This window comes from Miscanthus floridulus, chromosome 1, assembly GCF_019320115.1.
Source record: "Miscanthus floridulus cultivar M001 chromosome 1, ASM1932011v1, whole genome shotgun sequence".
Taxonomy (NCBI): Eukaryota; Viridiplantae; Streptophyta; class Magnoliopsida; order Poales; family Poaceae; genus Miscanthus; species Miscanthus floridulus.
This window is the reverse complement of record NC_089580.1, coordinates 177,780,084-177,850,507: the sequence shown is the minus strand read 5'-3', so window position 1 is coordinate 177,850,507 and position 70,424 is coordinate 177,780,084. Positions and strand designations below refer to the sequence as shown.

Genomic DNA, 70,424 nt, shown 5'->3' with positions numbered 1-70,424 from the left:
AAGATTATATTTAGCTATAAAAAATGGGAAAATGTACAAATTTTCTATAAAAACTTACAAAACATTATAACTAATGTATAAACTACTTTTTAAAATTTTCCACAACAAAAAAAATGAGATGCGACCAACATGAGGACAACGCTGAATGTGTTCATACTATGCATTTATGCTGGTTGCATGTCATGTATTTGTTTTTAATTTTTTTTAAAACTGTGTTTAGACATCTATTAGAATGTTTTGGGTATTTTACAATTTTCTATATTTTTCTCATTTTCCTAGAGGTAAATATAATTTTTGAAGCTTTTAGAGATATTTTCATGAGATTTAAATATTTTATTTGCATTTATTTAGTCCCAATATTTAAATGTTTTGGAATTTTTAGAAGCTTATAGGCATTTTTATGTGTTTGAAAATTTTATCTAGTGTTTACCAGATTTTTTAAAGAAAAAAAGGATAAAATCACCTCGAAAACGACTTCAAACCGGAGCATGGTAATTTAAATTGTTTTATAAGAATCAAGGGCGTAGAATGTCCATTTGTGAAATTCTAGGAGGGAAATTGTAGTGCAATAATAGTTTGGGGAGGTAAAAGAACGTTTTCTCTTTTGCACCAGATGGCAGCATACGGCCTATTCTCTCGGTTGGTCTATGGATCTCCCTATGGGAGCTTCACCCGTGCTTGCAAGGATGGTCGGCCCAAACACAGCTAACTACTCTCGCATGGGGCATGTGGTCTAGTGGTAGGATAGTCTAGTGGGACGCTAGCCACCAAGGTTCAAACGCTGATGTCGCACCTAGTTTCTTGGTTTTTTTAGAATTTGCATGGTACACGCACGCGTGTGCGTTCGGTGGTACTGCGCGTTTCTCGCGCACTGAACACTAGAGAGCCTTCCAATCTCTTTTTTGCGTGTGTACGAACGCACACGCATATGGTGTGAGTATAGAGTGTGTGGGTTATATACATCCAAGTTGTACCTGATAAAAAAAAACTACTCTCGCTAGCCTCGTTCGGTTCACACGGTTATCCAGGGAGTGATTGAGCGGATCCCTACCATGTCACTCAAACCTCTTGAGGATTGAATACTCTCCTTTTCTTAATCCCTCACTTGAAAAACTGCATTCGGTTTTACCTGCGATTAAGCCAGGGATTGCATGGCGTGGTCATCAACTCAAAGACACACACATGTGCACATGGTGGTGGTAAACACTCCGGACCCAAAGTGCTATTATATAATGTTTAAACATGGAAATGGTTCCTAGATCCAAAACATAAATTACGGTAATACCCAAAGTGCATAAATCCAAAGCATAATTATGTAACCAGTTTGAAAACATAAATATTCTATGTTGCCAAAGCAACAAATAAACAAAACTGACCAGGCTTATTCTCAAAATTCAATAGGTAGCTTATGATGATGCAGGATAAAATAGAATGATAAATCCTTTTGTACTCAGACAATGGCCTTCTATGCCTGTCTAGTAGTTGAGTATTGACCTTGGAGCCTCCTGCAACAAACCAACACGGCCCCGATCGGCTTACCTTAAAAGTCGGCTTGTTCGGGTTTTTTTTCAGCCGGAACAGTGTTTTTGTCTCACAACAATTCAGTTTTGGCTTGTTTTTTCAGCCAATTTCAGCCAAGCAAACGGGGACGTAGTGTTCAATACATGGTTATTCAACAAAACGAGCTATGGAACAGTCAATTACACAAGTAAAATTAATACCACAAAAGTGTCCGGAGATAATTGGAGAAAAAAAAGTACCATTAAACAACCTGAATCAATTCACCGTGTTCTAGCCTTCTAGGCTTCTAGCCATGTCACAACAGGAACTTGCTTTTGTATCAGGCAAATGCCAGTTGGCAAGGAAAGGAAGATCGGAAGAGTACTAGTGTCACACTCAGATTCCATTGTCTAAATTGAAAAGTGAAATAAATAGAGGAAGTACTACAATTCACAAGGAAAATTATGTTAAGACCATACTAAACTCAGAGCCAGTCAGTCAGTTATTTACTAGTATATATATTGACTGTACAAGCGTCCATTCAAAACTCAACAAAAGCTAGTAATTTCTCTGTTTCGAGTATAACTTCACTGAACACACCGCTAATAACTAATTCATAATGATAGTAAGAGCATGCATATGAACTGAAAATGCACTGGTGAATGGTAGACTGGAAGTTAAAAGCTGATGAGTGCAAAGCTAGAAGGACCAATCTTGTAGTTCTTATACAATGGTCAATCTGCAACGCCAAATTGTAATTTTGATAAATAAAATACTCTAATAAACCATAGGGTATTTATTTCTTGTTCATTCAAATAATGCAATAGGAAAAGGAAAACAAATCTCCTGGAACTGGCTTAGACACCACTGCAGCACAATTTATTTTACAGTTAAGGACAGGGATTCATAATGTTTGTGCGCATTCATATATATATATCAAAATTGGTGAGGACACGCATTACTTGTTGGAGCTCAATAGGTGATGCGATGCTATCTTCCATGAAATGTTGAAAGTGTATAAACACTGTGCCTAATAGCCTAAGCAAGTAATCGCAACCAAAGTTGGCTGGCTGATTAGTCGAATAGCTAGTATTGTTGGCAAGACTCCAAAGCTTTTCTTGATTGTTTTCGTAAAAAGGGCGTACCCAGTGCAGAGTGCTCCCGCTCTGTGCGGGGTCTGGAGAAGGGTGTTAGTGGCAAGCCTTATCCTCGCCTGTGCAATGCGAGGAGACCGCGACTCAAACCCGGGACCTTCCGGTCACTGGTGGTAAGACTCTACCGCTTACACCAGGCCCGCCCTTCTTCATAACTAATTATAATCAAGTTTGTAAGCAGCCAAATCTTATCAATTCATATAATTAAAGGATCCATAGGTAACATATAAGAGTGCTGCGGATGGCACCCCACCATTTACGCAAAATCCTCCAGCACACATATTCATACAGAACATAAGGAATCATTATCTTCCCCTCAGAACAGCAACCAAATACCTTCATAATATTATCTATCCTACCAGGCATACTATAAGGGACGATATGGAGATGTAGGAAATGATTGAAGTATTTCAGAGAAAAGTAAAATTTTCTTTTTTTTTTACTGCAGTAGTAAGGCGTGCAAAGATTTAGTACTGCAGAGTATGCATGTCCACCATACTTTGAAGAAAAAAAAAACAGATTGCTAAACTACAGTTGTGCAACAATTTTGAATGCTTATTAAGAAAATACATGATGAATGGAAACACATATGCATCAGTCATCAGATGATCACAATCAACCTTCAGTACCCTGTAAGTGCCATCAGTAGATGTTCTTACTTATGCAACATCATTTAGCAAGTAACGCACCACCACTATCTGGGATCTGAGCAGCCTCTGCATGTGGCACGACCAACCAACACATCTGAACCTAGAAATTGTCCTAGTTGGGTCTCAAACAACCTGAAAAAGATTTGCATGATGAAGATTAATACAAACTTGGCCTGAAAACCAACGAGAATTGCAGATCAGTAAACCAATGTGGAGTGTAGTTGAGCTTCAAAGAAACCAACAGTTTGTATATGATCTGAACAAGTACAACTGAGTTATATATGTAACCAGATCTCAAATGTAGATCAAACAAGTCCCAATTTGGGTACTCCTATTTGGGTGCACGCCCACTCGATAAAATACGTACAACACTTTTCAACAGGTCCCAATTTGCATCGCAAGTACGAGCAAACGGCAGGATTCCTCCGACCCAATTTACTGCCAGCCGTCCAGCGGCCCCAACCCAGGTCGCTAGCTGATGCCGTGATGCAGCTATTGCGCCGCCGCCGCGGCCGGTTGGTGGCTGCCGCACACCCGCGCGCAAGCCGCTGTTCCGCGGTGTCCGCGCCTGGCGCCTCCGCCGGATGCTGCATAACTGGAGCTCGAGGCTCAAGCTGGAACCCATCTCCCTCTACATCCACTACGACGAGCCTGATCTCGCGTCCGCCAGCGACCGGTGAACGGCTTTACCAGAGAAAAGGCTCGTGGACGTCGGAGGGGAAGCGTTCACCGTCGCCGTTGCCGTCGCGGCGGTGGCCGTGCCGGGCCGCCGCGCCGTCGCCTCCTGCACCGTCTCGTGCTCGCGTGCTTTCGTCCAAGCGCCAGACTCCGAGCCGGAGGTCTGACTAGTGGATGCGTTCCGGGCCGTGGGGGAGTGGAAAGTTGGTTCCCAGCCTGTTTATTTTCCCGGCCAGCCCAAACCGAATGCTGATTTCACCGTGGATCTGTTTTTAAATGGGCCGCTCCGATCCACCTGGAACGGGCTCCAGAACGGGCCAATCAGACAGAACCGAACGAGGCCTAATCAGGACACACCATGGGATCCCCTAAAAAAAAGACCATGGGACACGGAGAGAAACTTTTCATTACGCGGCGAAGGATCACTCGTCTCTATCTCTACCTCTGTAATACGTCACTTCAAATTATCCTACAGCCATCAAATAAATCCCACATCTACAGTCACAACCTAAACTACGTCCACCCCATAAAACACACACAGATAAAGATCTCATTAAAAATGTACACACTGGATTAACTTTCACTTATTCTCTCTCCTTACTCAACCACATCCGACGATCCTGCTTCTTTGGATGTGCCTTGCCCCAGCGACCACCCGTGCCCCCGCCTCAGCGACGCGAGACCGCGGCACCCCGACGCGAGATCGCACGCGAAGGACCGATCTAAGCCTCACGCACCCGCGCCGGACGCTAAGCAGCCGCTGATCACGCTCGCCTCCCTACCGCGACACTCCTGCTCGCATTCCGTCGCTCTCTGCCTAGGAGTGCTTACACTGAAGATTCGTCGTCGAAGTGAACGGCGACTGCCCTCCTCCAAGCCCCACTCGCGGTCGCCGGTGCTCTATCCCTGTCGCGGTCGCGCTCGCCATTGTGGAGCGGCCGGCCACCATCGCGTGTCGATGATCCGTCTCCGGTGTCCGACAGCCGGCGCGCGTGCTCCACCATCGCGCACGACATGGCGCCATCGTGCGGCGCGGCACCGACGGGCGGAAGCGCGAGCGGGCTCCGCCGCCAGCACCGTGACTCCTCCGCCTCCCCGTGACCGCGACTTCTCGGATTCCCAATCCCACGCGGGGCGGCTGCATGTCGCTCGTGACCAGTAGAGGCGAGGCCAGTGAGGCTCGCCACCGTCGTGCGAAGACGCATGGACGCCGCCTGCTTGCCATGGACCCGCCGCCGCGCGGGGAGACCGGAGACCCACCACCCCGAGCCGCCGCGCCAGCCCAGCCCCACCGCCTCACTTCCTGCAGGGATCACCTCCACCGTCTTCGACCCATTTTTGCGCTTCGCGCGGTAGCCACGGTGAACGCGTGAGGCGAAATCAGAAGCCACCGTCATCTCTAAGCGTCTCCTGCCATCCATGCGGCGCCCTCATCACCACACCACCACTCAATCGTGCCGAAGCCGTTCGTCTGCTTATCTGTTCTCTTCTGGAAGAGAAGCAGAAGATTGATAGAGCGGAAGAGTATTGCTCTTTCCAATTCGCTACCATCCGCTTTCATCATGGTCATTCCGGTATGCAGATACATATTTGTTCTTATACCATAATAATTGTAGGTATCTTCAGCAATCGTGGCAGTATGTAACTTCGTTGCGGGTTGTTGCTATGTATGTAGTTTCATTCTCTCTGAATGGAGGCAAACGTGAGTAAAATGTGCAACATGCTGGCAGATGATGGCACTGGGCGTGTCGTGTTAATGTGGCCACATACCTGAAAACCAGGCTGGCCATCTAGGACAGGTCATCCTCACTTTACTTGTAACTCTTTATATGTAGCATGTTTTGAAAACTCATCAATAATGCTTTAAAACTCAGCTTCATTTGAGGTTTTGGCATCTTTTTTAGTTGTAGGCAACAATTACCGAGAAAGATTCAAATGAGTTAATGTATGTGACATCAGGTTATGTGTGGCCTTATGTTCTTCGATGAGCATCTCAGTGAGAAAGACCATCCCTGCATTTTAGTAATGTAATTTGTTATTAGTAAATATCATTAGAAAATACTTGCATATTTTTTAAGTCCTGATATATGCAACTTCATTTGTAGAAACAATCAGATGGCATGTTCTGTCTTGTACCTGTATTTGGTACAACAACACTTTAATCATCAAGCAGTGTTCTCCATCAAGTTGTTTCCCTTGATTGAATATTGTGCACACATCGTCTACAGTGCAAGGTTAGATATATATCCCAGAAATCGATTGGATGCTGATGATACTTGGCTGGCAAGATTATGCAAGGTCGCAAATTGTGTTTGTTCTTCTTACAATTGTTTCTGTTGCATACAATATACTAAATGAAAAATGGGACAATTTACTGAGTTGCTGCAGCATCTTTGTGATGTGTTTTCCTTGTGTTTGTCAATGTTTGCAAACCTGACTTAGCTAACAATGTGACTCTGTTTTTTATATTTTTTACAAATTTTATTTATCTTGTTTTGTATTTTATCGTAGCATTAGCACGGGCATACACTCCACGTGGAACGACGCATGGGTGTGGCTCGGCACCTTCGGCAGGCGGCGGGGGTGCGGCGCGCGGACAAGGAGATCTTCGTGTTGGTGGAGCCCGCGATGCCGGTGCAGCTACACGGAGGGGACGCCGTGCCCGGGGACTCGCCAGGACAATGGTGCACTGGTCGAATGTTGTCGTTGCGTTAGCACAGGCACTATACTAGTTATATTAGGCCACGAAGGATCACTTATCATATTATTACGAGTACCACGAAGGATCACTTATCATGTCATTATAAGCACACTGTGAACATTGATAGAGGAGCTCAGAACGTCGTTCTTACTTATGTCTAAATTATAACAAACAAGATAACACCTACTCCCTCCGTAAAAAAAATGTAATCCTAGCTTTGAATCTGGACATGACACGTATCCAGATTCAAAGCTATGGATTGTGTTTGTTTGGACGGAGGAAGTACTATCTTTCACCTTGCTAGCTCGCGGCCCGCCAGAGGCCTAAAGCTTGGTGGCGACCTTCACAATGATTCAATGATGGAGGCTGCCTTGTCAAGTACGCCTCTTGGTCGACCAACAAGTCGTTGCCGCCTGCCCCGCCCTTGCCGCCTTGCGTGCTCTCGGTGGCGGTGGGCACTCGAACGCAAGAACCTTGCTAGGCTCATGAGCAAGCTCCGCCGACGGTCAATGCCACGATACCGGGTTCCTCAAGATAGGCACTCTTTGGATTGGCCCCGCCGTCATCTTGTATCTCTGCATATCAGCCCATGCACCGAACAAGAGCAGGCTGCTCTTGCGGTCGGCGTAAGGCGTGAGACAATAGGAGAACTTCGGTATCACCAGCTGCGACACCATCGACAGAACCCATCCCCAGGATGCTGGAGGTGCCGAGGAGGTTGCCGTCGGTGAGCGCGCCGCAGCCAAAGCCTAAGCTCAGGGAGACCTGCTGGTCCTTGTCGCCGAAAGTGAATGCTTCATAGGCAAGGACGCCAACCGCCTCCACGCTGACGTACTGGTAGTCGTACCGGCACGTCTTGAACATCAGATGGGGCACTAGTATTAAATTTTCAAAGTTTATTTGAATTTTTAAAATGGAAATTTCACATTTATAGGGGGATGTGCCCCTGCTCGCCCCCCTTGTCTCCGCCCTCGCCGGTGGCGGCAGCAGTGCCCCCCCCCCCACACCCCACACACACACACCCCACGGCGACGCCGCCTGGATCGCGATGACTAGGAAGAGGAACATAATGACGATGAACGACGCCATGTAAACTGACATGGCCACTTGTGCTACTGAAACTGAAGCTTATTGCAAGCATTAGAATTAGATTACCTGCTGGGTACGGCCTACGAGTAAATGGATGCACACCAGTGGCGTTTATTTTATTGTTGAGTCAACGCTCAACGAAGGGAGCACGGCCCATGCACTACTGGATTTAGGTTCTTTGCCGAGTGCCTGAGGCACTCGGCAAAGCCGTTGCCGAGTGCGGCACTCGGCAAATAACACAAGGCAAAAAATTGATCGGCAAAGTCTTCTTTGCCGAGTGTCTTTTATCGGGCACTCGGCAAAGAAAAGCGACCGTCACGGCGTCAGTCCCGTTGATGGTGACTTTGTCGAGTGCCAACCCTGCAGGCACTCGGCAAAGATTTTTTATTTTTTTTAAATTTCTTTGCCGAGTGTCAACCCTTCGGGCACTCGACAACTAGTTTTTATTTCTTTTTACAAAATTTCTTTGCCGAGTGCCAACATTCAGGCACTCGGCAAAGATTTTTATTTTTTTTAAAAAAATATCTTTGCCGAGTGCCCTGCAAAGATTTTTTTTTAAAAAAAATTCTTTGCCGAGTGCCATCTGTACGGCACTCGGCAAAGATTTTTATTTTATTTTTTAAAATTTTCTTTGTCGAGTGCCCTCTGTACGGCAACTCGGCAAAAATTTTTATTTTTATTTTTTAAAATTTCTTTGTCGAGTGTCCTCTGTACGGCACTCGGCAAATATTTTTTATTTTTTTTTAATTCTTTGCCGAGTGCCATCTGTCCGGCACTCAGCAAAGTTTAAATTTTTTTTAATTCTTTGCCGAGTGCCCTCTGTCCGACACTCGGCAAAGTTTGAATTTTTTTTATTTTTTAAATTTCTTTGCCGAGTGCCATGGTCACAGCACTCGGCAAAGCTGGAAAAATGGGTTTCAAACCCATTTTTCCAGCTTTACCGAGTGCTGTGACCATTGCACTCGGCAAAGGGGTCCTTTGCCGAGTGCAACACTCGGCAAAGTGACCAAAAACTGTAATTTTTAATTTTTTTTTACATTCTATCATGACAAATAAATTCATGCAAACATCCATCACATATATATATCTCATCCATCACATATATATCTCATTCATCCGCACATATCACATCCATCACAATATATATCACATATATAATAATAAGTGCTCAAGTCCATCCAAATAAATTCACAAGTCCATCAAAGTCCACAAGTACATCAGAAGTATATCACAAAGTGAACAACAAATGAAAAAATACAACGTGCACTCATCTCGGCAAAGGGGACTGTGGTGAAGGCCTAGCTCTATCATTCGGAGGTGCATGAGGTGAATTATTCGAGCCACCGTCAGATGGAGACTGCACAAAGGAGAAAAGATTGCATGTGAGACAAGATTATTTGGATAGCTAGTCTAAGAAGGTAGAGGCCATACAAGCAAAGCACAAGCGAAAGTAAAAAACTTTCATACTCACAGGAATAGCTGTAGCTACAGGATGTGGATGTGGAGGTGGAACCAACAGCCCAGGTGGCAGAGAGAAGCCCACGCGTTGCCCAAGTCCTTGTAGGAACTCCGTAATGTCCATCAGCCTCTGCGCCTGGGCCTGTCGCTCGGCCTGCTCGGCCTCTCGCTCGGCCCGCTCGGCCTCTAGCTGGGCCACCATCCTCTGGTGCCCGGCCTCTAGCTCCAGATATTGCCTCATTTCTTGTTCTAGCCAGGCCTGCAATATTTCACTCCAATGTTTCAGTAATGCAAAGCTAATTAAGGTGTGTAAAGATCAATGTGTGACGAGTAAAACAGAAATAACCTCAAGTGCGTCGACCCGGTGCTGTGCAGTGGTCGGCCGTGTGCGAATGGTCAGGCTCTCGCTCATGCTCCGTGCTCGGATCTAGGAGAGAGAGGGAGTAGAGACCGTGTCGATGACGCCGTCGCCAAACCAGAACCGCCAATGCTTCTTGCCTTGCCCCGCTCTCATGACGACCTCTCCATCAAAGTCCTGGGTGCTCGGATCGTGGTCTGGCCCATGGAGCGACCTCGCCACCTCAGTGTACTCACTAATGCAGGAGTGGACGCTCGGGTTCGTGTATGCCTCGGGCAGGTCCTCTAGGTTGAAGGAGACGTCGGACGTCGCCTTGCCCTTGTGGGCCATACACCATGTCTGGAAGTTCGAGCAAGCCTGACCACTTGTGACGTCGACTGGGAGAAAGACAGCACGATGATTAGAAATCAGGCAGAACTGAGCGTCACAATAGATAAATGAATTCGCGTACCCATGCTTGTTTGTATCCGATGAGGTTGCGGCTGCCTTGATGGTGTGATGGACCTTGCATCTGCAAATGACGGTCCCGGGCATCCCTATGCATCTTGAGGTAGTCCTCCGTGAACCACCTGTCCATCATCATCGCCCAGCACTCGGGATACGCTTGGCACCACCAGGGAATCATCTACACGTTATCAAGTATTAGACATATAAGAAGATCAAATTAAACCAACTTAATCTCAAAACGAATCAATATTGATGTTCTTCATTTACCTCAAGGTACTGCTCCCGGGTCAGCTGCATCTCTCTTGCGTCTTTCTTGGTTTTCCTCTCTCCAAGCTTCGACACGTAGTAGGTTACGATGGCCTGGATGCGCACCTCGTGATGCATGTCGAAGACGAGTTTTTTACAGGCTTTGGTAGTCACCTGCTCCACCCTGGCCTCAAATCCCTCCTCGCATCTGTAATAAGTCTGCATACAAAAACGATGTATACATTCATTATTTCAAGAAAAGTCCAATGAATACGACGTATTGAGCAATGTTGTGCGAGAAAAACTTACCCAAAGCTCTGCCTTCACCCGCACCGTCTTGTTGGGGTACTCCGCATCGGTGGTGACGGCGTAGTGGTCAAACGAGTAGGCCAGCTCTGTCTTCGATGCATACGTGACAATGCCGGGGAAGTGTTGCCTGCACAAAAGACCCAGGATGCTGTTGACTAGTCGTGCGTTACCACCCGACACAACCACCCAGTTCCTGCACAAGTGATTAAGAAAAATTATTAGTTTTTTTCATCATATCATATGAAGTAGTGGTGATAACATATAAAGTTACTTACTTTTGCCCTTCAGGGCGAATCACTGGGCGTTGGTGAGGAAGCATAACCTGTGGGAGGCTCGCGGGACCTCGCAAGTAGACACTCGAAGATATCACATGTAGAGATGTCCTGGTTTGTAAGCATCGTACATAACAACGTGCACGAAAACTTCTGAAATTTTTATCATAGCATCCACATATGATATCATGACATCTCAACAAGTTTCATGATTTTCGGACTTCGTTTGTTTTTTATAGAATTTAAAAACACTTCGCACGCAAGTTCGCGGTCATGTTTCGTGAACAAGATGTCCGAAATTTCGGGTCCGTTCCTGGATACGGTCTCACACTACACTCAGTAACATGACTATCATTTTTTGAATCATTAAATTCTAGTATTCGTACCACGTGCAGTTCAAAATTATATTTTTCGAAAAAATCCAAGTAAAAGAAATGAAGTAACTAAATATATAAAAAAGCCATAAAAATCCCCAAATTCTAACTAGGAGTTCCTGGTGCCTTAAAAGGGCTGCACAAAAAATTTGGAGGAAAAAAAAAACTTTGCCGAGTGCCGGGGCATGACACTCGGCAAAGAAGGTTTTGATTTTTTTTTAAAATTTCCTCTTTGCCGAGTGCCTTAACAGGGCACTCGGCAAAGACATTTAAAAAAAATTTAAATCTTTACCGAGTGCCAGAGCGGAGACACTCGACAAAGAAATTTTTAAAAAAATTTTTTGCCGAGTGTCTAACAGCAGGCACTCGGCAAAGAAGGTCGTGGCCGAACACCGTTACGCGGGCCAGCCTTTGCCGAGTGTCGAGCTTTTGCCGAGAGTCTGACACTCGGCAAATAAGTCTTTTGCCGAGTGCCCTTCTTTGCCGAGTGCAATTCTTTGCCGAGTGCGGCACTCGGCAAAGAAGGTCTTTGCCGAGTGCCCGATTTTTGACACTCGTAAAGAATTTTGCACTCGGCAAAGCCTCTGTTTCCAGTAGTGATGAGTACAACACACCTTTTTTTTTGTCTTTTTTTCCTTTCTGTGTCAATATCAATTAAATTATATGGTATAGATTTACATATTTACTTCCAACCTTTGAAAATATTGGCACATAATCTTTTATTATTTTATTGTTCCTTTCATATATTAATTTATGAACTTTAAAAGCTCGATTTAAAATAATGAAAACTAATAAAAACAGTTGGAACAATTTTAATGAACCATTTATTTTATTAATAGAATATAGTCTTTTTAAATTTGATATAACAAATTGGAGAATGCTACATCTTTAATTATTACTAATCACAAGAAGAAAAGTGTCGATGTTTCGTACAAGCACCGGCAAATAAATTTATAGTAATGCGCGTTAGGTCTGGATGGTGCGCTAAAGGACACAAGATTTATACTGGTTCGGGCCGAATGTCCCTACGTCCAGTTTGCTGCAGCTTGTGTTATTAGCACCGTGAACGGTCTGTAGTAAAGGGTACAAACGATCGAGAGAGGGACTGGTCCCAAGTCTCTGATGAAAGGGATGGAAGGAGGTCAAGAGCTTCGTAGCCGCTTGACTGTGTGTATCTGTGCGTGGTCTCTCTTTTCGGTCCCGTCTATGGGAGAAGCGCATCCCCTTTTATAGATCAAGGGGCTGGCTTTACAAGGATAAGGGCTTTAGCTAATCTTGTGGTTCACGTCTACCCGGTCCGATCCTTTATTCTGATGAGTGCTAAGGAAGATAAGTGCATATAACACTGTTGATATCTCTGTAGAGTGTCAGGTTGATTACAGAATGCTGCCCTGCTCAGGGTATGGGCTGTAGTACAGTGGTTTTGACTTATTAGCCTTTCCCATCCTTGCTCCGCACGTCTTCCGGTTTTTGTGAGTCTTCGTCGGAGTGTCGAGGGATCGGGGTTCGGAGTAACGCCGAGGTCAAGGCCTTCTGGCTTTGGACCTGAGGGGTCGGGAAGCGGGCGCCGCTCCCTCGGGTCTACAGCGTGGTGACGGAATTCCCGTCGTTCGTAGAGATAGCAAATCTTTTTCTGGAGTGTAGCGGTTGTCGTATATCTTCGTCGGGTTCCGTGTCCCAGGATTGAAGGCGGCGCCTACAATTCTACAGGGCGAGGAGCACGCACCTGTACAACCTTTCGGGCCCTGCGGCGCCTGGAAGGGTCTAAAGCACCCGTCCCGTCCTCCCCTGGTAGTACTTTTCCTGTCAGGGCGCAGGGTATGGTTCTTGGAGCCATGGTTGACCCGAACGTCTTGTGTTGCCCTGTTTCTATCATCCTGAGGGAACAGGGAGAAGTGGTCAGGTAAGGTGAATCCAAACTTTAGATACGGAGCAGGGTGAGGCTCGTTCCTCGCCGTCGGGCGAAGCGGAGACCAATCCCTATCTCCTGGGCGAGACCGACCCTGCTCCTCTGGGGTCTTGCGAGGCAGAAACTATCCCTCAGCCCTCGGGCGAGACCGAGCCCGCCCTAAAGGCGTCGGGCGAGACAGACACTAATCCTCGGCCCTCGGGCGAGACCGAGCCCGCCCTAAAGGCGTCGGGCGAGACGGAGCTTATCCCTCGGCCCTCGGGAGAAACCGAGTCTGTCCCCAAGGCGTTGGGCGGGGCGGAACTAAACTCCTGTTATTCGAACCAGGGATGAAACGGCGCCCTTATACGTCCAGAAGTTTTTCACGTTCGGTGGTTATCGGTTCCACCTTCTGGGGTACCCCGGTATTAGGTCCCCGACAAAAAGACAGTACACAAGCTCTCACAAAAATAATAACACACGCTTCTCCAGAGAGAAATTGCTAAAGTGCAAGATCACACGAGTTAATCGGCAATCAAGCGACGGTACATTTGAGACGGTGCTGTGTATGGGTCAATTTGAAGCTCAGTGGTCGCACTAGGCATCAGGCTTCATCTCTCGCTTGATGGCCGCCACCAGGTGGTTGTAAGCCTCGCTCCAGGCTTTCTTCATCTCGAGGCTCCACATGTCAGCAGGGAGCGCCTCCTTGATCGTCTCAAGCAGCGCGAACCCCGTCACCTGTATTCGTGATCAACACGCGCGATATTACGATTATTATTTCAATGTTGTGACATCATCATTTTCAATCTAGAAGACAAGAACGCTTTCGTTCTGTCTTTCCAAGTCAGGAATAAAGGTGAATTGACAATTGGGGGCCCGGCCCGGTTGCATGTGGACTCGCCTCAAAGTGGCCATCTGCGACGCCGTACTTCAAGTGCGTGGCGCCCAGCCTCTTGAGAGTGGTCTCCCTCACGGTGACCTTCCCGGCCTTGCGAAGCTGCGCCGCCGCCTCGCAAGTCTGCAGCATTGATAGCGACACACAATTTTTCCTGTCAGTCCTTGTCGTTCGATCGATCGCGTGAAGCTTCCATCTCGATCGATTCTAGCGTGAGAAATGCATGAGAACGTACGTACCATGACAAAGACGGACATGGCATGCGTCTTGAGCTTAGGGTTCTTCTCCAGCGGCACGTCCGAGTCGCGCAGGAACGAGAACATCTGCTTCGCCGACGGCGCGATCTCAAAGACCCTGCAGTCAGTCAGCAGGAGCGGACGGCGGCGCCCATGAATCAAGGAGCAAGTGCGATGACCGCCGGACCCAAACGCAGTAGAAATAGCACAGGGATACCAACAAATAACGTACTTGAGGAAGAAGCGGAGGCCCAGGTTGGCGGAGTCCTTCTTCATGATGGCCCAGGACTTGAGCACCAGCGCCTCCTGCTCCTCGCTGAAGACGACCGCGTCGTTCCCCTCCGCGAGCGCCATGCCTGTCGTTGATTGTTCGGCTTGCTGGCTAGCTTCCTGAGTTGATGTAGAGCTGTGTCAGTTACCTGAGCCCGACACTGGTGGGATTGGATGGGTGCACGTTCCGGTTATAGTGGGAAAATTGGGTGTGATACGAACCGAAGTGGAGCACAAGTTTATATTTATATAGGTGGATCGGCCCAGGCGAGGGCGGCCCTTGGCCCTTGGGGCACCTGACGAGCCAAGAAGCTTGGACCGGCTACCAGTGGGCAGTGGTCATGTTGCGTTGCTCCTCTGTTAGAGCATCTCTAAGAGTTTGCTATCTCAACTTGGCATCCATATAATTTTGGCAAAACAAGAAAAAATAGCCTCTAACAGTTTGGCAAAACAACTTGGCATTAATAGCAACTTGGCAAATCTTCCCTCCGCGCGCGCAATACGGCTTGGCATCCGGGGCTCTTCGTTTCTTAGCGGGGCTCTTCGTTCGCTTAGCGGGGCTCTTCGTTCGCTTAGCGGGCCTCCTCATTTTGTTAACGGGTTTTTTTATTTTACCAAGTCAAAAATGCCAAACTCTTGGAGATGGATTGTTTTTTTACTTGGCATATGATTTTGGGAGTTGGCAAATCACAAGATTTGCCAAGTAAAATTTGGCAAACTCTTGGAGATGCTCTTAGTAGCGGTACGCAATTACGCATACAGCACGGAGTCGGGGGTGCAAGGCCAAAACCATGTGCCGCAGCGACAAAAGCGAGGGTGGGTTAGTTGGGGACTTGGGAGCTGGGGCGCGGGCCGCCATCGCAGCGGCAGCAGCGAGGAGGCCAGCAGGCAGCGGCTCCAGCGTCAGTCAGTGCGAAGGAGAGGAAAGGCGCGTCGAGAAGAAGACACCTGTCCGGAGAGGTGCAAAGGAGAGCTGCGAGAGGAAATGCAATTCAAAGGCAATCCTTTGTCAATAACGTGGGCGGCTAAGCGCGCGGAGAGCAAAACAGCGGCGGGTTTTAGCAATAGCAAAGGAAATCAAGTCAAAGTCTCGTTCGTCGTCCCCGTTCTTTCTTCTCCACCAAGAAGCAGGAGTCGTGCTCGTTTCCAAACATCGACGGGACGTTCCGAGAACGCCGGGCAAAGTTAAGTGTCCGGTCCGGTTGTTCCTGGGCCGAGTTGGTCAGGTCTCGACGGGCCTAACTTTGTACGGAGTACAGTGTTATACTCACTGTAACCAGGCCCTTCATTGGAACGTGGAAACGTTTCCGATTTCGGCGAGCCTAGCGCCCTGACGTCGGGCCCTAGACCTGCGTCCGAACGCGGCTCCCGTTCGACGCAACCTCCGTGTCCCACATATGCTACACCAGCGTAACAGGAGAGCGCCCGCCCGTCGCGCCCACGTCACCACGTGCATGCGCCCTTGCTCCTAAACCGCGACGTACGCAGTCCCCTCCGCCCAGCCCCCATCCCGCTCCGGAGGCAACGTCCATCCGTACGGAGCTCCCTCGCTTGCGCTCGACGCACGCAACTCCCTCGTCCCGTGCCCTCGCCCTCCCTCGTTCGTATGGATGCCCTGCCGGCTCCGGGAGAGGCGATGCAACAGAATGTGGGAGTAGGAGAGATACAACACTAGATCTATTTTTGAAAACATCCAAATACAACCGCTGCAACATACGTCTGAAGACAGTTGAAACACTTGAAACATGCTTATGAAACACTTGAAAAACGACCTGAAACACACTTGAAAACCATTGCAACCATACGCAGCATCCGAATAAAACACATGCAACATCTATATGAAACATGTGCAATATTCAGATAAACACAATTGCAACATGCGTCTGGAAAACACAGATGAAACATCTGAAACACTCGAAACATACTATTGCAACATGCCTCTTAAAACAATTGCAACATACATAACATGTGCAACATCCCCGATCTACTTTTATAACATCCATATGATTCAACTGCAACATACCTCTGAAACGTCTGAAACAACTGAAACATACAATTGCAACATGGGGGGAGAGAGAGCCTGGCGCGGGGATCGCCATGGCCGCCGGATCTGCGGGCATTGGGGGCTCCCAGTGCCGGAGCAGGGCCGCGCGCCCGCGACGGGGCCGTCGCCGCGGTTGCGCTCGTCCCCGCACTGGAGTTGAGGCCAGAGGTGGCCGGCCGGAGAAGAGGAAGGGGGTCGCGGGGGGTGGCCATGTGGATCAGAGCTCGTGCTCGCGTCGGGGACGCCGCCGCGTCGAAGCAGGTGGAGGGAGAGGGAGACAGCGAGGCGCACGGCTCGTGCGTGGGGGCAAGGGCAGGTGCGGCTCGGTAGAGGAGCGTTTGCAGCGCGGGCGCGGCGGGTGCGGAGATGCCACGGTGGCGGAAGGGGCACGGGAGGAATGAGCGGGTGCGGAAATGAGCAGACGCCGTCCGTCCGGTCGACTAGTATGTATCGTTATCGTTCCGCTTTCTCCGCGAAACGAGTTGGTTTGTGTGAACCTCCTAGTGTAAAGTTTCTTTCGAATTTCTTGCGTTCCAAACGGCCAGGTAAGCGGGGGAATTCAGGTGCCACTATTCACTATGTTCGACAAAAGAGGCATACTAGTACTAGTCCATCAGATGATGTCTCGCGTCCCTCTCTCTGTGTACATACAACATACCCCGCCCCGCAGTGTGCCGCCGCCGGCCGCCGCGCATCTCGAAACTCGTTACACCTCCGGCTCGGCTCTGCACGGCCACGGACCCACGGCGATCTGATGGATCACAGATCAGCACGCAGCGGCGCACTGACGGGGCCGCCTTTCTCGAGCGGCCGGCTGCACGCGGGGGACCCGCCGACGAGCTCCTTGGCCAGCAGGTACCGGAACGCGAGGTTGTGGGGCTTCCACTCCACGCCGCCGCCGCCCCTGCCGCGCGCCCGCCCGGCCTGCTGCTGGCTCCGGCGCACGGCGTCCCGGAGGCCCTCGGGCAGGTGGCACTCGACCGCGGCCACCACCTCCTGCGCGCCCAGCCCGGCGTCCCGCGCGTACAGCTCCAGGGCCTTGGGGAGGATGATCTTGTGCTGCCCCCGCCCGCGGACGCCCACGTTGGCGCGGATGTACTCCTCCTTCGCCGCCTCCAGCTGCTGGAACAGCCTCTTCGAGCTGTACAGCCGCACCTGCAAGGAAAGTTACAGTTGGATTGGATTCGAGGAGATGAATGCTTCGGAGCTCTCGTACTCGTACGTGATGTGCGTGTGTCCCGTCCCGTTGGGAGCTGGGAGTTGGGGTACTGGGTGTGCGTTTGATGCAGCGTGCTACGTGCTACGTACCACTGGGTCCGAGTAGCTACCGGAGGACAGTGCGAAGTGCACCAGCGGCTCGGGGCGGTCCACGGCGAAGCCTTGCAGCTCGTCCTTGTCCCTGCTGGACTTCCATTTCGGGTAGAGCAGCAGCCGAAGCCACTGCAGGATTCATCCAGAAGGAACCACCATGAATCGACTGACCAGTTTTTAAGCTAAGGCCTGACTCCGGGAGGCAAAAATAAACAGAATACAGGAGGAGGCACAAGGCAGAACAAACCTGTCCAGAAGAGTGTGCTCGGCAGCACAGGATCTGGCACTCTATCAGCTCCGCGTTTACTCTTTGGCCACTAATGATGTAGGATACCTGTGGCGCAAAACATGCCGTCAGACTCAAGTTCAAATCAGGCTGAGATTTATAATTCGATATAGGTCTTTCCACCTTGGTAAGCAGTATCCTTTTGCTGTTACTCTGTGGAATCCCGTACTCGATATGGGCCTGAAAAGAAGAAGAAGAAATGCTTAGATTGAAACCCATCAGTTCAAGAAGCTGAGTAAGATATCGAGGTTCAGGGCAAGAAAATAGTTACATGCATCATCATCGCATTATGCACATTGATCCAGAAAGCAAGCTTCTCTTCGTTTTTCATTCCACTGAGATCAACACTTTCTAGAAGCTGTACAAGTGACCTACAAAGTGGAACCTGCAGCTAGTCAGCAAAGGCTTGTATTTTCATCCCTACGGACTGGAAGAGAAAAAAAAAATGACATGTCAAATACTCACATATGTTTGCGCAACATATCCTTAACGTCAGCAGACCTCTGATCACCCTTGCAAAGAGCAGACACCTCTATCACAGAATCATATTGCAGCCCAAGCTCCCTTGATTCACCATTGCCTAGTTCGTTGTCCTGCCACGCCTCGATGAAGCTCTTTTTCCTGCACCTGGGGCTCCATATATCTGCAGTATACTTGGAAGATAGTCCACTTGCTGAAGAAAAGGATGAGCACGGTGAGGGGAAGAAGGCATGCTGCACGGCATGGACGTCTCTCAGCCTTATGTATATGGCCGCAATGGATTTGATCATGTCCTCAGATATCTTGTTAGGCGTTTGAGGAACATGGTCTGCAACCCTGGTCCCCAAGATGTCTGCCAAACTCACAATGCCAGGATCCATGCACTTTCCTTCCTGGTCATCGGTTGAGATTATGTTAGGATTTCAGCACATCAAATTTGCTACTATAAAACATGTACTACCTTCATCCTATAAAATACAAGGGATTCTGGCTCTGCCCAGGTGCATAGCTAGAATCCCTTGTAGTTCAAGACGAAGGTACCACTAACTAAGCCCTGCAGCAAACCTATTAAAATACTTTAGAACCAAAGAGATTTCAGACATCATTTTGTACCTCAACAAAAGATAGAGGTGAAGTATGGCATGGTTTCAGAGCTCTAGCAAGGTTGTTTGCTGACGGAGATACCCTAACAGAACGGTGCAGGAGCGAGGAATGGCTGCGTCCAATATTGATCTTTTCATTGCTAGTCTCGCTCGTAGAAGCTGTAGGTGTGGACTTGCGTGCCATGACCATTCGACTGGACTGGATTAGTTGGTGCTTCCTTGGGGTGGAGAAGTTGAGCTCTGAAGCTTCAGATAGTATGCCTGAAAAAGACCTAGCTGGCTGCTTGTTACTTTCGACATCACAAGCAGAATTCACAGGGGAAAATTGTTGTTCAAAAGCCTTTCTGTATAGTGTTAGGAGATGTTGCTCCAAGCATATGACCTCTAGCTCGAGTACTGCAATCTCCTTTATTAGCTCCTCAGTCGGCTGAGATGGCATGGAAGAAAGAAAGAGGCTATGTGTTAAGTGAAAACTCTTGTCTTCAGAAAAAAAAATCATGGTGTAGAAGTAAAACATTGGAATAATATGGTAAATATTTCCACACTTTTTTTTAGCTCGTCCAGATGCTGAACTGTATAAGAGAAGGACTTTCACCTTTGGAATGCAGTTCTCGCTTGATGCATGAATAGTACAAGGCTTGTAACCTAGTGCTTTCTCAAGAGCACGGTGCATGACGAATTGATCATTTAGTCGCTTTTCAAGGACTTGGACCTGCAGAAGCAGCATCGTAAGTATGAATAATCAGGTAGAAATATCATCACATACATTTCAAGAATGAAAAATGCTGAGTTTTTTTTTTCTCTTTTTACAGGTCATGGAGGGGAGGAGACTTCCCACCTGATTGGATTGCATTGGAGGGCAATAACAAATGCTACTCAACAACGTTTACTGTAGTTTGAGGGGTTGTGAGAGGGTTACTGTGGGGGATACGACCCCCGGTATCCATAGGACAAGACATGGGCCGCACCATTAGAGGTGACCCACCCCACAAGATCAAGACGTGCGGCGCACGGCACTGGTCGGCGTGTACCGCAAGGCTAAAAAAAGATATTGTAATACTAAATAGGATATTTTTCTTGTAACCCTACCCCTCCAGAGTATATAAGGAGGAGCAGGGGTCCCATAGACGAGAGATATCGAATCTGATACACAATCAATACAATCCACCAAAGACATAGGACTTAGGGTATTACGTTGATCAGACAGCTTGAACCTATCTAAATCGTTGTCTCTGCGCCCGCGTCACCATCCGGTTCCTATTACGCGCACCTCCACCAATCATTGCTACCGTGGGTATACCCCTCGGTAGACTGCCGACTAGATTTCGTCGACAGTGGCGCGCCAGGTAGGGGGTGTGCGTGCTGATTCTATGGCGAACCAGATGGGAATCTTTTCTTCAACCAACGTCGCCGGCAACTCAGCATTCGGCGGCAACTCGACGCTGACACGCAGCGGATTGCTTTCCTCGGCGAACGGCCGCACGTGCTAGAGTCCGACGCCTTGCCATGCGCCTCCAACAGACATATATCCGTTTGTCTGCATGCTTTCTGTTGGCAACAACCCAATTGGATACGCAAGATCGTTGCCGCAGATCATGACGACCAGCAATCAAGAAAGGCGGCCAACGATAAAGCGATGTGGAGCGGTGTTTACACCGAAGATGCTGATCGTCCGTACAAGCGAATTGGAGTAATTGAAGAGATATACAAGCACATATGCATCTGGATCTACACCACCATGCAAGCAATCTCACGTATGTCAGACATGCAAGGAAGATCTCGGACTGCGCCTCGCCTCAGTCGAACATGCCCAAGGGCTTCGCCTCCCCACGCGGATTGACTCCGTCAGGCTCTGACTACGCCCATTCGCCTACGACTCCGCGTACTTGTCTGAGCCGTCAAGCGAGCCGTTCGAGCTGTCAAGCGAGCCGTCCAAATCACATCCATCTACTCGGGACATCATGACTCACCGGCTCCTCTACTCCACTCGGCGTCAATCAAGCTAAGTCACGCTTTAATATTCTTCTAAATATTCTCTAATCTTTCATATGTCTCCGATGTCTCTCCATGTTGTTTTCTCCATGATTATTATACAAACGACTTTTTTCCATGTAAACCATCTTAAAGATAACATACGTTTTCGCCTCAATGACTTTCTGAACAGCCATGTTTACACTTGTGTTTTTCAGAGACGGCCCTGTCAACGGCTTCTCCTTACACGTACACGGGCTCCAGAGCTCTGTGTTATGGGTGGTAGGCAGCGGCTCATCGGTGATGCTTGTCTTTCTACACGTACACGAGCTCCAGCGCTCCGCGTTACGGTTTACGGGCTAGCCGGGGCTGGGGGGCTCAACCAACAAACTAACGGCTCAGGGCAGTTTATATTAAATATAAACACATCTCCAAAAGAAAACTTAATGTTTACAATATATTTAAGATATTCTTCATCAACTCGCCGACCAGCCACGTTCTCACTTGCGTTACCAGAAACAACCATGTTCTCGATTTCACTCCTACACGTGCACGAGCGCCAGCCCTCTGCGTTATGGGTGATCGACAGTGGCTCCTCGGCGACGCCTGTGCTCTTACGCTTAAACGGGTGCTAAGCACTCTACGCTAATGAGTATGGGCTAGTCGGGGCTGGTGATGCGATACAGAGCCAACTGACAGGAAGTTACTCATATTTAAAATATGAACACTACATACAAACATAATGTTTATCTAATCCGCCCTGCTGCCTTCATCGCCGAGTTCGTATATTTATTTTTGCATCATGTACTACTCATTCTACATATTTATTGTAGGATCATCGTCCCGGTGGTCGCACCACCTGGCATTCGGACTTCTCCGCCAATCAACTGGTCGGACCGCTAGGTTCATAAACTTCGTCGTCGAGCAGTTGGTCGGACTGTTCGACGTTCACTTCTACTCGGCGCTCACTTCGCCGCCGACCAGTTGGTTGGGCTACTCGGTGCTCGATTCTACGCCAACCAACTGGTCGGATTGTCCGTCGCTTCATCGTCAGCTATGCTGGGGGCTCGCCAGCTAAGCTGGGGACTCCACGACGTTTGGATTGTTCGTTGCTTCATCGTCAGCCATGCTGGGGGCTCGCCATCTAAGCTGAGGACTCCTCGGCGTTCGGATTCTTCATGCAAGCGTCGACAGCTAAGCTAGGGACTCCTCGGCGTTCGGATTCTTCGTGCAAGAGTCGCCAGCTAAGCTAGGGACTCCCTTGGTGGTCGGATCTTGCTATGTCTCATCGGTGTGCTATCAACTTGCTCTATGCTGTTCGGATCATGGTGCTGATCTTGGGTAGCACGTCTGGGGTCTTGATACGCACATGACAGATCACATCGGCAAGCTTTCAGGCTTATTTTCTTTGACCCTGCTACAATATTTATTTCTTCATCTTCCAGCAAACTCGGGGACTAAGTGGCTACACTTCACTGGCGGTGAATGTAGTGCTCTTTTCTTGATTTACCATCCTTATTGACTAAGTCATGGATGATTCCTCGCAAACGGAGTCTAAGTGGCTACACTTCGCCTGGAGAATTTTTCAATTTAATCTTGAGCCCCTTACATCCTTCCGGCAAGCCTTACTTGGCTAAGTCCGAGATCGATTAACCTGTTAAACTGGTCGGCTCCTACTTCCACCGCTCAAGTCACCGGTTACACTAGTCGGTTACGACTTTCACCGCTCAGGTCACTGGTTTAACTGGTCGGCTTCGGCTTTCACCGCCCAGGTCACCAGTTTAACTGGTCGGCTTCGACTTTCACCGCTCAGGTCACTAGTTTAACAGGTTGGTTTCGATTTTTACCGTCCAGGTCGTCAAGAAAACTGATCGGCTTCATGTTAAACTGCTCGGACTTGATCAAGACGGCGTCGCCAAGCGGATACAAGGCGCTCGGGGACTAGCTGTGGGGGATATGACCTCCGGTATCCATAGGACAAGACATAGGCCGCACCATCAGAGGTGGCCCAGCCCACAAGATCAAGGCGTGCGGCGCACGACACTGGTCGACGTGCACCGCAAGGCTACAAAAAGATATTGTAATACCAAATAGGATATTTTTCTTATAAACCTACCTCTCCAGAGTATATAAGGAGGAGTAGGGGTCCCCTGGACGAGAGATATCGAATCTGTTACACAAAAGGGCGTAGCCAGTACAGAGAGCTCCCGCTCTGTGCGGGGTCTTGTGTCTCTGTTACACAATCAATACAAAATAACAGAGCACAGGACGTAGGGTTTTATGTCACATCGACGGCATGAACCTGTATAAATCTTGTGTCTTGTGTCTCTGTTACCATCAGGTTCCTGATCACGCGCACCCCCACCGATCATCTACTACCATAGGTATACCCCTCGGTAGACTGGCGACTAGATTTCGTCGACAGTTACAGCAGCGAGTTTACAGGGGCGTTACATATTTGGAAACATAGCTAAACACAAACACTAGGTATTCACCACCAAGGAGTTTTCTGCAGGCAAGCAGTAACGCCATAGTTGCCGCCTCCTTTGCAGGCTTGCAGCAGTGAGTAAGCGATATTTGGTGCATAGGTGTGAGCTCTTTACCATCCTTGAGAGCACAAAGAGGTATCACAAATTATATTGACATTCTTATACTGACATATGGCATTTAGTGAAGAAAACATGACAAAATAAATACTCCCTCCATTCCAATAACCTCTGAAACAACTAGTTGAGACAGGTCTGGAATGAACAATAACCTATGGCTACGGGGGAGAAGATCTGATATCTGATTTTACCTCACGCTTCAAGGAGCATGGAGGAAGCTCAGTAGCACTGGACTGCATCTTGCTGGTGCTATTCTGGTCCTTGAGTTCTCCGGCATCCTTCTATTCAACAGACATTGTACAAGAGTCAAGCAGAACAGAAATCAGATAACATCTAGTCAGGATATGTACCAGATATTTTCAAGACACTGAAGAAGCAAGTGGTAGCCTCGCATTTTTCAACAAGCGCAGACGGAGAGTTACCTGTTGATGCTGAGCGTGGCACCTCGACGAAGCCGAATCCGCGCTATCCATTCTGAGCACTCTGATAGAATCGCTGCCAATGCAAAATCCCCAAGGTCACTTAGCCTAGAACCGCTTCTAAAACACAAGAACCATCTTTCTTGGCAACAGCAGTTCTCCAAACAGGGTATTGCAACCATCAAAGTTAAATACGCAGGTTCGTCAGACTGAATAAGGGAAACAGGGAGGTCTCACCTCTTGGAGCGGCTGTGAGACATTGCCAGCTAGCAAGGGGGCTACAGGTCTACAGCTTCTCCGCCCGGAGCTGACACAGAGCTCAACCAGGCCTTCGCCATTGCTATCTTGCGGCTAGGTAAGCAAACCGTTGAAATCCGCCACCCGCATTGAAGGTTAAAGAACCGAAGGGAGCAGATGGGGTACAGGTAGAGGCTAGAAAGGGAGACGGCAGCGTCTACCTGCCTCACATCACAGGTGAATCATCCGCAGCAAGTGGAGGCCTGAGTTGTTGGCTTGTTGCCGAGGAGTCGATCACCTGCTAAAGCCTTGACCTGCTGATGCTTTTGCCTTTTGTTTCTCGGCTGAAAGTTCATCCTCCTTCCTTCCCTCCCAGGCCCCTTCTTCCCTGCTCTGTGACTGTGAGGTGAGAGGACAACTGAGTGAGGAGTGCGAGGGCTGGGGCCTGAGGGCGATGAACTTGAGGCACTCCACCCCCAGTCCCCCACTCCGCACGGTCACACGGACCACACCACTCCACTGCCGGTACGGTGGAGCTGGTACTGTTTCAGAGGCTATCTCAGAACAGCACTCCAGATCGGTCCTGTGTCCGGTTATTCCGATGCTTTATTTATTGTGACAAGTCCCTTGTATATTTATGCCTGTGACTCCTAAGACTGAGTACCAACTTCTTTTCTATTTTATGCAAGGTCGAGAGGGCAGAAGCTCAGAGAAGGGCCTCAGGCCTTGTTTAGCTGTAGAAGTTGGAATTTGGGTCTACTGTAGCATTTTGTTTTTATTTGGCAATTAGTGTTCAATCATGGACTAATTAGACTCAAAACGTTCGTCTCGCAATTTCCCACCAAACTGTGCAATTAGTTTTTTTTTCGTCTACATTTAATGCTCCATGCACGGGCCGCAAACATTCGATGTGACAGATACTGTAGCACTTTTTGAGAATTTGGGGTGGAACTAAACAAGGCCTCGCTCTATTTTCTACCCAGATCTGCCCGGTTTACTTTGTTTATGCACGCAGCACGCGTGGTAATTTTACTCCGTCCAAGGCTGCTGACCTTTTCACCTCTGTCACATCATAATCAGGCTAGTATCAGAAAATCCGATTACTAAATAGTAACAGAATCTTCTGCCACATTGAGCATCTGCTCTTTATAGCAAGGCAAGCTAGGAATGGTTCTTTTTCACCAAGCGGTTCAAAAGATTGTGAGGTTCCTGTTTCTGTCGGTAGAAATGGTGATCCAACTTCATCGGTGCATGCAGGTTTTTGCTGGGCAATGATGAGATGAGCAGGTCACATGCGGATAAAAAGGACTGTAAGCAACGCAGCAGGACAGTGGCATGCATGGCGTTGTTTCATTGTTTCACCTGTGACCGACTCTGCTCCGGTAATCGATGGAGCTCGTCGTATGGTCGGCTTCTTTTTTCAGTCGGAACAGTATTTTTTTCCACAACATTTTCAGTCAGAATAGTATTTTTCAGCCAATTTCGATCCAGACTCGAACGGGCCATGTCTTGCATGCATACGTACATGACCACACACACCACGGCGCAGAGGAACAGACGTGACCAAGTTCGGGCCGGGGCAGCGAGCGAGTTGCAAGGTAAGCCAAAGGACACGGCCAAGAAACTGGCAGGCTCGCATTCGGAGGCCACAACTGCTGCTGCCCTGGCGGCCGGACAAGCCGGTGAGCTTGTCATCTCGCCGCCTCGCCTAGAAAGAGGCGCTGCTTTGCCTTGATGCACACTGTTAAGCCTGCTACTTCTGCCCTCTGTTGCACCTCCAAAAGAAAGTTTTTGGCAGGTCATGTGACGCGGTCACTGGTGTCGCCACAGCCCACATCGCACCGGTGCATGTACTCACAATGGCAATGCAAGGTCACCACAGACGTTGTCCTGATGCTGCTACACCATATACAGATCATCATGTCTGGACTGAGACTGGACCAACCCCAGCTAACATTTTCCTGTTCCTTGGTCACTCACTCAAATGGCTCGACAAATCTTTGACTGTCCAGTGAGACCGAGGCGCAGTAGTTGCTAGTATAAGCAGGATTTCCTGTACTATATCAAACCCTGCACAAAAGAAATCCTACGCCGAGACGACCACACACATGGCCCGACGTCGACGGTGTCAAGTCGCGTCTTGTTTTTGGGCAAGTAGCACGGTAGTAGGATACTCCTATCCTACATGACAAGCGCTACGTCGAAGGGTGTATCGGTTGGATTGGTAGGTGCTCAATACCATCTGCAGTGTGCCCCCAACCCAACCATCCCGTCCGTCCGGGCCCAGGCGTCATGTAGCCTCTTGTCACGGAATCTCACCCAATCCCAGTGCAATTAGCTGTGGGCTTGCTTGGCGCCACTAGGCCTGCCCCGTGTGCCCCCCAACTGTTGCAGGGGCAGGGCGCAGCGTCTCTCGTCTCACATGCGCGCGTGGTACAGCGCACGCGTAGTACGTACAGCGCCATCTGATCAGCCTGTTGCTGCATCCTATCCCCAGAGAGCTCGGTTACAATGATTTTTCGCGATGACCAGAGACCAGCACTAAGATCCAAATGATGCTGCCAATGACGGCCAAGGGAAGCCGTGCCGCTTATAACGACAAGAGGAACCTTGGTAACCCTACTTATCCGCATAACAAAATCTCAGTGGGAGGGATTAAACAAATGCCCCCAGCGACAGACATGCTCGAGGTTTCATGTGCTCTTGGACCCTCTTGTGCCGATGCGTCCAGCCACTGGCTGTAAACAATCGCTGGAACGTGTAGGCGAAGCGAGAAATTGGGGCAGTACGGTAAGAAACCGCAGATGCGGTGGCGATGCACATTGGAAACCAGCTCCACGAGCATTTGATTATGGAATCGACCCAAGGCCGAGATCCAGAAAGATTCTTCTCATCGGTTCTCTAAGCTGTCAGAGGCTAACTTACCAGCTGCAGTAGAGAACGGGTACTCTGATGCCCTCTACCATGGCAAATTGGGGCGTCGTCCTATTAGCCAAGTCAGAGGGCTACAGAGCTCGAACAATTTTCTTCTAGTAGTACAGGGCAAGCTAGTAGCTAGAGACTTCACAAACCGAAGGACAAATGTGTGTGCATCGTACAAGCGCTCCCAATTTCCATGGATCACCATATGCGTCTCTTTGCATGGGTTCCAGAAACGTACAGCATGGCTAGATGCTACGTTTCAACGCACGGTCCAAAGATTGACTTGGCAAATATGTACTCCCTCAGTTTCCCAAATTATAAGTCCTCCTGTCTTTTGTATGCACATACTCCCTATGTTTCAAATTATAAGTCGTTTTGACTTTTTTGGTACATAGATTTTGCTATATATCTAGATATAATATATGTCTAGGTACATAGCAAAATTGATGTACCAAAAATCCCAAACGACTTATAATTTAAAACAGAAGAAGTACATTATTTTTGTTATAGACCTAAATATAGGCTAAGTCTAGATATATAATAAAAGTCGTGTCTAGAAAATTCAGAACGACTTCCAATTTGGATCCAATTCAAATATAAGCTATGTCTAGATATACATAATAAAAGTCATGTATCTATCTACAAAAAAACAGTACAACTTCCAATTTGGAATTGCAAGGGCGATAGCGGATGGTCCTTGAAGTCTGAAGAAACGAAGTTAAGGAACACACTATCAACACGTACCTGATTGACATCTTGCCGCTCCTCTCACTGCTACAGTTAAATACAGTTAGCCATAAGAATCTGGCATGCATGCCCAGAAAACCGAGATTTTCACAGGTCCAATACAAAGCTAGCCTAGAAACCTGCCCGCCTTTGGAGCAAGATAGTTGGCAGTTGCAACAAACAAAGTGCACATTTAGTACGACGAATCAGTAGCAGTTTTATAACATTGTCTGCATTGTCACTATAACCACCCATTCCCCAGGAAATAAGAACCCCCATTCTTGTCAACAAACAATTCCCTTCATGCTGCATACATTATATCTGGAATTTGCAACACAAGCATGATCAAGTTCTATTCCAAAATATCCTCATCTTGCTTGAGGGGTAGAACTAGCTTTATCAGAACTATGAACATTGGCTTCAAATCATGTCATGAAATGCAACATATAACTTAAAAGCTACTCTATATATCCTGGGATCCTAGCACCAGGGTAAAAATTTGACATGGAGGTACTCTATGGTGGTAAGGCAGCAAAAAGAACAGTATTTTTCCTTTATGTTGGTGAGGAAGCTTAAGTCAGCTGTACAGTTCAAAGGAATGTGCCATCACCCATCAGATAATGAAGTTTCAGATCTTGTCCACCACTTCAGCTGGCACATTGAGATCAAAAAGTGCACCACCACCACCATTAGCATCTACCCTCTCTCGCTTGTTAGATTGGTGCCCCCTATTATCAGAACTCGAGCCATGCAACTCAGTTCGCTTCCCCAGAATAGTCGATGCTGCACAGCAAATGGAAATAATCATCGGCAACTATAAATAAATAATAAAAGGTATTCCTTCTCGTGTGACAGTAAGCTGGATAAAGGAAATGCGATAAAATTACCATATTCATTATTATGCATACCTGGTTGGTTCCTGTGTTCATCCTGACTACATTTTGTTGACTGTGAACTTTGTTCAGCAGAATCCCAACTAATATTTAGCTCCGAGGCCCTGTCAAGGCCCTTTGATTTGTATGGAGCGATGTTGTGAGGTGTGCGTAGAGGATATAACAAATCATTCTCAATGCACTGATACCTGCAAAAGAGTACTTACTATAATAATTTGTATATGAAATTACAAACTGAAAAAAAAAACTATCAAGAAGAGTTCTTACATTTGTTTGCAGAGCTTATCAACCACATTGGAAAGATTGATGACATGCTTCATTGTATCCATGACCTCGTCATCAGTAAAAAGTTGAAAATCTTTCTCAAGGAAACCAGATAGTCTTTCAACATTAAATTCTAATTGTTGTTGCTGATCCTCAAATAAATTCTGCTTCATTTCTCTTTCCTGAGGAGTCATCTCATCCTTAAAAATCTCATCACCAAACATGTAGAATGCAAACGGATACGAATAGGAAAGAACACGCCTTGATCTGAATAGCCTGTTTAACCCATTTAGGACCCAAGAATAATCTTTTATCTTTGACTCCTTATTTTCTGAAATGGATATCTTCCCCTGGATCTCATTCTTTAGCTTTGCTTCCTGCTTAAGAGAGTCGGTGTGAGCCTTGTATCTGTTGTGGTAGTGCATATATCTATAGAGGTCTCGCCTTGCTTGTTCTGTCTTCTTAGTCTGATCATCAGTGAACCGACCACAACTGTGGCCACTAATACTTGACCATGTGTGATCTCTACCTGTGGCACCCCCACATAACCAACTGCATTCAATAGTATCACATAACAAAATATAAGTAACATAACATTGATAACATAATCATGAAAGGAAAAGAGGATGAAATCTAGAACAGAAAAAATAATAGAAGGCAACCTCAATCAGACAACACAATGGGACACTAATTTTGACACTTAATGTAACTTTTCTGACTATCTGCTGTATGACATAATCTGCTTGCTGACCTCCTCTCACTCTTTGTTTGCTGCACAGCAGATTTGGCAATAGGTCATTATCGGTTGTCCTAGTTGCTGTAGCAGTAGGGCAATAGGCCACCACTGCTACATTAGTTGATAGCTAATACATCAGTCATGTCTTGGTAGTGGGCTGAGGTAGGAATTGTACTGCTAGTACTAGGAGTAGTTGGGGCTGTACTCAGCCATTCTCATGTGTACCTTATAGTTGGTACATGAGTTGTATATACTCTACCTCTATGCAATGAAAACAGACAGTTCAGGCCAACACTGGTGCTTGTACTGTGTGTGTGCCTGTGCTCACCCCTTCTTCTATCTCTAGCCATAGTGAGTGAGTGTGTGTGCTGGTAAGCTTACTACTTACCTATGCAGGGCAGTGAGGGACCAACAAGTGGCATCAGAGCCGTACAAGTTCGCCTGCATCGCCGGACTAATCGTCGGCGATGGCACCTGGCTCGGAGACGGGCGACAGCAGCGGAGCTGCGGGAGGCGGCAGTGCTGCTGGGGCTGTCCAGCCACGACAGGAGGTCGTCGTGCGCACAGTGCGGGAGGTCAACGGCACTACTTGGCCACAACTGACTCGCACCAACTATGGCGAGTGGGCGGTGACCATGAAGGTCAAGCTCAGAGCCCAACGGCTCTAGAACGCCATCGACAAGGGCACCGACATAGTAGAAGATGACATGTCAGCGCTGGAGGCCATCCTCGCTGTTGTGCCTGCGGAGTACCGGGAGCCGTTGGGGGCGAAGAAGTTCGCTAAGGAGGCGTGGGAGACCATTGTAGCGATGCGCATTGGCTCTGATCGCGCAAAAGAAGGCGACGGCCCAGCTGCTGAAGCAGGAGTACGACAACCTCAAGTTCAAGAATGGTGAGTCGGTGAAGGACTTCTCCCTCCGCCTGCAGTCACTCATCAGCAAGCTGGGGAGCCACGGTATCACCATCGACGAAGAAGAGGCGGTCTCCAAGTACCTCCACTCTGTGCCCTTGAAGTACATCCAGATCGCTCTCTCCATAGAGACGATGTTGGACCTGTCCACCCTCACCATTAAAGATGTGACAGGCTGTCTGCGGGTGGTGGACGAGCGCATGGAGCATGCCACAGCAACAACGGACAGCGGCAAGCTGCTGCTGACAGAGGAGGAGTGGGCTGCCCGGATGAAGGAGAAGAAGTCCGGGGAAGCCTCCTCCAGCCGCGGTGGCGATGGCAAGCGTCGCAGCAAGGCTTCTTTAGAGAAGAAGAAGAAGATCGACCCCAACGCTTGCCAGCGCTCATCAGCACATTGGGCAAAGGAGTACCCAAATCGCAAGCAGGAGAAGAAGGCTGAGGCTCATTTGGCACAGGCTAATGATAATGATGAGACCACTCTCCTGATGGCGACGTTCTGTGCACTGCACAACGTTGAGGCCAAGGAGAAGGGAGAGATGATGGCGGTGGATGAGCACGGGAAGGCTATGAAGGGTGTCAACCTCGACGAACCGCACGTCCAAGTCCATCTCGGACGTGTGGGTGGTGAGCAGGAGCAGCGGTGGTACCTGGACTCCGGCGCCAACAACCACATGACGGGCTCCAAGACAGCCTTCTCCGAGCTCGACGGTAACATGACCGGCACGGTGAAGTTCAGTGACAGCTCAAGGGTGGCGATCCGAGGGCGCGGCACCATCATCTTCAGGTGCCAGAACGGCGAGCACCACGCACTGACGGATGTATATTACATCCCGCAGCTACGTTCAAGCATCATCAGCATTGGCCAGCTGGATGAGCGCGGCAGCGAGGTGCTGATCAAGGACGGCGTCCTCAGGATCAGGGACCGGGAGCAACGGCTTCTTGCCAAAAGGTGAAGAGGTCCCGGAACCGGTTGTACCTACTCGACTTGAAGGTGGAGATGTCCATCTGCTTGGCTGCGCAGCGCACGGAGGAGCCGTGGTTGTGGCACGCTCGCTATAGCCATCTCAGCTTCGACGCCCTCGGCAAGCTGGAAAAAATGGTCTGGGGGCTGCCTCACATCGAGCACGCATGCGAGCTGTGTGACAGTTGCCTGGCCGGGAAGCAAAGAAGGCTGCCATTCTCGAAGACGGCGAAGTACCACGCGACAGAGGCCCTCGAACTGGTCCATGGTGACCTCTGCGGACCGATCACGCCGGCGACGCCCGATGGGCGCAAGTACTTCATCTTGCTGGTGGATGACTGCAGCCGGTTCATGTGGCTATAGCTTCTGACCAGCAAGACCGAGGCAGCGGAAGTGGTCAAGAAGTTCAAGGCGCGCGCGGAGGCGGAGAGCGGCAAGAAGCTGCGCGTGCTGTGGACTGATCGCGGCGGCGAATTCACCTCTGTAGAGTTTGAACGTACTACGCAGATCAAGGTGTGGTGCGCCACCACACCGCACCGTACACGCCGCAACAGAATGGCGTGGTGGAGAGGCGCAACCAGACAGTGGTCGGCATGGCGAGGTCGATGATGAAGGCTACGAAGATGTTGGCGGAGTTCTAGGGAGAGACGGTGACCACGGCGGTGTTCATCCTCAACCGAGCGCCCACCAAGGCCCTGAAGAGCAAGACGTCGTTCGAGGCTTGGCATGGACGCAAGCCGAATATATCCTTCCTCAGGACATTTGGCTGCGTTGGCCATGACAAGAACACAAAGCCCCCACCTCGGCAAGCTGGAGGATAGAAGCACGCCCATGGTGCTGTTGGGCTATGAGGGCAGCAAGGCCTATCGGCTCTATGATCCCAAGGGAGGTAGGGTGGTGGTCTCTAGGGATGTAGTGTTCGACGAGATGGCTGCTTGGGATTAGGAGGATCAAGGCGCCGGGGAAGCTGTTGGTGTCAGCAGCACATTTGTTGTCGAGCACTTGGTGATCCAAGGAGGAGGAGATAATGGCGCTGGAGAACAGGCTGCTGCTAGAGAGCAGTCTCCACCAGTAGCGGCGCATTCACCTCCACCACAGTCCCCTGCGACGGCAGCACAGGGGACACCCCCACTGGAGTTCGCATCACAACCCACAGACATCAACGAGTTCGTGGATGCTTTCCATGACGGCGAGGAAGTTCGGTTCGGGCATGTGGACAACCTTGTCGGCGAAAGGGGAGCACCTGGGCTGGTTAGCCGGCTTCTGGATGACCCAGAACTACTCCTTGTCAACGCAGAGGAGCCGCCAACGTTCACAGTGGCTGAACGCGACGCCAATTGGCGCCAAGCGATGTTGGAGGAGATGAGGGCGATCGAGGACAATGGGACATGGGAGCTGGTGGATCCACCGATGGGCTGCAAGCTGATCGGGTTGAAGTGGGTCTACAAGGTGAAGCGGGACGAGCGCGGCGCCATTGCCAAGTACAAAGCTCGGCTTGTCGCCCGTGGCTTCATGCAACGCGAGGGCATCGACTTCAAGAAAGTCTTTCCTCCGGTGGCGCGAATGGAGTTCGTTCGCTTGCTGTTGGCCATGGCAGCAGCGAAGGATTGGCGCGTCCACCACCTCGACGTCAAGTCTGCGTTCCTCAAAGGCGAGCTCGCGGAGACGGTCTTCATCAAGCAAGCTCCAGGCTTCGCCGTCAAGGGCGCTGAGCACAAGGTGCTCAAGCTGCGCAAGACGCTCTACGGGTTGCAGCAGGCCCCTCGGGCGTGGAACGCCAAGCTCGACGCCACCTTGGGCGAGCTTGGGTTCACTCGCTACGCCACAGAGCACACGTTGTACACACGGCGACGGGGGAAGGAGCTCGTCGTCGGCGTGTATGTGGACGACTTGATCGTCATTGAAGCGCGGGCGGAGGACATTGACGGCTTCAAGCGCGAGATGGCTGCTCGTTTCAAAATGAGCGATCTTGGCACGCTCTCCTACTACCTCAGCATTGAGGTGAGGCAGGGGAAGGAGCACATCTCCCTGGGCCAGCGCGCCTATGCGAAGAAGCTACTGAAGCGCAGCGGCATGGTGGAGTGCAAGCCGTGCGCAACTCCAATGGAGCAGCGGCTGAAGCTATCCAAGCACAGCATGGCGGCGAAGGTGGGCGCAACGCGCTACCGGAGCATCGTCGACGGGCTGCGCTACCTCACGCATACTCGGCCAGACATCGCGTTCGCGGTCGGGTATGTTAGTCGGTTCATGGAGGAACCGCGTGAGGATCACTGGACGGCGGTGAAAAGGTTGTTGCCCTACGTCAAGGGGACGCTCGATCAAGCGATCGTCTTCCCCAAGAGCGGCGGCAAGGGTGGGTTGCGGCTCACGGTCTTCAGTGAGGCACCCCCCAAGGTAAAGGAAGGTGAGCCGGAGCTCACTGTTTTCAGCGACGCAGACATGGCGGGCGACGGAGCACCTCTGGTGTCCTTGTCCTCCTTGGAGCAGCCCCCATCGCCTGGCAATCGCTGAAGCAGAAGATTGTGGCGATGTCGACGTGTGAGGCGGGGTACGTTGCAGCGGCCACGGCGGCGTGCCAGGCTATCTGGTTGAACTGGCTGCTGGGGGAGCTGACCGGCGAGGAAGCTCACCCGTCAGCTCTGATGGTGGACAATCAGCCCGCCATCGCCCTCGCCAAGAATCATGTCCTCCACGATCGGAGCAAGCACATCGACATCAAGTTCCACTTCCTCCGGGACTACGTCGATGGAGGGCAGATCGTCATCGAGTTTGTCGAGACCGGCAGACAGCTCGCTGACATCCTCACCAAGTCATTTGGGCGCCTGCGGTTCATGAAGCTGAGGAAGATGATTAGCATGGATGAGGTCAAGGCTTTTGGTTAGCAGCAGGATTAGAGGAAGAATTGTAAGACATAATCTACTGCTGACCTCTCACTCTTTGTTTGCTGCACAACAGATTTGGCAATAGGTCATTCTCTGTTGTCCTAGTTGCTGTAGCAGTAGGGCAATAGGCCACAACTGGTACATTAGTTGGTAGCTAATACATCAGCCATGTCTTAGTAGTGGGCTGAGGTAGGAATTGTACTGCTAGTACTAGGAGTAGTTGGAGCTGTACTCAGCCACGCTCATGTGTACCTTATAGTTGGTACATGAGTTGTATATACTCTACCTCTATGCAATGAAAACAGGCAGTTCAGTTGCCACAAACCAAAAGAGCAGAGCTCTGGCCAACGCTGATGCTTGTGCTGTGTGTGTGCCTGTGCTCACCCCTTCTTCTACCTCTAGCCATAGTGAGTGAGTGTGTGTGTGCTGGTAAGCTTACTGCGACCAACATCTGCCACATGGGTGAGGGGATATTAGTTCATTTCCCCCTCAATCCCCTTGGGGAAAAGGCCTAAGTGTTATATGCTCATCCTATAATCAAGAGAAAGAGTATTTAGCATACACCATTAAGACCAGCCACACATATGTTTCTGTCAAGTTGTGTATTATACTACAAGCAAAATACTGGAATCATTCACACCACTAGCAACTAATTTTATGTAGCAAATTTAAATGATTGTCTCTAACCAAAAGAAATTAGATTTACAAATTACAAATATCTTATTCTTGCAAAAAAAAGAGCATGGAAAAGAGCAACCAATACTAAGACTAAGGTACTAAAATATATTTATATGTATATGTACCAATATTGACACAACAATCATCTCATAGGCAATTCACCAATCAGTCCTAAATTATATGCTTGTGGTTTAGATAAAAAGACTGACATCATAACATGTGCCCTTGGCAACAGTTAACTTAATATGTCTGTCTGAATATTCCATAAAAGACAACCTAATAACCTGTGCATGAATTGCCTCCCAGATTTTGATACAAGGAGGTAGATTTACCAGATTCTTTAACGAAACATCCTCTAACTAGATATATGAAATTGTGACCACGCCATGTAGAAGTATACAACGGCTAATCTAAATTATAATGATGATATAAAGGAGAAAAACTAGGAGATCAAGAAAACAGTGTTGTATGGCCAAGACCAAAAGAACAATCAAGTGGAAAATTTCATCATACAAAGAATGCTAATATTGGGTTAATCAACTTCAACTGTATGAATTGGAAATGGAACAAGATGAAGAAGCATAGATCTAACCAGAATGCTTGTCCACATATACATGCAACCAGGTTGCAGCCACCATTCTTCTCCACAGGTTTGTGACACTTGGGACAGGGCTTAGTATTTACTGTTATCCAATTCACTGTTTCTGATTCATCACGGCATTTCTTGATCCAGAGCTCCCACATCAAGCAGGAACACGGTGAGTGTGCTTGTAAGGAGCAATTAAAACAAAACTGGCATCCACATGTGCATTCCACCTCACAATAAATATCGCCTTTGACGCGTATAGCATTTCCACAATGTGGTGTGCTTGGGCACCACTTGACTGTATCATTATCCTCAATATATGATTCCAGTAAAAATCTTTCAAAGCGTTCTGCGATATCTGGGTGTCTCGCAATGACTAGTTTTCGAATTATTGCTTCATCACAAATAGCATTGCACTTTGGAGCCATGCATCTGACACGCCGGCTCTGACCCTCATTTATTTTCACAATGAAATATTCAGTCCAACCTAGGAGAGGGACAGGAAAGTTAGTAGCTATCCAGGAAGAAACTAGGTGCAGCAAAAGATCATTCATAGAAAGGCTGTTCTCTGTTTTGTCCTCTATGTTTGTGGTGGTGGACTGGTGGTAAGGGGTAGGAAGAAAAAATAATATGATTCGTGTAAACATAAAAAATATAACGATAGAATTAAAAAGCCCACTCTAGATTGATTTTAAAATAAAATATATGATGGGTGTGTATGAATCGACACATATGAAATGATTTGAAGCAAAAGTATGTTATTACTATACATGCAACAGTTATCAGTAGCTCCAAAATCACAAGGCCAGTTTCATGCATGACATACAGATACAAATGCCCCAAAGGCCCAAAATGATACAATACAGTTATACAGAGCTAAAGGAAGAAACAATATTGAACTATTTTATTGATAATATATGAGGATTGAAAGCTGTTAGCAGACAAAGCAGCTTCTGAATACCAAACAGATCTTGCAAGTTCTAATAGACAAGAGCCAAAACTGTTAGAAAGAATAGTGGTTAAGAGGTGTCATTCTTCAGTATTTCTTTGTTACAAACACCCTACAAACAATGCATTACACCATTTCTCTACCAGAATATATTAACTGGAACATGCAAAAGATGAAAATGCGGAATCATCTGAGCCAACCTAAACAGACATTACTCACAATCATTGCAGTAACTGTGGCCACAGTCCATCTCGGAGGCAGCCGAGGGTGGCACATCATCATAACAAACATTGCAGGTCACCTCCGCCGAGGAGGTTGTGCCAGCATTATTGGTGTACTGAAGAGGAATACCGGCCTCCAAGAAGAGCCTATCCCTGCCCTTCTGATCGAGAAGCTCGAAAATCCTCTCCACGTCCCAGCGGTAGTGGATGAGGAGCGTCCGGGCATGGTGCTCCCTCAACCCTAGCAGTTCCATCACCTTCCTAAGATCCTCTCTCTGCAATCCCACAAATGCCCAAACCACAAAATGGAATTGAGAAGAAAAAAAAAGATGAAAGTAAGCATCAGTATCAGAAATAGCGTGTAGTGTAGAAACCGAATGGGGGAGAGCCCCCGCAGTCACCTGCGCCGCCAAGAGGGATTCCTTGGTAATCACCTGCAACCAAGCAAAGAAGGAATGCGTCAGGAAGAGGAAGCAGCTGAGGGTGGTCTCACGACGGAGACAGATGCGGAGGACAAAATCAGGATAGGACACGCACGGATGAGGCGGACCAATGGCAGTCCTCGAGGTGCTCGTCCTCGAGGACCTGGAGGACGGACTCTTCTAGGGCATCGTCCTCCTGATCGCTCAGGTAGCAGTCGTCGTCTTCTTCTTCCTGCTCCAATTCCGACGAGGACACCGGCGGCGAGGTCCCCTCGGCGTCGCGACCCATCTGCCGACGCTGATCCGATCAGAACCCGAATCAAAACGGCCGGCGGTGATAGTACCCCTCGCACGGAAGAGGGGAACAGATTGGCGGATTGGGTCAGGTGCAACAGCCGGCGCGGACGGGGAAGGCGGGGATAGAGGAATCGCGGCGCGGAAGCGGGCGCGGCGCGGAGGGAGGGGGAGCTGGCGACTGTGAAGCTTGCACAGTTGCACGGGAAGAGAAGAGAAGGGGAGGCGGCGGCGCAGGCGTAGCGGGTGTGGGTGTGGCCGGAATTGGGGAAGGCTGGGCTGATGTAATGCGGCCTACTGTGATACATGTGAGAAAATGAAGGGAGGTGAATGTAAAACCTTAACCTACGGGATACCATTTCATTTACTATTTAGTATTTATTATAATCCATTCATCAACGATTACAGAATGGTGCTAAATCAAATCATATTAAGTTTGCCAAACTTACATATAAACTAGCGTGGGTGCCCACGCTTTGCGTGGGAAGGAGGGCGGGAAAAAAAAGGGGAAAAAAAGATGGAACGGGTGTGCACTGTTTCATAAAGAGTGTATATTGTTCCGTATTGGGTTTGTACTGTTTCGTATTGGGTTGGCATTGTTCTTTATCGGGTTGGCACTGTTCCTTATGGGGTTTGGCACTGTTTTGTCGCAGAACCGAGCACTGTTCATCGTGGATCCGGTACCCGGTACTGCTGATCTACAGTGATCTGAGTCTGGTGGAGGAGAAATTTATAAATATTTAAAGGCAGTTAGATTTTATGGTCTACGATTTAGCAGACTAAGGTTACGGACTAAACTTTAAACTAATTTAGCTCACTGTCTTTTTTGTGAGATTAACTAAATTTTAGGCACAACTATAGACCATGGGTACCTGAACAGACCCTTATTATACTAAATAAACCTCACTAAAATTCTCAATAAATATATTTTTAGTATATATTTTAAGTCATATAAATGCCGATACTATTTTTTATAAACTTAACTAACTTAAGAGTTTTACTTAAATTAAATCTATAGATATATTTTTCTAAGGGAGAGAGGTAGTATTGTATAGTGGATTCATATTTACTTAACTCACATGGTAGACATAATTTCTTATTCCAGCTCAAAAAATAAACATCTGGTTAACGGTTTTATGGTCGACTTACAAAGTTGAGAAACGTTTTTTTTCAAATAATATATGTTGTCGTCAATAGAATTTGTATATAACAATGGCAACTTTCTTGCAAATTGTTGAATTAATGAATTTGCTTTATATGTATACCGAATTATAGAATCAAAATCTTATTGGGTTTCTGTCCACACAAGTTCAAATCCTCGATTTGATGTAGGTGCTCATATTTTTCTGAATTTACTAGCGTTGTTCTTTCAATAGCAGGTGACTATGATGACTTTATTAATCTCAAGGTCTAACTGCTTAATTTTAGTCTTTCTGAGGTATTCATATTAATAGGATGTATATGTGTGCGTGTATAGGGATAGTTGTGTACATATACGAGTACATGCCTATGTAATGTGATTCGGAGAAAATTATAATCTCATTTGTGTCTGTTACTCAGTAAAATCAAATTTGTATGCTTAATATTGCTCACAGTTCAGCCTTTTTGCTTTACTAGGTACATGCCTGTGCGTTGCAAGTGCAACGGGAACAAAATAACCACAATAATTTTAGTTTAAACGTGTGTTGTATTACTACCTCTGTTTTAGCTTAGATTGTTTATGCTTGTACTCCATAGCTTGACATGACACAATCTATTATATTATATTGTTTAGCTGCTTATAAACTTTTGATAATTGGATATATAGTACATTTGATATAAATCTAATCGTATCAAGTTTGTTTTACAATTGATAGTTAAATTTTTTTAAAGTTATTGATCAAAGATGTTAATGTTTGAATGTTGTGTGCCTTATAAAACAATATGGAGGGAGCATTACTAAAAAGTGATACTTTGAGTGTGATGCTCGCAACATTTTGTTTTTGCAGCCATAGTCACTGTTACACGAGTCTTCACAAAGTTTAAACAATTAGCACATAATTGAAGTTTTGATGTATATTGTAAGGACCTAGTTATGCTATAACAGTCAGTTTTATACTACAACAATCGCACGTTTGCATACAACTATCCATTAAAGATCTTGGTCAATCTACCTACCTTGCCATCGCTCTATTGACGCCTTCTCCCTCCTATCTTTATTACAGTAACATCTTCTACAGTCATGCCCTCACTTAGGATCTGCCCATAAACAATGCTCGGCCATTGCGCTTTGTTGCAAGATCTTAAAGCCAATCGAGCCAATGCCCAAGTTGATCGGCCTATTCATAGTTATTCAGGTTTTAATCCCATATACGATGTGAAAGCCCAAGACCCAGAAGGCCAAAACCCTTACTCTTGATGATCAGATTGTGTGAGCTCGAGGGCATTCGGATGATCGACCCAAGATTACAAGCACCTAGGGAGAACAAATCTGGCTAATTGGTTGCTTAGTAAGAAAATCTACAATCTTAGAGAACAAATGATCTGACCATGGAAAAAACACAATGAGTTAGTGATAAAATCAAACATGACAATAAATTTATCATTAAAAGGTAAAAATATTGAAAATACAGATGCTGGGCTGGTAGTTCTTTTACACCAGGGAGGTACTCATGTTGCTAAAGCACTATGAAACCTCATAAACTTAAAAGCTGGTTCCTCGCTCTATATGCAAAATCTCACACACCTATTGTTGGATTTTGTACAGGAACCATGGCAGCTGTCATCCATTAATAATGATTAAATGAACAACCACCATTGATGTTATGAACTATGAAGAGTTCCTTAAAGACCAATCAATCTCGCAAACTTGGTGTTGAATAGGTTGCATCTTTTATTCCTTTTAGATAGTACAAGTATACAAGAAACTTAAGCATCACAAACTTATGGATATTCAGCAAAAATATAATTTAGATGTATGACCAGTCTAAATAAAACACAGAGACTGATGTATGACATGCATCAGACTAATGCTTATGCAATGCAAGGGCTTCTTCCCCCATGGTGTAAAAGAAAGCAGCAGGAATGAGACGTGCAGCTATATAATAAACACAACAATAGGAGAACAAGATCATGCTAGAATAGTATGGAAGAAGAGCCCAACGGCCACCAAGGACAGCAGAGCGTGGTGGCACCGGTGCTGCGGTGCATGAGCTCAGCGCCGCCGATTCCTCCTCTAGAGCGAGCGCAGGCTACAGGCCCCGGAGACAGCAAGAGGCTATCACCGACACCGATCTAAACGGTGCCAGTGAAGGCGCCAACTTCGGCTACCATGTAACCTATCATGGGAATACGCAAGAAAGGGACCAACCTTATGTAGATGTAGATGATGCTGGCCTTGTTCCTCATGGAGGGCTAGCCAATTAGCTAGCAGACCGAAACGGTGAAGGCAATTGAATGCTCACGTCGGCTGCTTCCTATTGTCGGGGTAAGCTTTGATTTGAACGGTGGGGACTATGATATCGTTGCTCGTGTTCGGTACATGGTTGGCTGGTGTCGTGTTGGGTGTGTAGATGCCGATTGGAATGATGGGTGGATGAGCTAAGGCGCGATTGACAACTACGTGAGCAGAGCTTTAGCCTTCAGGAGCAATAATGCTATGATTGATGCCATCATGAGATCAAAGGAAAGACAATCTGTTTCCTAATTAGTTGTGATCTCCTATCTCCTAATTAGTGTGGTCTTTGTGGAGAAAAAATGTTGTGATTGATGTTAGCGAGAGAAGGAAGGCAATCCGTTTCCTAATTAGTCGTGGCATCTGTTGATGGGCGAGGCAACAGTGATCGCGCGAGGCTTCCGTCGGGCGTGTATGCAGGGTCAAACGCGTATGATCGCGTGATTGAAGGGTAATTCCCCTTGATTTGGCTCTTTCCTTCCATGCACGGGTTGGATTTTTTTTCCATGTGATTGTCTGCCTGCATGGTGAGGGGTTTGCCAAAATTTCTTTTTCTACACCGAGTAGTCATGGATCGCATGGTGGTTTTGGTGCTATCGAGTAGATGTTGACAATCCGTATATTTTAGTTGTAGAGAAGAGATAGAGATACTACTAGGCTTACTATGTGTGTAACACCTCTGGTGTTTTGACCTAGCACTAAAATTTGACATGTCATCATATGCATTGTAAAGCATTCATATAGTATAAAGTTTTGAATGCATTCACTAAATAAGGTTTATTTCATAATGTTGTTATTTCATGTGATGTGATTCAAAATCCTAAATAAAGATCATGACTACAAGGGTCAAAATTCATGTGATCATGTGAGGTCATGTGTCATTTGACTCGAATAACCCTAATGGGCCATGTTACTGGTCAAAAATCAAAATTTAAGTAAAAGGAAGACAAATCAAATTTGAATTCAAATTCAAATTATAAAAGTCCTTTTTGCCCCTTTTGACTAATTCAAAATCCATGTGGAATTTGGGGTTGAGGCAAAAAGCAAAGTTGGAGATTATTTTATGTAGATCAACTTTGGTATTCAAAGTTTTTCAAGTTTACATATAAAATTTGGAGTAATTTTGAAATGATTCAAATGCTCAAATGCACCCCAAATTCAAATTTCAAAATGGACGCAGAATTTGAAAATATTCCTAGAAGCAAAGTTGTAGAGTTTGAAAAATTGAACAACTTTCATTTTTGGAGATTTTCAACTTCTTTAGAAAATTTGAGAGTAATTTGAAAAATGGACTCAGTGGCAGTTCTGTAAATATTTCAAAAATCAAAATCCACCTCTCTGCTTGCCGCCAGCGCCACGCGGATGTCGCCGCCGATCAGATTTCACCGCTTCCTCACGCCTTGACATGCAACTGGTGCCGTGGTGGGTCCGTCCGTGCGCTGTCGTCACCGGGCAGTCCCTTCCTGGCTATAAATAGCAGCAGTCGCCGCCGTCGTCCCTGTTTTCCCCTTCTGCTCTGCTCCGCCGCCAGCTAGCTCCGCCGCTCGCCGTAGCCATCGTCGAGCAGTCTCCGTCGTGCCCAGCTACGCCAACACGATCGCCTCAGTCTTGCGCTTCTCTACGACTTGCTCACGCCGCTTGAGTTGGCCAGAGTCGCCCGGTGCAACAGCTTCTTCCCTGAGCCCGGCCGAAGCTCCGCCACCATCGCCTCGACATGGCCAGGCCATTCTAGACCGTCTCCGCCTTCACCAAGCCCACCGGCGTGACCATGGTGAGCTACTGAATGTGATGTTCACTTCGCTTTTGACTCTACCGCATTCTTACTGGGGTTATGCCGTGAGCCGTCGTGCTCGAGCCGCCATGACCAGCGTGAAGCCTTCTCCGGTGTGCCTTCTGCCGATCTGAGGGCTGGGATGAGTTCGTAGGAGTGTGTAGGTCATTTGGGTACGGTCTGCCTCGCCGGAGCGTCACCGTCGGCGCATTTTGGGGCCGGCCAGTGAGGGCAGCGCCGCCGTGAACTGTACGAGTCACTAACGAGTGGGGTCAGCCTATTAGTGCGAGAAAGGAAGAAGAACAGTGCGATTTTGTATTTTCTGAAATTGTGAATAGTGCTGAAACTTTGGTAATTTGTAGGAAATTCATCATAGCTCCAAAAATTCTGAAATTTTGTGTGTAGCTTCTGTACATGTTCTAGTATGGTTTAAAAATTTGAAACTTGAAATTTGAATAAATTTTTAATGTTCAAATATTCAGTCCATTAATTGATAAATGCAATTTCCATGATTTTTGTAGGTCACTGTATAATTCCAAAAATTATGAAATTTGTCTTGGTACACTAATTTGTCATAAGGAAGCTTACATAAAATTTTTAGGTCATTTGGAACAAGTTCATTTTTGGGCTTATTTCCAAATTAATTCAAAAATAAATAAAAGCAAACCCTAAGTGTTTGATTAGTGTTGAATCTTGTTTTGGTCATGTTTTGTGACTAGTAGAGTTTCAAGATTCATTTGGTGAAGTCACATGTATGGTTCTTGACGGTAGGATTGCAAGTTGGTTTTGTTGGCTTGTAACTGTACCGTGAAGGAAAATCGTATTCGGGGTGTTTTTACATTTCATGTATTGTGAAAGCATCATGTTTACGTTATCATCATGTTAAAGCATATGTTATCATTTTGTGTAGAATTCGAGAGCGAAACGATTCTAGTTGAACAAGTTCTGAAAGAATCTCCGGTTGTCACGGGATTCGATAATCGTGATACTGATCCGGAACCTGCGATTGTCAACGAAGGCAAGCCCCGGTTTATGCTTTAAACCATTACCTTGTTACTTTGAAAAGTTTATCACCTATGTTACTTATTGCATTAAGTTGATTAATTCAAATGTTACCTATTTGATGCATTGTCTACCTTGATAATTATTTACCATCATTGAAGATGTTTTCATTTACAAAGGCGTAGAATGCTTAGTATGCTTTATGATAGGCTTTCAAAGTAAAAGTTTCGATACAATCAAAGATGGCATACTAGCCAAAGAAAGAAAGAAGGTAGAATGAACTAGAGACTAGTCGGGTGACTTATCTTGAATGTTGGGTAATGTTGCCAGCTATGTCGCTTAAAGGCCACTCATTGTGGATCTTCTGAACAAGACACTTTGTAGTACTAGTCACATACTCCGGTAAGCCTACTTTGGCTAATCTGATACTAAGACGAATGCCCACGCACTAGGAGTAGAGAGATGGTGGGAGTAGCGTGTACCCTCGTGGCTGGAATGTGGCCAGATTTGAGGTGTGCTGTGCTCTCGGGTGGCATGGAAATGGCTTAGTATAGGAGGATCTGGTAGCGAGGTTGATATATGCAAGATTAAGTTCTACATATGTCGTGTGATAAGGAATCCCTAGCTGGAACTTGAATCAATTCGAATTGCCGGTGCTCCGTGGATATGGAGACTCGATTCATTACAGAAGCAATGCAAGACTGGTGAATTACTAAAATATGAGAAAAGAATGGAATGAGAAGGATTGGAATATGGGAAATGTACATTTAGTTAAGGTAATGAACTAAAAGAACTTAGGGGTAAAACTTGAAAATAGAATGAAGAATAGTAAGCTTTTGGCAAAGAACTTTTGAATCTTGCTACATCCTTACCTTGGCCCAAACCCCTGCATCTCTAAAAGTCTTACACCCCGTTACGTCGGGTTAGTCTTGTTGAGTACCTTTATACTCAGGGTTTGTTAACCCTTGTTGCAGGTGAGTTGCATGCGCAGGCTTGTTTTGGTCACTGCTGCATGTTTGTGTTTGATGTCAATGACGATGAGGAGTGATGAATGGCCTTTGGACAAGGCACTAGTTTGTATGATAAATAAAGTTAATATAATATTATCCCGCTACTATGGTTGTATGACACTTATGGTATTGTAAGTTTGAAAACAACTAGTTTGTAACTGTTATCTTAAGACTTCCGTTATCTTTTACTCTGGTATATATTTGAATAAACTGTTGTAATCTGCAATGTTTGTGATTGGAATCCTGTTTAAAAAGAAAATCGTGGATGATTCGGGTCTTCCGAGGACACCCGATAGACCTGTTGAGTTGTTGGGAACTCGTGTATGCTATCCGAGGTCTATTAAGACAACGATAGGTGCATGTGGGCCCAATTCCTTAGGAGGTTCTGCCACAATGTGTGCCTTCTGCCTTGTTTTCCTTGTGGGTTTTATCTTTCTTTTGGGCTTTTTTTTCCGGCCATTTCCTAGTGCAAAGTGCTGCCATTACTACTTATATATTTTTTATGTTTTGTTTTGTTTCATCTGGAGTATGTTTCTGATATGTTGTGGTATATGTTTGCTTCTCACTTCAGCCCATCACGCAGGTTGTCTTAAATTTCAGCTCAATTAGATAACTTTGTCAGGAATAATTTCTCAATTTATATGCACTTTGCACTGACTTTTTATGAATGGGTCAGATGTTGAATGCTTATGATTAAGGAAAAAAATGGGAGATAAACATCTAACTAAACAATAGCGATGAGGCAAAAGTCCAAAATAGAGATGATGGCAAGACATATTTCTATTGGATGAGAAGAAATTTGAGACGAAACAAAACAAAAAAATCACTTGACTATTGACAGAGTATGTGAGGCCACAAAGATTTTTTTACAAATGACTAGAGGAACAAAATCACTAGCCATCATGGTCTGCATGCTCCTTGTTAGTGGGCCTCTATGGGTTGTTCATTTTTCTCAGATGTTCTGAGCCAATTTGTCCTTTTCTTATAATTCAGTCTTTACCGAAGTTTTAAATACTTCTAAGAGTATAAGGGCATGATTGGTTTGCAGGCAAAATTTGCCATGCCAAGGATTTGGCAAGCCAAAGTTAGGTAAAAAATTTGCCATGGGAGCCAAATGTGAGAGATTGACAAGTTTTAGTAGCAAACTAAACAATAGCCAAAATCATGGCTTGCTAAATCTTTTGGAAGCCAACCAATAAGGCCCTAAATCCTACAGTGTGTAGAGTTTTTGACAAAAGACATCACCAATGAAAACCATAGGTGTGGTGCACATTAGGATTTTGTATTTTTTAGAATTATTACACAGTACAACGCAGACGCTCATAACACGCACGCATACTCACCCCTATGAACACATGTACACAAGCCCTACTGAAAGTGCATTTGCCCCCTATGTGGGTTTTGGTGTATTGATGACATCCAAATTAGGGACTAATATGTTTTTAATGAGATATGTCACCGTTATTAGTCCCATTAAAGATTCAAGGAATTGATAAAGATGAAATGGTATCCCTCAAATTCTTCAAGTACAAATGGCGGACAAACTCAAAATGCTCTTCAAGTTTAAATTTCATGCTTTTGAGTTCAGGTTTGCCGCACTATTAAGAGGGATACAAATTTAGGTGGTCTAAGGAAGATAGAGTGCTCAAGTATAAAAATAAACTCAAAAGAGAGACACTCTAGCACTTCACGGGCACGTAGAATATTTTTGAGACTTTTGGTGTCGAAAGTCCCGACTGAGGTCGGAAGTCTCGATGCCCAGTCACTTAGCCTGCGCACTGATTGTGGCCCTCGAAAGTCCCAACGTGAGTTGGAAGTCCCAACTTAGGTTGAGAGTCCTGACACCTGGACACTTCGCTGTCCTACTATGTGCACTCGTCGAAAGTCCCGACGTACGTTGGGAGTCCCGACCATCGGAAGTCCCGACATATGCCAGGAGTTCCAACATTGACTTGCTCGTAGCGACTTTGACCTAGCTATGAATAGTGTTTTCTTTAGAGGTCGGAAGTCCCGAGATCTATGCCAAAACTTCCGATGTAGATCTAAATGCTTAGATCTCTACTATGAGTATAAATAGCTCTATCCTCTCTTCTAACCGTTACCCACTCATTCACTGTCACCAACCTTCATCCAAATCTACTTCCAAGCATTCAAGGCTTCCCTCTCCTCTTCCCTTTGCTCCTAACTTCGATTCCCCAAGGATTTGAGTGATAGGAGAGTGGATTGAGTGAGAAAATCACTTTGGCAAGCTTGAGCACTTGATTTCTTCATCAAGCTAGTTGGATTTGCGTCTATTACTCTTGGAGCTTTGCCTCTAGCCGGCTAGGCATTGCCCAAGAGCTTCCATCTTATGGAAGAGCCTTGAAAAGTTTATATTACCCTTGATTTCTTAGTGAAAATCTCAAGTGAACTTTGTGGTTGCTTTGAGAGAGGCAAGGAGGTGAAAGAGACTCTGACCTTTGTGGTCAGCTCAACAACGAGGACGTAGGAGCTCCTTTGTGGGGTTACCGAACCTCAAGATAAATCCTTGTGTCCCACGTGCTTGTTGTTGTTGTGTTTGCTCGAGATTACTTGTATTTATTTGTCTTTCTCTCTCCCAAACTTTATTTTAGGGTTTGGACTCGTTCTACAATTTGGAGGCATTTTGGCGTCAAAGGAGTGACCCAACATCTACATCAAACCACTAGGAAGTGGGGTTGTAAGATTATTTATCTGTAAAGTTATATTTGGCACTGCTTTTGTAGTTCATTTAGGCGTCGGGACTTCTGACAGTTTATGCCGAAACTTCTGACGACGTCAGGAATTTTGACCCAAACTGCCGGGACTTCCTACAGTGGCTGATAAATTTGAACTTAGCATTTGTAGTAAATTTTTAGATACGCCTATTCACCCCCCCCTCTAGGCATTGTTAGATCCTTTCAATTGGTATCAGAGCAAGGTCTTCTTTTAATGCTTCACCGGGTAAGAAGAAATAATGTCGGACACCGAAAAGATGCAAGCTGATGCCACCAAGATGGCCAAGCAAATTACAAAGGAGTTGATTGCCGAGCAAGCAAAGCTTTTTCCAAGATAAAATGAAGAAGATGCAAGATGAGATGAGTAAGATGAAGGAAGAGTTGAGCAACAAGGTTGAAGATGCTATAAGTGGCAAGAATGATGCAACCAAAGACACCGCAAATGAAATTGGAGCAGGCAAGCATGCTCATGGAAAGGGAATGTATTCAAACATGGGCTTCGACTATGGATAACTCATCAAAGGTCCACCTCTACATTCTCTTTCCGTCAACCTTGGCAAGCTACCTTACTTTGATGGAACAAGATACATCGATTGGGCTTACAAGATGAAGATGCACCTCATCACCGTAAGACTTTGGGAAGTTGTGGATGTTGGTGTGATGATTCCTATCGATGAAGATAGAGAGATAACTCTAGAAGAAGCATTCGACCTCCATCAAAATGCACAAGCCGTGTCCTTGCTTGTCTCAAGTTTGGGTTCGAATGAGTTCAACAAAGTGAATGGAATAGAAAGTGCTAAGCAAATTTGGGAAGCTTTGAGAACATCATTTGAAGGGGACAAGAGCATGAGAAAAGGTAACATTGAGCTACTTCATGGTGAATTGGAAAGATTTGTGTTCTTACAAGGTGAAACGGCTCAAGCAATGTTTGATAGGCTTATGGCATTGGTCAACCGCATAAGAGCTCTTGGAAACACCGAATGGGATGACAACAACATTGCTAGGAAGATGTTGAGAACTCATAGAGCCAAGAACAACATGCTAACGTCCATGGTCATGGAAAGGCCCGGTTATGATGAGATGACACCCTAAGAAGTTCTTTCAAAGCTTAAGCATCATGAGTTAGGAATAAGAAAGTACAATCAATGCTCACAATTAAAATCCTAATACAATGGGATACAACAAGAGTGCAATCCTTAAAGCAACTTAGCAACATGAAGTTCAAGGTTCAAGTCAAGAGAAAAATAAGAAAGTGAAGGATGATTCCTCAAGTGAAGAAGAAGATTCTGATGCGGAGGTTGCATTTGTGATTAGGAATCTTAGAAAATTTATGAAGAAGAAGAGCAACCGCAAGACCTATGGTGATGGTAAGAAGATGTTTTGCTATGGGTGTGGTCAAACTAGTCACTTCATAGCCGATTGTCCTAATGAGAAGAAGAAGCACAAGCATGACAAGGATGAAGACAAGAAGAACAAAGGCATGAAGAGAGGTGAAGCTCATCTTGATGAAGAGTGAGAGTCAAATGATAGTGACTCAAGTGATGATGAGAAGAAGAAGAAGGGAGCCACAAACATCGCCATCCACCACTCATTATCACTGTTGGTATTTTTAAACGCACATAGATAAATTCGCAAACGCACGGATACTGTTTTAGTTATTCATCTTTCTTTTAGATATATAAAGTGAACTAAGAATAGTAAAAATAATAAGGGAAAATAGATACTTAGTTGGATACACAGTGGATGCTCCTCCCCCAAGCTAGTTATTGGCATGGTTGCTCAACGAGGTTGCCGAATGTGAAGGTGCTGGAATAGAGCCTCCAATTTAAATTTTGTTGTTGCTGTTGTTGCTGGAGGCTGGCCATCTCTTATCCCATGCTTACCTCAGTTTGCTCTTAAAGATGAGGATTCTTGAGGTGGCGCCTCCAGTAGTGGCGCTTTCAATGGTGATGCCACCTTCTTTTGTCAAACCTATCTTGGTTTTAAATTTGATTTTAATCAGACAAGTTCATCTTTCTTGACTTGTTCTCCCTCTTTGTGCAGACATTAGTAGTAGAAGCTGGCGACATCTTGTGTGTATCATTATTGCCAGTTTAGAACTTTCACTTATAGAATTTGGGGGATCGACTCCTCCACACTTTGCTCGAAGTGTGTTCTGCTCATAAAGACAAGGTAGAGATCAAGTGCATGGGTTCTATTGGTGGGAAAACACCAACAAAACTATTTTTTTCTAGCCTAGGCACATCGAATCATGTTACAGTTGACATTATGTGCATTCATTCTTACAACATGGGTGATAAGATCAGAAGGATGAGTATTAATGTGATATTTGAATACATTTGTTAATAAGAGTGGAGTTGCTTAACCTATGGAAGGACTATCTATAATGTATTAAACCTTACATGACTATGACTATCATCTTCCAAAGATAAGATATGCAATATTTTAGCTCATTTGATTAAGACTATGAGATCAAGAAAGTGGTGTTATGAACAAGCTTAAGGAACAAGACATATTGAGTTAATCAGGTTGGATCAAGCAAAGTTGTAACTCAAACATGTTTGTTTCTTAATTTATGTGAATACCAAGATCAAAGGGAAGCTTTCTAAATAATGACCACTTACCTTAAGATGTTACCTTCATTATTGGAGCGTGATGACACCATGTGATGAAGGTAGATGATTGTGGTGATCCTTTCTTCCTATTTTGAAGCTTTCCTTGCTTAAACTATTCATGAGCATCTTGTCTCCTATATCGCACTCCTTCTTTCTCATTCTTTTATGATGCCATCTTTTTCTTCTTTCTTTTATGAATCTTGGTATTTTGTTTGGACCTTCTACTCCATTCATTGTTTCATTCCTACAAAAGATTAGTGGACAACATATGCCCGAAGGGATGTACAAATAATTTGAAACAAGGATAGTGTTGTCATAGAGCTAAAGGTCATCTTCTATGCTACAACAGAATTGGTTTTAACATTTTAATTAGCATAGAATCTTTATCCCATGTTTTAAATAATGTGCCTCAATTGTTGCAAAAACTCCTTCTCGCAAGGATTGATTTTAATTTATATCTTAAGTTTGATTTTCATATATGAAATTTGTAAACATATTAAAACTTGTAGAAATAATGCAATATTGAGCATAGGGATTGCAAACCAGCGTGTTAGAGCGACGGGAGCCTGGGAGGAAGAAGAGTAGGGTTGTATCTACTATAGAAAAGTCAACCTTCCTCCCCCTCACTTGGACCTTTACGACACTCAACACTGTCGGCGAGAACTTATGGTTTTAGGTCCATTGAGCAGGACCTCTCCCTTGCTTTTAGCTTTTCTTTGCACCATCTGATCATGGAGATGAGGATGTAGATAGTTGCATGCTCTTCTTCTATCAACCCTTCTTGATTTTTATTAATTCTTGGTTGACGAGTTGGGGTTCATTAGAGATACAAACTCAAGTTCCTCCTTGATTGTCTAACAACGTGGCGGAGAGTTGTTCTTCTTTGTTTGTTGGCGATACGCTATCCGTCTTGATGGTCAAAGAAGTAACCTCATTGATACTGCATGAAAGCTTCATCTCCAATAACTAAGGGATGTCATCTCGCGTCCATGGTCATTTGTGGCCTTACGAGACACCATAAACAGACCTCATTGATTACTAATGCTTGTTGACACAATGATGCATGCCATGATGTAGTAGCATCTCATTGTCTTGGTCCTTGTTGCCAATGCACGAGCTGGTCCCTTCAAAGATGACGAAAGTAGGCATATTCTGGCTAATACAAGGTGGGTTTCATCCTGCTTCTCATCAGCATCCTAGCTTGAGTCTTGGAAAGGCTCAATGCTAGGTTCGTCCACTTCAACAGCTATAGTGGTGATTTCTGGATTTGCAGGTTCATTCCATGAATAGGCATAGCTTATACTCATTTTTTCTACAAAACGTTAGTGGACACATACCCGAGGAAATAAAACAAATTTGCATTATGGGTTGTTGTCCATAACTTTTGTAGTTTTCCTCTATGCTAATGAAAGGATAGTTTTAGGATTGCTTTAGCATAGATTTTTTTTATTAACAAACTTTATGTGTTGGCTACATTCTAGCTTGGTTCAAGGCTTAAGATAACTTGCAACCAAGATAAGTGAATAAACCTTGATACTCATAGTTCTTCCTTCCATGAAGAATGAGCTGGGTCTTCTTTGTGCAAAGTTTTTGGAATTCATATGCCTTGCTTCATCGCTGGTGTGAATTTATCTCAGGACTTCCCAATTTTAGTTTGAGAGTTTTCTACAGGGGTTAGTCCAACAAAATAACCAATATCTACTACAAGTTTTAGTTCAATAACTAAACTAAATCCATGTCTAATTTGATTAAGGAAGGCATTTTAACCTAAACACCACGCTTAATTTAAAAAGCCTTTGGAAATAAGGTCACACACCTCTTGATTTAAACTAAGCACCATGCTTACTTTAAAAGATGTATAAAGATACTTCCAAACCTAAACATACTATAGTAAACAAAAGGTAATATTAAAGCATTATAGAGATTTATTCAAATAGAGATGAAAGAGCATGATCATGGTGATAGATTTTTTTTAATAAAAGATGCAAGCGTCATGAATGTATGGAAGGAACTAAATATGTTGTGGATTTGATATGAGAGAATTTAAACTAAACGGAGTGGATCCATGGATTATTCAAAGTAAACATGTAGTGGAATGCAAAAATTTAGAGATAACTACTCATTAAGTTTAAAGTCCATGAGCAAGACTATCTCACCTTTCTTGATTATACTTACCATGACTCACATGATGGAATTTGTGAGTAGTGCAGCGTCTGTATTCGTCACTTGAGATGTGATTTGAATTCTTATGACATCGACCTTTTTCTCCAATCTACACATGGTTAGAATAATATATGTTTATACATACCTGTGAGATAGCAGGGTTCCAATGTTGATGGATCTTGAATGTTCAGGCACCTTGGGTTCTTCAATGTTTCTTCTTTCTTTGTTGAAACTCGCCGAAAGGTCATAACGACGTCTGCTATCCTATCTTTTTCACAATTCAACAGAATAGGGGTAATCCAACAAAAGCTAGTTATAACTAGATTAGCAGATATCAAGCTAGTATCAAAATCTTTACGCCAATTGTTTCACCGGCAACGGCGCCAGAAAGCTTGTTGGTATTTTTAAACACACATATATAAATCCACAAGCGCACGGATGCCGTTGTAGCTTTCACCCAGGAGTATTCTAGAGTATCATATTTATCCACAGGGAAACAATGGTTAAAGAAGTTGATAGTTCACTATCATGTATCTGCTAACTAGTATACTAACTAAACTAAAGTGGGGATAAGTGTTGTTTATGATAAGAGTTATGAATAATAACACACATAAGAGAATTCTATAGATGAGCAGTCTAGCTAAGTTGAGAGGATAACAATTAAGTTCAAGGTTCCTAAATACTTCTCTATTACTTTGGTTCTATTCTAGTTTAGACTAGAGGCTATAACTAAAGCATGGGTAGATATAGCGATCACACACAATAGCACTTTGGGACATCGGAACACTAGCCACAGAAAAGGATGAGAAAGGGACTAGGAAGCTCCAACTATGGTCCTACAAACACCAACCCAAACGTGGTGGACTACAACAGCCATTAGGGTTGTCACCACCTGGGGCTACCACAACTATCCGCGGGGTTGGGTGCAATCTCAGGTAACTCATAGTCTAGACACCGTGTCTACACTATTAATTACTACTCTAATCACATATAATAACTAGAGCACTCGATGCGAGCGAAGATCCCATGCTAAGATATGATAACTATACTAACCATATATATGAAAGGCATAAAAGTGAATAAAGAAGATAACTATATTAAAGCATAAGTCTTGCAAAGGTAAGATACAAAAATATACCTGACCTCCAAAATTTTCTCTAGAACTTGAGCATGGCTCAACTCTCCCTAACTCTCAATTAGAGTTATTCTACTTCTACATCTTAAGAGCTAGCTCTGATCCTGACGAGGAGGATATGAATTAGGGTTTCAAGATCCGATGAGGGAGGAGGTATGGGCTGCTATATATAGGCTAGAGGTAGAGTAGCGGCCAAGGAATCAAGGTGATGTAATAGGCAAGGACTCTAGGAGGAGTAGGGGGCAAGGAATTGCCACGTCATCGATCCGCGTCAACTCTCCTGACCACCATTGGATGAACCAACCTAAAACTGCCTTAGAATCAATGGTGTAGATCGTAGAAAGGAGTACGCGATGGCATAGGGTGATGGGCCACCCCTATGGGCCGAGTGACCTCCCTAGTGGGCCAGGCGGCCCACTATGGTGCCAGGTGAGCTCCTCCTTTTGGTGGCGAGGCTTGGGCTCCATCTTGAGCTAACTTTCATAGGTGTCATGGGTAGAATCACTTATTGATGTTGGTTTTCTTGTTTGGAGTGTATGACAGTGGTCCTGGGAGCTATTTTCTGGATAAATCCTCCTACAGTCATGAAATCACCAAAGCTCATGGAATTCATTAGTTTAAACCCCTAAACCTTCATTGGTGATTACATTTATGCCCTTATATATGTTTAATTGACGGTTTATAATGGTTGTTAACTACCGTCAACAGTCACCGACCATGATGTTCCCTGACTTAACTTCACCACCAAAACTCTTTCCCAACCTATCTTCATCACCGAGGCTCTTCTCCAACCTCATCGACAACGAATACTACACTCCAACTTGCCTCATGGCTAAGGGGGGAAGGTACATGACTCAACCTATCCTTCTAGTGATGAGTATGATAGTTGTGATGAGAACATAGAAGAAATTGAAGCAACCATGATAAAGAAATTAGGTAAAAAGGCCTTCACTAAAATAAAAATGCTAATAAAGAAATTAGAGAAGAGAGATAGATGCTTAGAGATGCAAGGAGATATAATCACTCAAGAGAGAGAGAAATCTTGCACTTGAAGCATCTATCGCCGAGAAAAAGATGAAGGTTGAGAAGTTAACCGTAGAATTATCTTTAGCCAATGACTCAATTGGGAAATTGACTAAGGAACATTCCTCTGTTAATGACACAATAGCTAACCTCAAGAATGAGAAAAGTATAGCTCAAGAAAGCCTTACACGCTTGGAAGAAAAATACCATAATCTTGAGTTAAACTATAGCACTCTTTGGCCTAGCACTTCAACTTCTCCCAAAGCAACCGAAGACTCTAATGTCTCCACTAGTAATGGTTATAAAAGATGCTATAAAATTGATGTAAATGCATATGCAACTAACCTTGTTGAGCTAGAGAAGAAAGACAATGAGATACATAGGTTGAAGATGATCTTGAAGAATGGGTGCAAGTGTCAAGAGCATTCCAACAAGACAATATATAAGTCATCAAGGCACCCATCAATTAAGAAAGTCATTGGCTACAATAGGTATGATGGGAAGGCCAATGGAATGAGCATGATCAATGATGTGCCTTGTGTAAAGTTCAACAAGGGTGTTGCCCTTGATGCTCATATGTAAGGCAAACAACAAGGTCTACATTCCCAAGATTGCACCTACAAGTGACAAGACAAACAAGACGAAGCAAGTGGAGGCCCCCAAGCCACAAGCACCACTCCCACGATGCTATGCTAGTGATTACATGTGTTGTTGGGGCAAGGATGGCAAGATCGTAGTGAAGTATGTTGGTGCCCAAAAGAGGAAGGAGATCATATAGAGTGTTTGGGTGCCCAAGTTTTATGTGACTAACCCCCCATGACCCAAAATTTTTTGGGTACCTAAACCAAAAGCTTGATTTGTCTTTGTAGGAATACTCCTCCGGTGGAACAAGTTGGGTGTTGGTTAGTGGATGCACCAATCATATGACCGGAGAGAAGGACATATTCACGTCATTCCAACCCAGTCATGACCAAAGTGGAAACATTGTGTTTGGTGACAATGGAAAAGGAGAAGTTCTCGGTTTGGGTAAAATTGCTATCTCAAATGACAATTCAATTTCTAATGTTTTACTTGTGAATTTGTTGAGATACAACACGTTGTCTGTTTCACAACTTTATGAGATGGGTTACAATTGTCTCTTTAAGGATAAAGGTGTGGAAGTCTATAGAAGGGAGGATTCCTCTATTGCATTTATGGGACATTTAAAGGGGAAACTCTATCTAGTTGATTTTACATCAAATAGAGTAAATCCTAAGACTTATTTAATGGCAAAATCTAGCATGGGTTGGTTATGGCATCGTCGACTTGCCCATATTGGGATGAGGAATTTGGCCAAACTTTAAAAAGGCAAACACATCCTTGGACTAACAAATATTTCTTTTGAGAAAGATAGAATTTATAGTGCATGCCAAGCCGAAAAGCAAGTTGGAGCTAAACATCCCATCAAGAATGTTGTGATAACCGAAAGGCCATTGGAGTTACTTCACATGGACATATTTAGACCTGTCGCTTATATAAGCATTGGTGGTAACAAATATGGTTTCTTAATTGTTGATGATTATTCTCGTTTCACTTGGGTATTCTTTTTATGTGAAAAGAGTGAAGTCTAAGGCATCTTCAAGAAGTTTACAAGTGGAGCCCACAATGAGTTTGATGTCAAGATCAAGAGAGTTAGAAGTGATAATGGGATGGAGTTCAAGAACGCCAACATTGAAGAGTTCCTTGATGAAGAAGGAATCAAGCATGAGTTTTCGGTTTCATATACTTCACAACAAAATAGTATTGTGGAGAGAAAGAACCGAACGCTCATAGAAGCCGCAAGAGCAATGTTGGATGAGTACAAGACTCCCACCAACTATTGGGTGGAAGTGGTCAACACAGCAGGTCATGCTATCAACCGCTTATACCTCCACAAGAAAAGAGAAAAGAGCACCTACGAACTTCTAACTGGAAAAAAGTCTAAGGTGCATTACTTTAGAGTCTTTGGATCTAAGTGTTTCATACTTAACAAGAAATCCAAAAGCTCAAAGTTTGTACCAAAGGTTGATGAAGATTTCATGCTTGGTTATGATACTAGAGAACATGGATATCGTGTTTTCAATAAAACCACCGGTTTAATTGAAATCATGGTAGACATGACTTTTGATGGAATCGATGGCTCTCAAAAGGAGCAAGTCAATGTTGAGATTATAGGTAAAGAAGAAGCTCCATATAAAGCTATCAAGAAGATTGCCATTGGTGAAGTAAAGCCATCGAAGTACAAGATGAAGATGAAGACACTTTTGTGCATGTTGATCATGATCCTACCATTCATCATGTTTCATCCAATGAGCATGGTGAAGCTTCTGCAACAAGAAATAGTCAAGATGGAAAATCAAATGGTGCACAAGGTCATTCTCATGAAGATGGTGCTAACAATGATCAAGTCCAAACTCAACTCAACAATCAAGAAAGAACTGAAGACACCCCTCTACAAGACCATGGTGTTGATCCTCCAATCGATCATGACCATGATGATGAAGATGATGGCCCCATCCAAAGATCAACTCAAGTGCCACATCCTAGAGTGCATCAATCCATTCAACGGGATCATCCCATTTATAACATATTAGGGAGCATTCGATGAGGGGTAACGACATGTTCTCGTTTAGCAAGTTTTTGTGAAAATTACTCATTTGTTTCTCTTTTGGAACCTCATAGGGTGGAAGAGGCACTTGATGATCTAGATTGGATGATAGCCATGTAAGAGGAGTTGAACAACTTCACTCAGAATGAAGTCTGGTCCTTGGTGGAAAGGCCCAAGCAAAATGTAATTGGAACCAAGTGGGTCTTCCGCAACAAGCAAGATGAGCATGGTGTAGTGACAAGGAACAAGGCAAGGTTGGTGGCTCAAGGATTCACTCAAATTAAAGGCTTGAATTTTGAGGAGACATATGTACAGGTGGCTAGGCTAGAATCAATTTGTATTCTACTTGCCTATGCGGCTCATCATGATTTTAGGCTATATCAAATGGACGTGAAGAGTGCATTTCTCAACGGCCCCCTATCCAAGTTGGTATATGTAGAGCAACCACCGAGCTTTGAAGACCCCAAGTATCCCAACCACGTCTACAAGCTTGACAAGGCACTCTATGGGCTCAAACAAGCCCCTAGAGCTTGGTATGATTGCTTGAAGGATTTCCTACTCAAACAAGGGTTTGAGATAGGAAAGGCCGATGCTACTTTATTTACTCGCAAAGTCAATAATGATATCTTTATTTGCTAAATATATGTCGATGATATAATATTTGGTAGTACTAATGTGGCTTTTTGTGAGGAATTTAGTAGGATTATGATGAATTGATTTGAGATGTCCATGATGGGAGAGTTGAAGTTCTTTCTTGGATTTCAAATCAAGCAACTCAAGGATGACACGTTTATAAGTCAAACCAAGTACACAAATGACATGTTGAAGAAGTTTGACATGGACAAGGCCAAGACCATCAAGACACCCATACCAACCAATGGACATCTTGACCTTGATGAAGGAGGAAAGGCCGTTGATCAAAAGGTATATCGTTCTATGATTGGATCCCTCCTTTACATTTGTGCATCTAGGCCCGATATTATGCTTAGTGTGTGCATGTGTGCAAGATTTCAAGCTAATCTGAAAGAATGTCATTTGATGGCCGTTAAGAGAATTTTTTGGTATTTAGTGCACACTCCTAATCTTGGCTTGTGGTATCCCAAGGGCTTCACTTTTGAGTTACTTGGCTATTCCGATTTGGACTACGCTGGTTGCAAAGTAAACCGAAAGAGCACTACCATGACTTGCCAATTTATTGGTAGGTCTTTAGTGTCTTAGAGCTCTAAGAAGCAAAACTCCGTTGCTTTATCCACCGTTGAGGCCTAGAATGTGGCGGCCGGTGCATGTTGTGCCCAACTGCTTTAGATGAAGCAAACTCTCAAAGACTTTGGTTGTGAGCTAACCAAGATTTCCCTTTTGTGTGACAACGAGAGTGCCATTAAGTTAGCAAACAACCCTGTAAACAACTCTCGAACAAAGCACATAGATATCCAACATTACTTTTTGAGAGACCACAAAGCCAAAGGAGATATCGCAATTCATCATGTGAGCACCGAAAAGCAACTAGCTCATATCTTCACAAAGCCCCTAGATGAGTCAAGATTTTGTGCTTTGGGGAGTGAGCTAAATATCATTGATTCTTGTAATGTGGCTTGATGTCTTGCACATACAATTGTTTGATCTAGTTAGGAGAAAAAGACTTGTGAAAACATTGTGTAAAACTTTAAAATCTATTTTTTAGTTTTCATATGTGACTATTGCTTTGTGATGGCTGAATGAAATCTAGTCACACCTGAAAATGCTATTGTCCATTATATTTTTGCCCCACATGGCATGGTGAGTTCAAGCTAGGGAGTTTCTTAGTTTCCCTATGTCAAAAGTCTCAGCTTAGGTTGGAACTCCCGATAGCCGAAAGTCTCGGCTCATGCCGGAACTATCGACTGTCGAAAGTCCCAGCTCAGTGCCAGTTATAACGTTTTCACCCCGGCCTGGCCCATTTCACCGCGCCACTCTTTCCCCTCCTCGTCCCTCCCCATGTGCACTTTCCCTCACATCGCCCTTGCCCCGCCCCACCGCTGTGCCGCCCTACTCCGGTCGGCACTTCCGGTGGCCGAAGCTCCCGGTGCCTCCCGCAACCACCTCTGACGCCCCTCCTCCTCCTTCCTCCTTCCTAGAAGTCCTGGCGTCGCCCCTTCCTCCAACCTCCTTGGTGTGTGCCCCTATTGCAGTTCAAGATCCCATGGAGGTGTGGATTCCAGTTGTGGTGGTGCTCGTGCTCACGGATTTGCTCAAGGACATCGCCCTCGTTGTGGATTTGAAGTTTCTCCATCTCTTCTTCCCTCTCAAGGTACTAATCGTGCAACCCTAACCCTAACTCCAATGTACCTTGAATATTGCTTCTTTTCTTCTTCCCCCTCTTCTCCTCTACCTTCCTTGCTTGGATGTGTACCTAGATCTGGAGCCCCATGCCTAGGATGGCACCCATGGTCGTCAGAACTCCCGGTGTCTGCTAGAAGTCCCGACCGTCGAAAGTCCCAGCTTTCATCGGAACTCCCAACGGCCGGGAGTCCTGGCTCATATCGGCACTTTCTGATGCCATGGATGCTCTCCCATGCATGTCTCTCCACCTCTATGTGCTCCTTTCTCTCTATCCATCTTGGTTCATAGTTCCGCTTCATATTTCTTGCAGCCATGGACGACGGCAGTCCCTCGCGGCACTAAGAGAAGAGATCCAAGTGCAACCAAGATCGCGCCGCTACCCCAAAGTCATCTAGCCGCACCAAGGCGGCTTATCCCCATGATGGAGCTGGTGGTTCACGTGCTCAGGCCGCTGCACATGGCCGTAGTGATCAAGGATCGTCTGCTCTGCTCCTTCTCAGCCAGCTCGAGCCTTTGTTGGAGATGATCCGATTATGGATGAGGAAGAAGAAGCCCTCGAGTGAGTAGGTCGCACCATAGCTACTGAGGTTACGAGTAAACCCTGTTGAGGCCCTGGTTTTGTCAGTCAGCTTATTACTTTTGAGGGTCCTCTGCCAGTCCTACGGGAGCCCTAGCTTGCTCCTAATCCTTGTGGTGGCTTCACCCCTCCTCTGCCAGTTGATTGCTGTCATAGGGTCCGGGACACCAGGTCCATGCGAGGCTAGAATCTTTATGCTGGGGATGAGAAGGATCTCCGGCTTGAGTATCGTTTCTGGCACCCTTTTCACTTTGACTTCAATGATTCCATTATCTATTGTAAGTTTCTGAAGAAGAGGGAGCCACCGGTCATTCTGATGAAAGTCATTGATGCTTATTCCCTTGGTCTATTCAAGGAGCCAGAGTTGGTGCAGTTGGTTCATGATCTGCGTAGAATGGGGCTTTCCTACTTGATGGAATTTAGGAAGCATTGGAACAATGAAATCATTTGCCAGTTTTATGCTTCTTATCACCACGAGAGAGACTCTACTTGTGCCATTGACATCGTTCATTAGACCATTGAGGGCAAGCACTATAAGGTGGATTTCATCACTTTCTCTCACCTTTTTAGTTTGAATGAATACGACCGCACTTCATCTGAGCTTACTAAGTATGAGGATGTGGCTTTGGAGGAGTACCAGCACATGTATCTTGATGGTTATCCTGTAGATTGCCAGACAGTGTATCTGAAGCCCTACTTCTATGTTCTAAACAACATCATGTGTCAGATCTTGTATCCAAAGCGAGGTGACTCCACTTATCTTCATGATGATTCTCAGAAGGTGCTTCAGCACTTTGGTGATGATTTTGACAAGTTCTCCATCAGTCGCTACATTTGGAATAAGATTCATGATGCGACCGAGGATCCTATGAGGCACTATCCTTATGCTCCCTACCTTATGCATGTGATTGAGCAAGTGTCAGGCATCCGCTTCCCCACAGATTCCAATCACAAGCTTGTCAAGATTTCAAACAAGACATCTATTACAGCTGCAAGGGAACTGAAGAAGAAAGCTGACAAAGGCAAAGGCACAGGTGCTTCGGGTTCTCGCTCTTGCCATGGTGCTTCACCACCTGCTACTTCTCATGCTTCTAGTGCCGAGCCACTCTCTTCTTCCTCCTCGGGTAAGAAGCCCAACAAGTTCAAGTTCCTCATGATCTATATGTTTGGACAGTGCTGTGCTAGTGCTCAACGAGAGCATGACATGCAAGAGAGGCTCTATTGTTTGGAGTAGCGGGCTGGTATTGAGTCTTCACCACCACTGCCGTTTGTGCCTCCCCGTGACCCTCTGGCGCTCTATGATGAGGCTTGTGCGACATTCGAGGACGATGCTTCTTCTCGCCCTCATGGCAAGAGCAAGGCCACTGCTGCAGACAAAGATTACATCGAGGAAGACGATGATGACGACGACGATAATGGTGATGACAGTGACCATGATGATGATTAGGACTACGACGACAAGTAGTCGTTTCCCTCATGCGGCCTACCCCTTTTGGCACTTGTTGACAAAGGGGGAGTGTTAGGCTTATCCTATTGTAATAGGTTAGATGATCCGTGTTTGAGACTTTGAACTTAGTGGCTTGTATTAACTATGTCGTGTGGTGGCACCGTGTGATGGACATATATATATGTGTGTGATGGATGGTTGTAGGACAAGATTATGCTTATCTAGTTATCTTATTAGCTTTTGTGCTTGTCTCTACTTGTGATGGTGAATGTTGTTTTTGTATGGCCATGTGTTGTCAAGTCTCCTTCATTTGAACTTGGTCATACATTCTTTTATATGTTTGCGTATATATCATGTCATATTGCATCACCTCTTTATATATTTGTTCACACACTTGGTTAGGCACCCCATGAATTGCAAAATTTAGGGAGAGCTCTTGTATATTGATATATGCAAATGATGGATAAATGATCATCATTGAAATTCAAATTCATTGCATATATTAAGGGGGAGCTCTCTATAAAATTTAGGGTTCAAAAGTTTAAATTCTTTCATTCATATAAAAGCATAAGTTGGTTGTCATCAATTATCAAAAAGGGAAAGATTGAAAATGCATTTGCCTTTATTTGGGTTTTGTTGTATTGATGACATCCAAATTAGGGACTAATGTGTTTTTAATGAGATATGTCGTAGTTATTAGTCCCATGAAAGATTCAAGGAATTGATAAAGATGAAATAGTATCCCTCAAATTCTTCAAGTACAAATGGCGGATGAACTCAAAACGCTCTTTAAGTTTAAATTTCATGCTTTTGAGTTAGGTCTACCCATTATTAAGAGGGATGCAAATTTAGGTGGTCTGAGGAAGATAGAGTGCTCAAGTATAAAAATAAACTCAAAAGAGAGACACTCTAGCACTTCACATGCACGTAGAATATTTTTCAAGACTTTTAGTGTTAGAAGTCCCGACGTAAGTTGAAACTCCCGACGGTCAGAAGTCCCGACGCCCAGTCACTTAGCCTGCGCGGTGACTGTGGCCGTCGGAAGTCCCAACTTAGGTCGGGAGTCCTGACACCTGGACACTTGGCTGGCCTGCTGTGTGCACTCATCGGAAGTCTCGACGTACGCCGAGAGTTCTGACATTGACTTGCTCGTAGTGACTTTGACCTAACTATGAACAGTGTTTTCTTTAGAGGTCGGGAGTCCTGAGATCTGCGTTGGAACTTCCAACGTATATCTGAACGGTTACATTTCTACTATAAGTATAAATAGCTCTCTCCTCTCTTCTAACTGTTACCCACTCATTCACTGCCACCAACCTTCGTCCAAAACTGCTCCCAAGCATTCAAGGCTCCCCTCTCCTCTCTCCTTTGCTCCTAACTTCGATTCCTCCAAGGATTTGAGTGATAGGATAGTGGATTGAGTGAGAAAATCACTTTGGCAAGCTTGAGCACTTGATTTCTTCGTTAAGCCAGTTGGATTTGCGTCTATTACTCTTAGGGCTTTGACCCTAGCTGGCTAGGCGTTGTCCAAGAGCTTTCATCTTGTGGAAGAGCCTTGTGAAGTTTGTATTACCCTTGATTTCTTAGTGGAAATCTCAAATGATCTTTGTGGTTGCTTTGAGAGAGGCAAGGAGGTGAAAGAGACTCCGACCTTTGTGGTCACCTCAACAACGAGGACGTAGGAGCTCCTTTGTGGGGTTGTCGAACCTCAGGATAAATCCTTGTGTCCCGCGTGCTTGTTATTGTTGTGTTTGCTCGAGATTACTTGTATTTGTTTGTCTTTCTCTCTCCCGAACTTCATTTTAGTGTTTGGACTCGTTTTACAATTTGGAGGCATTTTGGCATCAAGGGAGTGACCCAACATCTACATCAAACCACTAGGAAGTGGGGTTTAAGATTATTTATCTATAAAGTTAAATTGGGCACTGCTTTTGTAGTTCACGTAGGCGTCGAGACTTCTGACAGTTTGTGCCGGAACTTCTGACGACGTCGGGAGTTCAGACCTAAACTGTCGGGACTTCCGACAGTGGTTGACAAATTTGAACTTAGCATTTGCAGTAAATTTTTAGATATGCCTATTCACCTCCTCTAGGCATTGTTAGATCCTTTCACCTACCCTGATGAGTACCTCCGAAGGACTGAGCCGTCAGATCTCGAGATTCACGAAGTCGCCACTGGCGTCTCGTTGTCGATGGGAACGTCGCCTACCACTGAAAGCATAGCGTCTGTGCCAAGTCGAGGACTTAAATCTGGGTGGACATGTTCCACCATAAGCAACCTTGTAGCTACTATTGGGTATGAATGGGTGAGAATTTGTCCCATGCTACCATACACGTGCTACCCTCACGACTCAAGAATGGCATATTGAGTAATTAACTCGTGAAAGTAACGTCAGTGGACCACAAGTCTAGCGTCTCAAAACTGAAATAACCCTAACAGAGCTGAAATCTATTGACTCAATAGGCAAGATGAATCAACACATTGCTGAGATGCTTCAGCGTGGAGAGGGAGAACAATCTAGCCTCTAGGGTAAGATTTATTATTGATGAAGCAATCTAGAAGAGAGGGTAATTATGTTGCTTTTGAGCTTGCACAATGGGCTATGAGAACAAAACACTCGGTCTGGTGGTTCTCCGTGCCGGCTTGTATGTTGAGCATATTATTGCTTGGGACTGTAATCACATTGATGAGTAATAAAATATCTCTATTTTCCTCGCCAAAAGAAAACACAATTGTCACGTAACACATTTTTTTCTTATACGTTTGTCTTTTTTATTTTATTTTTTCAAACAAGTACGATTGGCGATAACTCGTAAGCATGTTCATGCTTGGAACTAACTCGAGAAATATCGTATTTTGGAAGTGAACGTAGATAAAATTAGAACCATATAGTTCACTTGAAAATTCTATTTTATTTGATGTATTGCATAGCATAATAATTCTAATATATTATAATGATAATTTTCAAACTTATAGATTTTTTAAAAGTGTTGGTGATATTCGTGGGCCAGAGCAGCAGAAAGGCCGATCCATGCTAGCCACTAGACCAATGAGACCATAGCCTTTCATCCTGAACTACTCCGTGACTTACACGATTTTGATCAAGCATCCGTGATCCGAACCACTGCTATGCTACTCGATCCTCCTCCCTGACATGCGGTGAGTTTTGTTGTACTGGTATAATAATTAGATCTTAGGCCCTTGTTTCCGGCGATGCACCTGTTCTCGCTTCATCCTGCATCCTGCTCACCACCCCCTACTGTATGACTCCGCTCGAAAATTCTGATGTTCCGTTCTCTCTAAGGCCTCGTTTGGTTTTACGGAAATCATTCGCAAATTTGTACTAGCCACAAACTTTTCCGCGCCGTTCGCGGCCTGTTCCAACGTAACCGAACAGGGCCTAAATCTCCCATATACTAGTCAGCATCATCAGTGTTTTCGTTCCAAGCCTTCAGCCTATTCGCTTGCTCGTATACGATCGTGGATTATAAGTTGGAACAGTATTTTTCTCTCACACCAAATCAGCCGACTGTAAATAATCCACGATCGTTTACGACGAAACGAACAGGCTGCTTGCCGATGCCAGTCCCTCGACGCAGGCTCCATTTGGAAGACCAGTATTTGATTCAAAACACTTGTAAATTACAGGTCCCGGTCACCTCCTCCCTATCCGGCAATGTGTAGCTGCAATCTCGTGTTACTAACTAGGGGCCTGCGTGGTTGCTGCTAGTTTTCCTCAACACTGGGTGTGCCGATCCAAGCCGAGGCCTGTTCCAGGCGTCTTGCACCAATTCCCTGAAACCATCCACTTTTAGCAAGTGGTTTTCGAATTAGAATGCACCCTTGTGTTGGTCTCTTGCCGATTGAGAATGATCGGGAAATGGTCTAATGCTCCAGTCAAGACTCAAGAGGGCGTTCTGTCCAACGGTCCAACCACACCAGTGTCGAATTTTCCCTCTCATCAGACCAAGTGAACCTTCGGTTTTGCAGGCTGATTTAGGGTCTGTTTGGAACGCGGAAATTTTTCTTTATTCCTGCGTTTTGAAATTACTGCGTTCAAACAGGCCCTCAGTGATTTCCATCAGTTCACACTCATCTAGAGCTGTGTTATGAACCTCCACTACCAATCACAAATACAAGAGTAACTGATACAATATATGGAGAATTAGAGGGAGTTTAGACAGGGAATAGCAAGGAATCGGAGGTAGAGAGCAAGAACAGAGTTCTGGGGAGGAGCTGACGGAAGGTAGAAGATGAGTCCGGTTCTGGTTCGATGCCTTCTCCCGAAGCAGCCTTGGACTTTATCCCTTCGGCTCCTGTCCAGCGAAGGCCTTGGAGCCCATCCTGCAGCCCAGCTTGGAAGCCCACCCATCGGTCCCGCAGCCCAGCTTGGAAGCCCATCCATAGGCCCAGTACATGACAAGCTGCTCTGAACTTGCCCATTAATCTCCGGTTTTTTCCTAAAAAAAAAAAACCTCCGGTTTAGGTTTAGGATGTTTTCGTCGCTTGCTTTGTAGATCAGGTTAAAATCCTAGTCCGTAGTTGAACGAGCAGTAGGTGTCATGTCATGTTATTTATCACCTTGTCATCCAGATACCAGATAACAGATACCTGAGCATCTCCATTTGCGTATCTCTTGTCAGTTGTCATACAGATACCTGAACATCTCCATCTGCGTATGAAAAGAACTTCCTGCAGAAAAGAAAACTTACATAGGCATTGGGTGCATCATCAACACCTCATTGCTTAGCAATATCCTATGATGTTGGTTATTGGCACCATAGTATAATCCCCTTCATCCTTCTCTCTTGACAACGACGCCGTAGCATCATCTGACAGCAACTCTTTGCTTCAATCAGACAGCGGCAGACCCGTTCCGTTGTTCCTGTGCTGCAAGCAATCGCCATGAGAGCGACCTTCAAAACATGATTGTTGCATTCTTCGTCCGGGCTGCACCCTATTAAACAGGCGGCTACATTTGTACTAATTCATATGAAATCATGCCTGCTATAAAGTAATACGGCCTAGTGCAGGCTGGGATCAACGAATGGCATCTGCATCGCGGAGCGAGACTTCGAGGACCGAATCAAAGCACTCGAGCCGCGACAAATGGCCACCGCGCTATTGACTTGAACGGTCTCGTCCGTGGATTGCCGGACTGCATGTCAGCTACTCTGTGGAGTTTAATCAAGCGGCCATCGCCTCACTGCTTCACAACCTCATTTAGCCAAGGAGCTCACAGAAAAGCAGCCCGTGAGGCCGTGACACCGACACCGAGAGCGAAATGGAACCCCGCCATTTCTGCTGCGCTTTGCTGCTTCTCCTCCTCGGCTTCCGGCGAGCCGGTGCCCAGGACAACACAAACTACACCGTCCCCGCGCAATTCGCCTGTAACGTGTCGTCGCCGTCGTGCGACACGTACGTCGTGTACCGGACGCAGTCCCCGGGGTTCCAGGACCTCGGCAGCATCTCGGACCTCTTCGGCACGAGCCAGGCCCGGATCGCCAGCGCCAACAGTCTCAGCTCCGAGGACGGCGTGCTGCAGCCAGGCCAGCCGCTGCTCGTGCCCGTCAGCAGGTGCGGCTGCACGGGCGGCTGGTCCTTCGCCAACGTCACGTACCCGATCCGGCAGGGCGACACCTTCTTCAACCTCGCCAGAGTCTCCTACGAGAACCTCACCGTGTACCAACTCATCGAAAATCTGAACCCGGGGTCGGTACCCACTAGTCTACAGGTCGGGCAGGAGGTCACGGTGCCGCTCTTCTGCCGGTGCCCGGCTCGCGCTGAGCGGAGCAGCTTCATCACCTACGTGTGGCAACCAGGGGACACCATGTCCCAGGTGAGCAAGCTGATGAACGCCACCGAGGACGAGATCGCCGAGGCGAACAACGTCACCAGCAGCTCTGCCTCCGCATCCCTCGTGGGGCAGCCGATGCTGATCCCAGTTCAACAACGGCCGCGGCTTCCGCCGCTGCTCTATGCTGCTAGTGCAGGCGACGGCAAGTCCCGGTGGCGACCTCGGGCTGTCATCATAGGCGCCAGCGTCTCGGGGTCTCTCGTCGCGATCGCCGCCTTGTTCCTGGCGATCCTGGCGCACCGAAGGTACGGAAAGAAGCCGTCGATGCGCCTGGGCTCACGGTTCGCGGGGAACACCAAGCTTTCTTGGTCCAGGAACCAATACGGCCATGACAGCAGTAATTCCTTCGCTCAACACATGATGAAAGGAGGGAAGCTGCTCACCGGAGTGTCGCAGTTCATCGACAAGCCCATCATCTTCGTGGAAGAGGAGATCGTGGAGGCCACGATGAACCTTGACGAGCGGTGCAAGATCGGCAGCACGTACTACCGGGCGAAGCTCGACGGGGAGGTGTTTGCGGTGAAGCCAGCGAAAGGCGACGTGTCGGCGGAGTTGAAGATGATGCAGATGGTCAACCACGCCAACCTGATCAAGCTGGCCGGCATATCCATCGGCGCTGACGGGGACTACGCGTTCCTGGTGTACGAGTTCGCCGAGAAGGGCTCGCTCGACAAGTGGCTGTACCAGAAGCCACCGTCCGCGCTGCCATCGTCGTCGTGCTCCACCGTGGCAACACTCTCGTGGGGCCAGAGGCTGAGCATCGCACTGGACGTCGCCAACGGCTTACTCTACATGCACGAGCACACGCAGCCGAGCATGGTGCACGGCGACATCCGCGCGCGGAACATCCTCCTGACGGCGGATTTCAGGGCCAAGATATCAAGCTTCTCCCTGGCCAAGCCAGCCACGGCCGACGCCGCCGCGACGAGCTCCGACGTGTTCGCCTTCGGGCTGCTGCTCCTGGAGCTCCTGTCCGGCAGGAGGGCGATGGAGGCGCGCGTCGGCTCGGAGATCGGCATGCTGTGGAGGGAGATCCGTGGCGTGCTGGACGCCGGCGACAAGAGGGAGGCGAAGCTGACCAAGTGGATGGACCTCGCTCTGGGAAGCGAGTACCACATGGACGCGGCTCTTAGTCTGGCTGCCATGGCGAGGGCCTGCACCGAGGACGACGCGGCGAGGCGGCCGAACATGACCGAGGTCGTGTTCAGCCTCTCCGTGCTGGTGCAGCCGTTGTCAGTGGCCGACGGATTCGAGAAGATGTGGCAACCCAATTCGGACGACAACATTCGGATGGCCAGCTCGGTGTCAGCTCGATAAAATGAAAACAAAACTTCGTTTAACAGATAATTTTGTAAGTAGCTGCTAGTTCCTTGGCTGTAAACTTGCATTGTACACTACTTTACTTTACTTGGACACTGATTTTGCATTGTACGATAGTTCATGTTCAACCTCTAGTGTACAAGTATCTCTCAGTCTTTACGTACTAGTTTCCAAACTGAAGATGACAAATGATACTAGTAGTATGTGTGCAAATTTGAAATCCAGGGTTGAGCTACCATTTGTCATCTTCAGTTTGGGAAACTCACAAGGAACAACGGAGGAAAGTACAATTGTCATGATTCTTCCATAAAAGGAGTGATAACGCGTTTTAAGCACCAGTGATGCAGTGAAGGATTTAGGAGTTGGTAGTGTCCTTCCGTAAAATTATAAATTCATCTTTTTTTAAAAAAAAGTTATGAAACAATTATAAGTTTATTTTTTTAAAAAAAATTTAAATTTAAGTAAATATGTAAAAAAATATAGAAATTTTATAATTTCCAAATAAGTATTATCATATTAATCATGGAATATATTTTAATAGTATACCTAGAGTCATGACTCATAAGTATTAATAATATTTTTTATAAACTTACTTAAACTAAGGGGTTGCTTGGTTGTTCTTGGCGGTGCATCACCTCAGCTTTCCTACTACGTCGGTGCGAGCAACGAGAAGCTCGCTCAGGCGAGCAGATTTGGCTTCCCCATGAAAGCCAGCCAAAATTTGCTCATACAATCATTGAGATTTTAGGCGAGAGAACCAAACATATACCATCGCTTTCCGTCCTCACTCGGCAAGGCATAATAGTGCTTAGCGAAGGAAACAAGCAGCTTTAAAGAAAGTTTGACTCAGTCTAAAGTTAAAATTGATTTTTTTTAGGATGGAGGTAGTAGAGTGCAAGTATAGCATCTTCCAGCTAATGGCTGAATCTCTAATAAAAAATAGCTCTTCGTTCTAACTTATAAGTCATTCTGGTTTTCCTAGTTATGTACATAGTTTTTTTTAATGTAAACATGATGTGTATTTAGTTTTTTTTTATAAAGAGATTTGTGTACTAAAGACCGATAAGGAATTCGGCCCAGAATTACGGCAATTAGCCGGTGCGGCCAGGAGCTGCAGGGGCCGGTCTTTTTTTGTTTTGAGGGGACAAGGGCCGGTCAAGTGTCTCACCGGGGGGCGACAGCCATGGATAAACGGCCTGCCAAACCAGGACGATTGGGCCAACCGCGAGCAGGCTGCTGTTCCCGCCCATCTCGTGCTAGGCTTACTGAGCTTTGTTTGACCCAATAGGATGGTCAGGAGCCCATTATCCACAGGCTGTTTTCGGCTCCCTTTCTTTTCCGCCCCCACTTTTCTTCAACGATTTCCATTTTTTTTTTGTCACATGTAGTTATCACATCGAATCTTGCGATACGTGCATGGAGCATTAAATGTAGACGAAAAAAACTAATTGCACAGTTTGATTGAA

General features: G+C 45.9%; 5 protein-coding genes across 7 annotated transcripts; 2 read left to right on the top strand and 3 right to left on the bottom strand.

Moving 5' to 3' along the window:
* Window positions 1-13,482: 13,482 nt before the first annotated feature.
* On the bottom strand, window positions 13,483-14,731 carry LOC136503536 (anaerobic nitrite reductase GLB1). Its single transcript, XM_066498584.1, has 4 exons — window positions 14,488-14,731; window positions 14,259-14,373; window positions 14,026-14,142; window positions 13,483-13,862 (listed from the first exon to the last, which is right to left on the bottom strand). The coding sequence occupies exons 1-4, from the start codon at window positions 14,607-14,609 to the stop codon at window positions 13,722-13,724; spliced, it is 495 nt and encodes a 164-aa protein (XP_066354681.1). The 5' UTR covers window positions 14,610-14,731; the 3' UTR covers window positions 13,483-13,721.
* Window positions 14,732-17,093: 2,362 nt separating this feature from the next.
* Window positions 17,094-24,939, bottom strand: LOC136503515 (uncharacterized). 3 transcript variants are annotated; one of them, XM_066498574.1, is made up of 12 exons: window positions 24,703-24,937; window positions 24,482-24,595; window positions 24,248-24,320; window positions 24,017-24,106; window positions 19,844-19,960; window positions 19,259-19,675; window positions 18,632-19,038; window positions 18,438-18,537; window positions 18,290-18,346; window positions 18,128-18,214; window positions 17,878-18,009; window positions 17,094-17,724 (listed from the first exon to the last, which is right to left on the bottom strand). In XM_066498574.1, the coding sequence occupies exons 2-12, from the start codon at window positions 24,502-24,504 to the stop codon at window positions 17,329-17,331; spliced, it is 1,899 nt and encodes a 632-aa protein (XP_066354671.1). In that variant the 5' UTR covers window positions 24,505-24,595; window positions 24,703-24,937; the 3' UTR covers window positions 17,094-17,328. The 3 variants fall into 3 exon arrangements, with proteins under 3 accessions (XP_066354671.1, XP_066354677.1, XP_066354666.1); XM_066498580.1 differs by having other exon boundaries at window positions 17,898-18,009; window positions 24,482-24,939; XM_066498569.1 differs by having other exon boundaries at window positions 24,482-24,937.
* Window positions 24,940-28,307: 3,368 nt separating this feature from the next.
* Window positions 28,308-38,201, bottom strand: LOC136503505 (probable E3 ubiquitin-protein ligase ARI2). The gene is made up of 7 exons (XM_066498564.1): window positions 37,747-38,201; window positions 37,611-37,643; window positions 37,208-37,484; window positions 36,046-36,526; window positions 29,290-29,838; window positions 29,038-29,210; window positions 28,308-28,912 (listed from the first exon to the last, which is right to left on the bottom strand). The coding sequence occupies exons 1-7, from the start codon at window positions 37,918-37,920 to the stop codon at window positions 28,758-28,760; spliced, it is 1,842 nt and encodes a 613-aa protein (XP_066354661.1). The 5' UTR covers window positions 37,921-38,201; the 3' UTR covers window positions 28,308-28,757.
* A 10,014-nt stretch (window positions 38,202-48,215) lies between these two features.
* Window positions 48,216-49,392, top strand: LOC136467582 (uncharacterized). The gene is made up of 3 exons (XM_066466344.1): window positions 48,216-48,333; window positions 48,400-48,945; window positions 49,103-49,392. Exons 1-3 carry the CDS (start codon window positions 48,216-48,218, stop codon window positions 49,390-49,392), a joined length of 954 nt encoding a protein of 317 aa, XP_066322441.1.
* A 17,628-nt stretch (window positions 49,393-67,020) lies between these two features.
* LOC136503497 (serine/threonine receptor-like kinase NFP) lies at window positions 67,021-68,973 on the top strand. The gene has a single exon (XM_066498560.1). It carries the CDS (start codon window positions 67,066-67,068, stop codon window positions 68,953-68,955), a length of 1,890 nt encoding a protein of 629 aa, XP_066354657.1. The 5' UTR covers window positions 67,021-67,065; the 3' UTR covers window positions 68,956-68,973.
* Window positions 68,974-70,424: the final 1,451 nt, after the last annotated feature.

Excerpts from the sequence above, each read along its gene's own strand:
- LOC136503515 (XM_066498569.1), bottom strand. The coding sequence starts at position 24,504 with ATGTCTCACAGCCGCTCCAAGAG. Across the intron at positions 24,107-24,247 it reads GCCACGCTCAGCATCAACAG|AAGGATGCCGGAGAACTCAA; the intron begins GTAACTCTCCGT and ends TCTGTTGAATAG. Across the intron at positions 18,538-18,631 it reads GATATGTTGCGCAAACATAT|GTCACTTGTACAGCTTCTAG; the intron begins GTGAGTATTTGA and ends TCCACTTTGTAG.
- LOC136503536 (XM_066498584.1), bottom strand. The coding sequence starts at position 14,609 with ATGGCGCTCGCGGAGGGGAACGACGCGGTCGTCTTCAGCGAGGAGCAG. Across the intron at positions 14,143-14,258 it reads CCATGTCCGTCTTTGTCATG|ACTTGCGAGGCGGCGGCGCA; the intron begins GTACGTACGTTC and ends TCAATGCTGCAG. Across the intron at positions 13,863-14,025 it reads TCGCAGATGGCCACTTTGAG|GTGACGGGGTTCGCGCTGCT; the intron begins GCGAGTCCACAT and ends TCACGAATACAG.
- LOC136503497 (XM_066498560.1), top strand. The coding sequence starts at position 67,066 with ATGGAACCCCGCCATTTCTGCTGCGCTTTGCTGCTTCTCCTCCTCGGC.
- LOC136467582 (XM_066466344.1), top strand. The coding sequence starts at position 48,216 with ATGAAGAAGATGCAAGATGAGATGAGTAAGATGAAGGAAGAGTTGAGC. Across the intron at positions 48,334-48,399 it reads CGCAAATGAAATTGGAGCAG|GTCCACCTCTACATTCTCTT; the intron begins GCAAGCATGCTC and ends AACTCATCAAAG. Across the intron at positions 48,946-49,102 it reads CATGGTCATGGAAAGGCCCG|GTTCAAGTCAAGAGAAAAAT; the intron begins GTTATGATGAGA and ends ATGAAGTTCAAG.
- LOC136503505 (XM_066498564.1), bottom strand. The coding sequence starts at position 37,920 with ATGGGTCGCGACGCCGAGGGGACCTCGCCGCCGGTGTCCTCGTCGGAA. Across the intron at positions 37,485-37,610 it reads AATCCCTCTTGGCGGCGCAG|AGAGAGGATCTTAGGAAGGT; the intron begins GTGACTGCGGGG and ends GTGGGATTGCAG. Across the intron at positions 28,913-29,037 it reads TGAACACAGGAACCAACCAG|CATCGACTATTCTGGGGAAG; the intron begins GTATGCATAATA and ends TTTGCTGTGCAG.